At 37.0% G+C, this 72,089-nt stretch overlaps 2 non-coding genes across 2 annotated transcripts; one reads left to right on the forward strand and one right to left on the reverse strand.

Moving 5' to 3' along the window:
- Positions 1 to 22,131: 22,131 nt before the first annotated feature.
- Positions 22,132 to 22,204, reverse strand: TRNAT-GGU (transfer RNA threonine (anticodon GGU)). Its single transcript has one exon. It is a non-coding gene; the product is annotated as a tRNA-Thr (tRNA).
- A 203-nt stretch (positions 22,205 to 22,407) lies between these two features.
- Positions 22,408 to 22,480, forward strand: TRNAT-GGU (transfer RNA threonine (anticodon GGU)). Its single transcript has one exon. It is a non-coding gene; the product is annotated as a tRNA-Thr (tRNA).
- The last annotated feature ends 49,609 nt before the right edge of the window (positions 22,481 to 72,089 follow it).

A 72,089-nucleotide genomic window follows, 5' to 3' on the forward strand; every position in this document is an offset into this window, starting at 1 on the left:
CCTAAAGGTGATGTACAATATCTGGTAAAAAAAGTAAGTTTATACTATAAAAAATGTAAAAACAACACCATCGCTCTTCGGACTATATTAATTCAGGCCTCGAAAACAAGTTGTCCCGTTAGGATTAAAGTTTCATACGCTTCCATGGGGTCTTCCACTCTATGTGAGTGGGTTACTTTTGCGCCACAAGTGAATCTTGATCTTACTTGCTAAGGTTATACTCCCTTTAAGCATAGCACTCTAGAAGTTTGAATGCCATCGAGAGCCACGTGTTCACCTTAATCGGTTCTCATTTTGCTTTGATTCTTCGGAGATGAATAATTTATAACTTGAAGACGACGCTCTCTCACTGTCGTGTTTATGTATAATATTTATATTTATGTAAATATAAATATAACAATTCCGCAACTCGACAATTCAGATAAGCCGCGTTCAAACTAGACACTTTGGAACCGTTTTAAAACGGTTTCGAAAGTACAAATTGTAAAAATTTTCTGTCGAATGTTGACACTGAAAATGTTCAATTTTAGCTTTCGAAACCGTTTAAAAATGGTTCCAAAGGGTCTAGTGTGAACACGGCTAATAGAGCTTCAATAATATCTTATTTTTCTAACGTTAACACATGGTATTAGGCCACCTGAATTACGGGCTTCAAAAGTCGCTTGATGACTTAGGCCTAAGGTGGTGCCTTGGGTATTAGCCTAGCTGATAATTATTATTATTATTTTTTAATATGCCTGTTTTCCCCCCCTTTTCCTACGATGAGTTAAAAGAGCGCCAGAGAGCTTCAAAGTGTGATCTACTAGCCCCTGGAAGTAGGCTGCAACACGCGCAAAACCAAGCAGCAGGGAAACGCGAACATTAAGGTTTGGGTTCGTGTGATAGGTAAAAAGGACTTTGTAACCAAATCGAGGTAACCAACGTAAAAAAGTAAACTTAAATGGTATTTAAAGTCCCTGCTACTTGGTTTTGCGCTTGTTGCAGCCTACTTCCCGGGGCTAGTAGGCCACACTTTGAAGCTCTCTGGCGCTCTGTTAACTCATCGTAGGAAAATGGGAAAAAACAGGCGTACTTCTCAACTCACCCTCTACAACTCCTTCACATTTTTACATAACCTTTTGAAACACCTTGTATTTCGAAATAGTTCTTTTTATAAACTAACGTGGCCTTCTTGTTGAAATGTTGCTCTTACGTCACAGTCTCTTAATTTGACAAGCCTACTAGCGCGCGCTACAGTCGCGAGGAATATAGTTTTTTCTGGAGCGCGTGCACGTAAGAGCAACATTTTAACAAGTTGGGCAAGACCACTTTTTATTTTATAAAATCAACTATTGAGAGGGATTAGAAGAAACGCTAAACAGCAATGAAGACTTTCTCCAGGATCCACAAAAATATAACACGTTTTTGGTTCTGTTCGTCGTGTACTCTGCTTAAACAAAATGTCTAAAATACGTTATAATTGAAAACTGAATTTCGTGAACGTCTAGGCACTCTCGACGTTACAGTAATTTCCGTAAACAGTATGAGGAATAAATATTGCATAGTGAAAAGTTTTAAAAGCGACTCTCGATATTATCATCGTAAGCATATGGTAGGAGTTCATTTTTTCCCTTGGCCTAAGCCTAAAAGGTCACTAGAAACACGTCAGATTTGACTGTCGTGGCTCAACGCAAAAGTTTTTAACGTGAATCAAGTGATACCTACTTACATTTCTTCGAATATTTTAATGGAGGCAACGGACCGACCCCTGAGAATCCCAACCTATTTCATCAAGAAGTTTCCCATTCTAACGAAAAAACTGTTTGCGAATCTTTAGCAGACTACGAAAACGCTTAAAGGCCTAGGATTTCTTCTGCCAGTTTTCCTTTAAGTTTTCTTCCCGCCGCGCAAATATCCTGGTGGTAGGCCAACCGCAGAACACGTTGGCCTACCACTAGGATATTTGCGCGGCGGGAAGAAAACTTAAAGGAAAACTGGCAGAAGAAATCCTAGGCCTTTAACTCTAGCACGTGACGAAAACCGCCTATGATGAAGTTGCCCCGTGTTTCCTGCGCGCCACCAATCGAGAGAAAGAGTAACCAAGCGGTCGCATCAAAGTTCGTAGCGTAAAATCGTAGACGTGAACCGTCCCGTATTTATGCGTCTAAGGTCTAGGCACTCTCGACGTTGCCGTTTAAACTTTTAGAGCGTTTTCCTTAACCTCTCCAGATATTAATCTTTTGTAAGTAGCTTGCATAATCGTCTTCACCTTTCGTTTAAAGTATGAGCCAAAACCCAATGTGTTTTACATCCTCAATTCGAAAATTGCACATTCACAGGAATTAACATTTTAACCAACTTTGTTGATGATCACTCTAATAAATCCAAATATACCCTTAGCATTCTCTAATAGCATGAATACGGTCTTGTTTTAAATAAATTACTTCTTGGTACAATAATATAATAATAATATTAACCAGAATTTCCAACGGCTGAGTCCTATTTTTAGCTCATCAGTACCGCATGCGAGATTTCCCTCACGGTAGTGATGAGTCCCAAATATGTCAAAACCGGTCTGCATTTGGAAATTCTTGTTATTTTAATTAATTTTTAATTCGTTAACCTCGACAAGTTTTTATGGAAGGGTAAACTGAAGAACTCGAAGGAAAACCCCTTAAACTAGTGGGGAGAGAACTTGCAAACTCAACGCGGAAGGAGTGGTTCCGAGTTTTCACCCAGTGCAACAAGCTGGGATCGAACCCGGATCCTCTTGCGGCGAGGTGAAAGTGCTAAGCACTCCGCCACCCCACATAACCATAAGTCACATAATACACCTAAGTATGACACTTCCTATTCCCCCAATGATAGTCTGTTTCGCCTAAGACAACGTAAACTCCCCGCGAACTACTCCTCGTAAATAACGCTTACTTTTGGAAATTAATGATGAATTTTTGAATAGAAAAATTAAAATAACTATTATAAGCACTGGCTCCATTTAAGAAGTTAGTTTTTGTCGAATTTCAAACCTCGTAATTATCTGCCATTAAACTAACCAACTATTTTGCCAACGGAAAGAGTAGGAAGGGACGAGTTTCCGGTTCGGAAACTACCTCTTTCGCCATCACTCCACGACAGACTATCATTAACCGAATTCGTTCTGTGCCATACTTATGTTTATTATGTTACCTATGATATAACTCAATATTTGTAACTCAAATAAACCGCTTACATCTTAAAACAACACGCGCCGAAAGTCGATTTGCGTTCTGGCGTTATTAAAATCGGCTCATATTTGAAATAGCAGCGGCCATTATTAGATTTCGCTACACGGTGGCGCTGCTAAACGTAATAAAATTAAAGTATTCCCCTCGAAATGTTTTGAATGAACGTCGGAGCGTATAAACAGTCACCCAATATCGAAATTTAGCCAATTAGGCGAAACCGGGCTTCAGGCGTATAGGGAAAGCGACGCCGTCTGGTGGTAGCTGTCGGAAGCTTCTATTAAATTTCAATCGGTCGAATCGGTCGCGCGGGTCTGTAGCCACGCGATACAAAACGCGTCATTCCGAATCCATTATCTCACCTATTGAGGGAACGTCTAACTTTGAACCGAGGCCTAGATCTATTATTAGGTAAGGCCATCATTGTCCGTTTCGGGAATAATGGCTAATACGATTTTAGCGCCACCCTCGGCCGTCGCTGGCGGAGTCCTAAAAATCCCGGGGCCTCGGCTAAATTGACGCCGCAACAATAGCGGATCATTAAAAGCGGCGAGCCCGCTTCATTAATAAAACATAAAACCCGCGGATAAGCCGAGAGGGCCGTATTAAGCGGGCACGGAACTTTCACAGCGCCATCTCGGGGCGAAATGTGGTAACTCGCGTTTTGCTAGAATATCCGAGTGTAGCAGCTACAGCGAACTTTAGCCACGTTCACACCTACACTCTGAAACGATGCGAGCGCTCCCGCAACGTTTGTATGCCGTCGTGTGAACAGTGGTCGTTGCGCGTCCCGGCGTTTCAGATCGCTACGTCTGAACAATTATTCTATATTTTTAAAAATATAGAATCCTTGGGCTGAACCGCTTCGTCGACCAGTTTGGCAGCGATTCGTGACGTCATCGAGTCCGTTTTTAGCGAACCATGTTTTTTAATTTTTAAGAAAATCGACAATCGTGGATTTTTGCGCCTAATAAAATTTTTAATTATATTTTACAAGAAAATAATTTTCCAGCTTTTTGCATATTTAAATAAAAAACATTTCTTGAGTGTGCATTCGTTTTTAATTAGATGGTTTTAAAACGGGCCTCAACTGCCTGAGCAGACGAACTCCTAATTACGTGCCTATACTACGCTTGTCCAATTTTCTTCAAAACTCACTGGAAATCAAACGTGTGAACATACAGATTTCCAAACGCTACGAGATCGAAACGAGGCAAAACGTTTCCGAGGGTACGTGTGAACGTGGATTTTCTAGCTCCACGTGGCTAGGTTTGTTAAGTTCAATCGAGAGAAAATGTACGCCACTTGGTGTGGGGCCTCATTAACCATTTGTAATAAAGGTTTTTAAAAATTTAAATTTAATTACGGTCGTTGTAAAAATTTCGACTTAAAAGAGCTAATGTAAAATATAAATATTTATATTACACAATCGATATTTGGTGCTAGTATTAGTTTTTCAGTTAACTAGTGAAATCTCTGAAACAAAAAATTTGTTTGCCGAATTAGGTTTGAAAGCTTGTTTTTCCAAGAAGATTTCGAAACCTTGGTATGGAATTGGGTTCGAAAACTTTGTTGACCAATTAGGTTGGAAAACCTTGGTATGGAATTGGTTTTGAAAACTTTGTTGACCAACTAGGTTTGAAAACCTTGGTATGGAATTGGGTAAGTAAACTGTGTTGACCAACTTGGTTCTGAAACCTTGGTATGTTATTGGGTAAGAAAACTTTGTTTCCAAATTAGGTTCTAAAACCATGTTATGGAACTGGGTTCGATAACTTTGATGACAAACTAGGTTTATCTCAATACCCGAGTACACCAAAAACGTATACTATCATGCCATTAAAAATCTTAGTTTCCTAAAAACATCAATTTCGGAGATAGCATATTTTCGCAGCGAGCCGCCGCATTACGGTCGTTTTGGCTACACTCGGCGGCCGCTGCTTGTTTCCCGCGCTAGGAGACGCGTTTTGTCATTTTTAAAGATTTACCAGCTTAGCTTGACTTAATCTTTCCGTGGGCGTGTGATGGGGGACGGTTTATAGGTAGCGCGTGACTTACTAATAGCCGCTCGTCTAAATCGATTTACCGCCGCGATAGGTGGCGCCACTATAACGAGTGGCTAAAGCTTTGGTGTAACCCTGTTTAGGGGACACTAGATCCGTTAGGATGTAAGTTTTATACTTGTTTCTGGGGAATCCCTAATTTGGCTTTATATGTGGGCGTAATTTAGTTAAGCCTTGCCACCCTTTTAGCTAAGTCCTTTTGGGACCTTGCATTATGGTGGCCCATGGGGAGCAACGCTACATTTTTAGATTTATTAGTTATGGAAACGATTTCGTCCCTCTTTTGAAAGCTCATCCTGCGCGGTTCTGATGCAACAGAAATCTCAGCCGGGGATTACGATAGCGAATGGATGTCATTGGATTAATGTTTTAACCGTGTTTTACCTCCCTTCGCGTATCCATTACTCGCTTCGAATTGAAGCCTGTCCCGAGGATTTGCTTAAATATGGAAATCTGACAAAACTGATGCTTTGCTTTATTGCTATTGCCGTTGGGAATGCTACGAATTACGGTCTTGGTTTAAATGTTTTGTTTAAAAGTACGCGCTGAAAATAGTGCGAATGATTACGTAAGTAACTACACAGTTGTAAGTGCGAAACGAACAATTCTTTCAACGACAATTTTACTATTATTTAAAGGGGAACGGCCAAGCTTTTCCAAATATCGCCTTAATTTTTTGCAGATCAAAAGATCAACAAGACGTTCAATATACTTACACGTACCTTATTTGGTCTTGAAAATATAGTTTTTGGTCCAAAAAGTTCAAACTCAAAATAACGCCAAGTATTTGGGTTTGAGTTGTCGCCGCCATCTGAGGGTATATCGCCAGCGCCAGCACGACAACAGTGACCAATTTGCGAACTAGCCTAAATTTTGATATCGCCCAATTTAGGCATCTCGTATAACTGGAACGCGCCGCGCGTGGAAAAAAAATATTTCGCGTGTCCAGCAGCGCGCGCTTTCAATTTCCCGAATTTTCTTTATTTTATTAAAAGTTAACCGCTTAATATTTTTGGATGCGGTTTTCGCCATAAATTTTAGTTTTTAACGCGCTATAGGGCTATCTAACTGGTAAAAGCTTGACCGTGCTCCTTTAACGAGCTGTTCCTAGTATTTTTGGCTACCAAGTATTGATAACCGAAAATATCTGCCACTAGCAAAGGCATATTGAAAAATTAAACGGTTTAAATAGTAAAATTAAAATAATTTTACTGAAACAAAATTAAGATTTATAGAATCAGAACGTAAGATTGACAACGGTCTTTTTTTTGACGGTAATGATTTTCGAATTCGAGATTGTAAATCATTTGATCGCGTCAGAGTTAAGTGATTATGTCATTTAATTGGACTTAATCTTAAAATATAAATTGCTGATATTTCGCTGCGAACTTTGGAAGACAAAGTGAAATGCGAACGAAAAATAGGATTTTAAAAGCTCTCGTACAATTCCGTACATTTCAATCCCAGCCGACTCTAACTTGAGCCAAAGAAATGATCTCTCTCCCTACTCGGCTTTCCAGGGCTGTTGTATTCATTCAATTAAGCAAGAAAACGAGACTCAGTGTTAATGTTTTTTAATATTGTGTATACCACTGGTAAATATGGTAAATAGTGTAAATAATTATAAATATGGTAAATATTGTAAACAATGGTAAATAGTGTAAAAAATTGTAAATATGGCAAAAAATGGTAAATATGGTATGTAATGGTAAATATTGTTAAAATGGTAAATATGATATATAATGGTAAATATGGTATATAATGGTAAAAATGGTAAATAGTGTAAATAATGGTAAATAGTGTAAATATTATAAATAATTTTAAGTATGGTAAATAGTGTAAATAATGGTAAGTATTTCAAATAGTGTAAATAATGGTAAATATGGAAAATAGTGTAAATAATGGTAAATATGGACAATAGTGTAAATAATGGTAAGTATGTCTAATAGTGTAAATAATGGTAAATATGGAAAATAGTGTAAATATGGTAAATGTGGAAAATAGTGTAAATATGGTAAAGGTGTAAATATGGTAAAGGTGTAAATAATGGTAAATAATGGTAAATATGGTAAATAATGGTAAATATGGTAAAGGTGTAAATAATGGTAAATAATGGTAAATATGGTAAATAATGGTAAATATGGTAAATAATGGTAAATAGGGTAAATAATGGTTAACATTCGTTTATATTGTGCTTCAACCGCGTCGGAAGACGTAAGATTTAGAGACCCAATGAGATACAGTGCTAATTTGATTTGTTTAGGGGGAAGGGGCTTACTCTTCGAGCGTGCAGGGAATTGGGAGCAAAGCTAAACATTGTCTCGACAAAGACACTATCCCAAAGTAGTAATAAATTTATTCTTGATTAAATTACTTTGGAAATTTAAACATAATACTGGTTTCTCGAGCCCAATTCCTCCATCCTGTTTTTTTGAAGCGTTCAATACTAATTTGCTTTCAACAGGTGTACAAAAATCTTTTTTTAGAAAGAAGTCAACGTGACTAATTGGTCCTTTTCATCAATCCAAAGATCATTTTATCTTTTCAATGACGCTTTACAACTTTCTCATTGACCAAAATTATCTAGCACCTTAGACAGTGGCGGCGCTAGCAATAGGCACGGGTAGGCACGTGAGAGAGGTAGAGTACACGACGAAGCGATACGCCATTTGGATAAAAGTACAATTATACTCCTGTTAGGTTTACTATTTCGTCTTCATAACGCAAACGAACTATTGTCGTCTTGTAAAAAGGCATTTTGAAAAAATTTGTGATAACTCTCACTCCAACTCATTTCGTTTCTAAAATTTTAAAGTCAAACTCATCTTCTCTCACCACCGTAAACCAACTTTTGAGCTCATCTCCTCTCATGGAATTTTACTAATTTAAACTAACCTCGCGCACACTCCCAATACTTTAACCAATCTTATCTCATCTTCCAATCCTCTCACTTGGAAAGTCATCTAACTCTCCTCTCGATCTCCATTGGAAGCTTAGAGCATCTCACCTCCTCTCAATTGTTCTGATCTCACGGTGAGAGCAGAGTGCCCAACACTACCGTGAGGTGGCACCACCATCACATTTTTCGTAGTCTTAAAGCAAGTGTCGGCTCTAGGTGATGTAGCTCTTTTTTCAACAGATGTCGCTAGCGTCGAAATCCAGACAAGATGCTGAAGCTACATTTCGACCCAAAAGGCGGGACATAAAAGTACGATTCGCGTTGATTTCGCTCGTTTGTAAATTTGTCAATAACTTCAATTATAGTAATTGTTTACAATATATTTTAAATGGGATATATAATTTAGGTTAAAGTTCATTAAGTAAAGTAAAAGTGGTCTAAATATTATACTTGATAATGGCTCTCTGACGACGTTATTGTTTCGCTATTTTGAATGTTAGCTTCCGTTCCCATTAATAGATGAATCCACGCTCTCCACGAAAGTCGTTTTTTTCGAAGAATCGGATAGATTCATGGCCATCTCTAATAACAGGGGCCTTTTCATAATACAGGTGGCAATGATAGAGCCGACAGTTGCTTTAAAGTCCGCTTTTCAATCACAAAACCATCTTCGAGGGGCCCTTTAATTTAAGAATTCTTAGCATTAGTATACGTCGAAGAACGCCTAAAGGAAGGGGTCTCCACTCGCACCTTATAAACGCCACTGATTATAGGGGCCCCCAAAATGGTTTCGCGGGGGGGAGGCGAAGACCTTAGCTACGCCACTACACAAAACGTATACGTAGATCATCTCTATAAAGGACTGTGAAGAAAAACCTAAAGCAGACGAACTTTCGACAAAAGGTGAAAGGGTGATTTTAAAATATCTCATTTCCTTTGTTACCTAAACTCAATCTAGGAGAAACGCAAAAAATTACCTTAAGATATTCATTATACCTAAGTATAAATAACTACACGCTTGATATTATTAAGGATAATATATTTAACATTTTACCCAAGTATTAATAAATTAACAAATATTAAAATAAATAACGGCAACATAATAATAATAAGCTAGGCTAATACCCAAGGCACCCTGTTAGGCCCAAGTCATCGAGCGACTTTTAATGCCTTTAAATAGGTAATAGGGTATGGTACATAGAGTAACTCACTAGCATAGTGTGGAAGACCCTTTGGAAGCGCATGAAACATTAATCTTAACGGGACAACTTGTTTTCGAGGCCTGAATTAATATAGTCCGAAGAGCGATGGTGTTGTTTTTACATTTTTTATAGTATAAACTTACTTTTTTTACCAGATATTGTACATCACCTTTAGGCCAGCTTGTTTATTTCACGCCTCGAAAACAAGACGTTGCGTACGAAAAGTGTTCACAAGTCTCGCTGATAGCCTTCCACCTAGGAGCAACAAGCACAAGGAGAAAGCAGCTAGCCTTTAAACACTCCAACGCAGTGTTGTGTACAAATTTCATTGGGCGAGCCTTTACGCTGAACGTTTTACGGAAAGGGGGAAGACAATTTCCGAATTTTCCTCTTCCGACGGCAGCAGGCGCTAAAGCGTCTAACCAATGAAAATTGTACGCAAGAAAATGCACGACTTTTGACGGGTTGCGTTCTCCTTGTGTTAGGTTCTGTGTTTGTTACTCCTAGCGTCCACTCTATGTGAGTGGGTTACTCTATGGTATGGTATCAGAGCCCATCAATAATCGAGTAACGGACGGAGCACTAGCTCATCAATATTTAGTTTCCACCCCCAATTCCCTCCCCCAGAAATACTAAAAATGATCGGAATTCAAATTGTCTTTTGGATAAATTTGTCTTTAATCTCGCGATAAAATCTGCACGAAGTAGCCGTCATGGAGCGGCCTTCTATCCACAAAACTAATGGAAAAGAAAATTTCAATGGATATTTAGCGAAATGTCACTCTCCCTCCCCCCTTCGCCAAATGGCTGACATTTTCGACAGCCTTTTCTAATTAGCTTCTACCCTTTATTTTTTACAAAAATCGCGAGTCCCGCTTTACCCGCGCAGACGCCAGAGATAAAAGATAGGGAAGAGCGGGACCCGGAATTCCCCGGAATCATTTGCATAAAAAAGTCAGTATAGAGAGGGTAAAAAATGGAGTGGATGGGGAATGGCGAAGGATGGAAAATATTCAGATAAATTGGATTTCTTTTTGCTCTTTTTTTCGAAGTTAAATATGTAGCGAAGAATTTCGGTGCTCTTCGAAATCTTCAAGTCATTTTATGGAAATTTTAGCATTGCCTGCTTGCTTTATTTTCACCACCAACTCCCCATCGAAATTATTAACGTCCCAAACTTTTCGAAAGTTTGTCTTTACGTTACGTTTTATTTTGAAGTCTTTCCGATGAGATGGATGTATAAGATCTGTAAATTATTGTGGCGTCCGAATAAAGAAATCATGATTGAAAATAATTGGGAGAGTGATTTAAATAACTAAATCTATATTAAGAATGCTTAGTTCGGGATTAAACTTATTAGATCGTGATTATAAATGGTTAGTACGTGATTATAAATGGTTAGTACGTGATTATAAATGATTAGTACGTGATTATAAATGGTTAGTACGTGATTATCAAGGTTATATCGTGATTATAAATGGTTATTACGTGATTATCAAGGTTATATCGTGATTATAATAGGTTAGTACGTTATTATCATGGTTATATCGTGATTATAATTGGTGAGTACGTTATTATCATGGTTATATCGTGATTATTATTGGTTAGTACGTTATTATCATGGTTATATCGTGATAAAATTGATAAGATCGTGATTAAATTTATTAGATCGTGAATGAAAAGGCGTGCATCGTGATTAAAAAGATTTTGTCTTAAATAAAAATTATTGAACTTGATTTAAATAATTAAATCGTTGTTAAAAAGTTGATTGCGATTAAAAATGTTTACATAATGATTAAGTCGATTTTATTTTAGATCGTTAATAATATTTTTTAAATCGTGATTAATAATGTTTAAATAATCATAAAAAAATTAAATCATGAGCAATCATGTTCAAGTCGTGATTAATCATGTTCAAATCGTAGTTGATAAAGTTCAAATCGTGATTATTAAAGTTCAAACCGTGATTATGAAAGTTCAAACCATGATTATGAAAGTTCAAACCGTGATTATTAAAGTTCAAACCGTGGTTATGAAAGTTCAAACCGTGATTATTAAAGTTCAAACCGTGATTGTTAAAGTTCAAAACGTGATTATGAAAGTTCAAACCGTGATTATGAAAGTTCAAACCGTGATTATGAAAGTTCAAACCGTGATTATTAAAATTCAAACCGTTATTATTAAAGTTCAAACCGTGGTTATTAAAGTTCAAACCGTTATTATTAAAGTTCAAACCGTGATTATTAAAGTTCAAACCGTTATTATTAAAGTTCAAACCGTGGTGATTAAAGTTCAAACCGTTATTATTAAAGTTCAAACCGTGATTGTTAAAGTTCAAACCGTGATTGTTAAAGTTCAAACCGTGATTATTTAAGTTCGAATCGTGATGAAATTGATTAGATCGTGATATTTTCCAAACCGTTATTATTAAAGTTCAAACCGTGGTTATTAAAGTTCAAACCGTTATTATTAAAGTTCAAACCGTGATTGTTAAAGTTCAAACCGCTATTATTTAAGTTCGAATCGTGATGAAATTGATTAGATCGTGATATTTTCCAAGGTGTGATTAATCTAAGTAACGAATTTGGAGTTTTTTTATTAATTTGATTATTATTATTACTTTAAAAAGTTTGATTAAATTTGATTAGAAATATCAAATTCAAATCTTTACTATAATAATAATTTTTTTTTAACTGCCAATCGAACTCCTTTTAGAGAAATTAAAAATGCGTTTTCCGGCAACCCGGTAAAAAATAACCTCTTTAGCATGCTTTCAAACCATTTCAGGAGAGATTTGGAGAATTCCCCCGGCAAGCCGTAACGGGTAATCACATCAGCGCCACCAATTTGCAAAAAAAAACATTACCCATTTTCATTTAAGTGTAAAAAAAATGCCATATCTGAAAAATGGCATATATAAAAATCCTTTAATATCATCTTTTCGTACCTCAGTGCAAAAATGAAGTAAACGAAAACATTTCGTTTGCTTTGGAAAATTTTGAATCAATGAGCTCAAGTCTTGGATTTAGTTATGTTCAACTAATAGAATAATAATATCTAGAGTGAGGAAAACCGTTTTATTTAATTATTTATGGCACTTCAAACTATTAATGGTAAACATGGTAGTTAAATATTGTAGCTAAAGCTTTAACGTTTTTCAAATCGTGTGAAGTCATAGCTGTGGCTTTAACAGTGGCCGCCATTGTGGGGGAATTAAGGTTCCCTTATGTTTCAGTTAATTTACGATTATTTCCCCTGGACAAATTTAGTACACTTATTTTTTTTTAATTTAAAGCAACTGTCGGCTCTATCATTGCCACCTGTATTATGAAAAGGTCCCTGTTATTTGAGATGGCCACGAATCTATCCGAATCTTCGAAAAAAATTAATTTCGTGGAGAGCGTGGAGCCATCTATTAATGGGAACGGAAGCTATAATTCAAAATAGCGAAACAATAACGTCGTCAGAGAGCCATTATAGAGTATTATATTTAGACCACTTTTACTCTACTTAGTGAACTTTAACCTAAATTATATATCCCATATAAAATATATTGTAAACAATTACTATAATTGAAGTTATTGGCAAATTTACAAACTAGCCAATCAACGCGAAGCATACTTTTATGTCCCGCCTTTTGGGTCTAAATGAGCTTGAGCATCTTGTTTTGATTACGACACTAGCGACATCTGTTGAAAAAAGAGCTACTTCACCTAGAGCCGACACTTGATTTAAAAGGAAATTTAATATTTTAAAATAGCTTTTCACCGATTTTACGTTTATTTTAAATTTACAATAAAATATGAGTGCTATTAGCCTGACTTTAGTAACACCTCTTACCTAAGAATAATTCCAATAATTTTAATTTCTAGAAAATAGGAGTTACCGCGTTTGGCCGCTCAGTTTAACGGCAAGCCGTCCGTTGAAACACGCCGCAAGAAATCAAGGGGTAATTTAAATTTTTCAAATATTTGAGAGAGCTCGTCGTTTTTAGGCGCCACGTATTAGACAAATACCCAACTAAAAAAAAAGCTCGTTACGGTTGGGGAGAGGAACGTCAGTCGGCCCTTCTGCTCGTCCACCCACATCTAGTTCCCTTTTTTACTCAATGATGGCGCGGTATGATTGATGAAGACTTGGTTATAGTTTGTTGAGTGCTAGGACGCGAAAATGAGAGGACGCCCCCTATATTTTGGAGAGCGAAAATTTGACGTGCCATTTATAATTTCGGGGTCTAGCTCACACGCGTTGTGTGTCGTTTGGCGTCCACCTTAATACGATTGATGAAGGCTGAACGTAAGGGCGAGATAACTCCTCGTCGCCATCTAGTGGAATTTTTTTCAAACACCGCTTTTTGATGGTTTTTTCTACGATTGAATTTCGATTTCATTTGCTAATTGGGATTTGATTTCGCAGAAGTGACGCTCGCGTATTAATTTGTTGTTGGTTCTCATTTATCATTAGTTTTCATTTGACCGGTTGTCATTTATCGGGTAATTTGTAGTTTGGAAAATGATCGCTACCTTGATTGGGCGCGACTTACAGTCTATGCGCTAATTAAATAAATTTTTGGAACTGTTATTAAAATTTAATCGCGTGTCTTTGGTACAATTATAAGAAAATAAAAAAGATAAAATTTTACCAAAGACAAGCGATTAAAGTTTAATTTAAATTTATTTTCGAATTGTAGCTTGGAAAAAGAGGTAGACATTTCTTTGCAATAAGGCGCAGAAAATTCTTTGCAATAAGGCGCAGAAAGCTCTTTGCAATAAGGCGCAGAAAATTCTTTGCAATAAGGCGTAGAAACTTCTTTGCAAAAAGGCGTCGAAATTCCTTTGGACTAAGGCGTAGGAATTATTTTAACTATGGCGTAGAAAAACCTTTGAACTAAGAAGTAGAAAAACCCCACATGGTTCAGGCTAACGGAGACGGTCCAGGCAAACTGGCGGCCTCGGTGGATTGGGTAGCCTGCTGTGGGGCGGCGGGCCTCCATATGCGGGCATGGCGGTCCTGTTTACCGGCCTTTTGGGGTCCACCGGGATCTCCGGTGCCAGCTGTGCCGGGTTACTTGGGCTGCTGTGTGCTCGTCGTTCCCCTTTAGGAGCTCTCTCCAAAGGGTTTGACTCCTTACCTACGTAGGTAGGGTGTCGGCTGGAGTTGCTATAGCATCCACTCTTAATCCCACTGCTGTTTGCGAAGTGGGGATTGGTCCACCCGTTGCTGCACCTTCTGCTGGGTTGAGTGGCTCGCGTCTAAGGTGCGACCATCAGTAGTGGGGACTGCTACCCATGCTGGATTTGTCACCTGTCCGGGCTAGGGGGACGCTGGCGTAGGGCACTATGATGATAGGCCTCCGGTGGTATGGTCTTTGTTACTAGGTACACCGGGCTATAAATTCTGACACACTGAACTAAAGCGTAGAAAAACCTTTGAACTAAGGCGAAGAAAAACCTTTGAACTAAAGCGTAGAAAAACCTTTGAACTAAGAAGTAGAAAAACCTTTGAACTAAAGCGTAGAAAAACCTTTGAACTAAGAAGTAGAAAAACCTTTGAACTAAGAAGTAGAAAAACCTTTGAACTAAGGTGTAGAAAAACCTTTGAACTAAGAAGTAGAAAAACCTTTGAACTAAGGTGTAGAAAAACCTTTGAACTAAAGCGTAGAAAAACCTTTGAACTAAGAAGTAGAAAAACCTTTGAACTAAGAAGTAGAAAAACCTTTGAACTAAGGTGTAGAAAAACCTTTGAATTGAATCTTTCAATTAAGGCTAGAAAAAATTAGATACTATAACACATAGCAAATCCTTTGAACTAAATTGTCGAAAGTCTTTCAGGCCTAATACGTCCTAACTTTTTGAAATCGTGAAAATCAATAGCTCTCATTCCAAACTTATTTTTTAAGAAACATTTTGAATTTATTTTCGATTCCATAACAATATCTAAAAACATCTTCAAAGAGTAATCCGAAACACGACGGCATTCGGTATTCGTCGCGGGCTGAATAGAGTATAGAGATCGTTCTGTAGGGTACCTCTTTGCTTGTTGGTTATTTATCAAAGACACCCAACTTCGACGAGTAAAAAAACGTCAAAGTAACAAAAATATCCCGCCAGGATTTCTACAAGTTAGAAGGGAAAGCCTGTCGGAAGGCGAAAAAATAAATAAATAAAATAAGCTAAAAAAGAACCTAGAAATAGTAGAAGAAACGCTCGTTCGTTTTTAGAAATTCAAGCTTCGTACGAATTTCCCCTACTTTCTAAAAGTCCCTCTAGAGGGCGCGCCTATCCTTTTCCCCCCAAAAAATGAAGGAAATTTTTAGACGAAGAAAATGTCATCTCCATTCTCGCGTTGACCCTCTTACTTCGGCCATAAACCCAACGGTTCCGGGCGGAGCTATTGGCCCACACCACGGATGTTTTGGATTCTTTAAAATAATTAAAAATTATTTTATTGAAATTTATTATAGTTTTAATTGGTTGTTCATATTTATTAATTTGATTTGTTTGACTTAAAGGCATTAAAATTCGTTAGCTGACTTGGTCAGCGCTTTCGCCTCGCAGCAAGAGGAGCCGGGTTCAATCCCGGCTTGTGGCATTGGGTGAAAACTTACAACTGCTCCTTCGGCGTTGAGTTCGCAAACCCCCTCCCCACTAATTTAAAGGTTTTTCCCCTGAGTTCTTCGGTTTCGCCTTTCCATAAAAACTTGTTGAGGTTAACGGTAATAGTAAGTGTAGGGAGTTGTTGACTCGCGTGGCATGAAGGGCTTGTTACCACCCTCCTACGCATTGTAACCCGGCCACCTGTTTAAAGGCATTATAAGTCGCTAGATGACTTGGGCCTAAGGTGGTGCCTTGGCTAACAAATATTTTATTTAAATTTATTTTTATTATTATATTTTTTATCTTAATTTAATTTCCTTGCAGCTATAATATGAACTGAAAAGTAAATTTATGTTAATTAAATTTAATTGCTACTTGGCTTGCTTCAGAAATTACATTACTATAATAGTCAATTTTTTTAATATCATTTGATTAAAATTACTGATGAAAATCCGCGCGACTGAGGGCAGACTTCCAAATACAGTTCGACATTCCTAGTAGAAATGAATAGATTCCACGCTTTCGTAGAAAAAGCCCGATTAGCCTAGCTAACCAAAGAAGCCAACTTCAATCCATAATCAAGCCAAAGTAAATCAACTAGGTTCGACATTCACTTTAAAAACACAATTTTTTTCCTTAATGCGAATTTTAATTTAAAAATCAAAAATAGCATATTTAAACTATTTAAAAATAAACCTTGCGAACAATAATAATAATAATCAGCTCGGCTAATACCCAAGGCACCACCTTAGGCATAAGTCATCAAGCGACTTTTTAAAGCCATTCATTCAGGTGGCCAGGTTAATATGCGAAGGAGGGTGGTGGCAAGCCTTTCATGCCACGCGAGCCAACTGCTCCCTACAAATAAGTCCAGGCCAGTGGCAAATAGTAGGAAATTGGCAAATAGTGGCTAATAAAGGAAAATAGCGATTAAAAGCTAAAAAAATTAATTGGAATTAAATTTTTAAGAAGTTTAATGTAAAAATGTCTTAGTTTACACTGATTGGTTTTTTTACAATATTAGAATTAATTATTCCAAAAAAAATAAGACTTTTCTAATGTGAGTCAGAATCTGACCATTCCTATGCATATATATTTGCCTTAAGTAGGCCAAATCTGAATTTTCTTTATGAAAATAATATTATTTTATAATTTTCTGTGGTAAAAATATTTACTGGCCACTTTTGACCAGATTGGCTTCTAAATTAAGTTTTGTCCAGGCCGGAATTTTCCACTATTTTCCACATCACGGTCCACCTTGCTTTTTGCACCTCAGTACACTAATAAATGGCCAATTTTTGTTTGATGATGGGGGTTACCGTAGTTCCTTTTTGACTAGCCCAGCTTGTCACAACACGAACGTCATCTCCATTCCGCGTGGGTTTTTGAAATTTCCTGCTTTTTTTTCGAGAAACCAGTATTCTTCCGCCTTCTATCGCGCTTTAAGGTTACGTTGTCGTTCCCGATGGAGTAATAAACTCGGGGCCTCTTTTGTAATGGGACAAGTCAACTTGACGGATCGAGACCGATTCTCCCGTCCGTTGATACGAAGAAGGAACAGAAATAGCCAATTTCCACTGTTTTATATTCGAGGAATAGTCCGTTACTTCGGAGTGGCCGAGTCTGTCTCTTAAGCCTTGGCCCAACTCCCTCCCCCCCGGTTTAAATTATTGCCCATTTCAAGATGTGAAAAGTTAGTAATGAGAATTACTATGGTGTGAAGTTCTCTTTAGTTCTTCGTATTCGTAAGGTTATTACAGCCTTTCTCCACGAGGGGGCGTGACACACTGTTGGTGATGGAAGAGGGGTTTTTTTCAGAGGGGAATAATATTTCCTGACGAATAGTCCTGCGAGGATTTCACGTTTTTGGGTTATTTCGAGATTGGCCCAGCTTTTTCGTCGTTATTGGACATGTGGACTCGGAATTGTAACTATATAGAAAGGTTCTTGGCAATTTATACGAAGCCGATTTGTGATTATTTATTGGCTGGAAATATTTCGCCATTTAAGGGACTGTCGACATTCAAAATTTACAAGCGTTCTTTTATTAAAAATTCTTTTATAAAAAGACATTTATTATATAAATTATGCAGCTAAAACGAGTTCTACTAAGGGATTGACATATATAAGGCCAATTTTCTAGGTTATAGATTTGGATATGTTGGAGCAAAATATATATTTAAAATTAAATGAAGCGAACTTAATGCCCTCACATCTCTGTGTGACTTAGAAAAATTAAAATGATTTTTGCAAAACGGTTGTAGATCAAATATCGGATTTTGATCGGTACCCAACTACCCACAGTACTAACGCAATTGGTCGTAAAATTGGTTTAGAAAAGCCCTGAAATAACCACTCTACGTTCTTCCTACGCCACCTCTGAACACCTCTCAACATAAAGTCAGTAGTTTAAACTTTGCCTAAACTTTGCAGCAAACATTCTAGTTCCTTTTTGCAAATGTTTGGCAGGGTTTCGAAACCAAAACAGCGCCCTGAACTTTAGTTAGAAGTTCAAGCTATAGTATTTACCCGAAGATATCGCCATTATCCAATTCTTTTACTTACTTACACATGCACCGTTCCAATACCCACACACAACTAAAGCAGATTGGTTTCAATAATAATTAGCTAGGCTAGTACCTAAGGCACCACTTTAGGCCCAAGACATCCAGTGACTTTTAATGCCATTAATCCGCTTTTGTGCTTAGATATCAGATTATCTGCATTTTAACTTTGATATGATCAGATTATCGGCTTTTGCGCTTAAATGCTATCGGATTAAGTGTATTTACACTCAGATGTTATCAGATTAACTGCATTTACGCTCAGATATCAGATTATCTGCTTTTGCGCTTAGATATTATCGGATTATCTGTATTTACACTCTGATATTATAAGATTATAGTAATAATAATCAGCTAGGCTAATACTCAAGGCACCACCTTAGGCCTAAGTCATCAAGCGACTTTTAAATCCATTATTTCAAGTGGCCGGGTTACAATGCGCATAGGAGGGTGGTGGCGAGCCCTTCATGCCACGCGAGCCAACAGCTCCCTACACTTCCTTTTATCGTTAACCTCAACAAGTTTTTATGGAAGGAACAAACCCCTTTTACCGGGGGGGGGGGGGGGGAGAGAAAGTTTCAAACTCAACTCAGAAGATGGAACTTCACAAGTCGGAATTCCACCCGGCTCCTCTTGTTGCGAGGCGAAAGTGCTAACCATACCACCACTTCAGACCTGCTACCTATCCTTTACATTTAAAATTATTATTAGCTAACCAACTTTGGGAGCAGAATTACGTATACAATCGGCTTAGCTTTTTTAATTTTAAATAGAGCCAACTAGCGGTCAAAGTCTCAAGGTCATTAGGGTCTGGATTTTCGAGTGCTAAACGGACGAGGTGCCAGTTTGAAACACAACGCTTTTGCGTAACAGACGAAAATCCAGCAGTTAAGTAAACTTCAAGCGTTAGTCATTTAAAGGGCTAATTCAAGACGCGAGAAAGATTTTGATCAGTGGTGTCAAGTTGGAAATTGGATGTTCAAAATTTAATTACGTGTATTGTGATAATATTGCGCTTTTTATCTTTTCTGAATAATATATTTCCTAAGAAATTACGCATTTAAAAATTTATTTAGGGGACTAATAGAAATAGCACCTTAATTGCACTCTGATTACCAGGCTTTATTTACTTTTGACGGTATTTAAAAGTGCTGAATTACGTTATTTATGATACAATAGAAAACCCGCGTTAACATGACGGAATATCCCGATTTCGACTGAGTCCCGCCAGATGTCGTTCGTCAATTGAAGATGACACCTTTACAACTACATACAAAATCGCGTTCGTCCGCCTGCTTTCTGGTTTCTGTAACTGCGGTTGGAGTCGAGCGCACGAAAAAATGGACATCTCATCAAGCTGTCCATCCTTTCACTGACCATTAAATCGGAAAGACGCAACGGGGGAAACGACGCGGACGTCGGTCCGTCGCCGAAAATAAAAGGGACATCTTTGGATTGACCCGACGCGACGCCAGATCGCCCAAACCTGCCTGAGCTTGTCTCCGCCTGCACGAGCCTGCCTGAGCTGGGCCTGTGCCAGCCCGGACTAATGACACGAAGCCAAGAGGCGAGTCTTTAGCGTCGGTCTGCTTCGAGACGAGACTCTGCGAACGCGCAGATAGAGACGGTGCACTGACTACGCCCTTCTTTCGCGTTCTATTTATCAGGGCTATTTCTTTCTCGGGCCTCGGTCTGGGAAAGCTCCCCATATTTGCTATCGTCGTTTTTCGCGAGGACCAAAATTCTCTTTGTAAATCATTTGCCGAAAGTTTCGGCGAAAGTGCTTCTGATGGGACTTTGGTTTCTTTCAAAGTGGGATACCTCAAGTAGCGATCAAATTTTAGCCTCGCTTTCGTGGCTATTTTAAAGTGATCGGTTGGCCTAATGTTTCGCGAAGGCGCTTTTTCCAAGAAGATTAAGTAGGTTTTGGCGTGCAATTCCTAGCCCTTGGAATTTTGGTACGCTTCGTGAGTTGTTGGTCTTTTTTCGGACAAAGTTTAGGCAAACTAAAGTAGATTGAATTTCGTTCTTCGCAATATCGAACGCGATTTCGTGTGATTGAGTCAGAAACTCCATTTTGAAAGCAATTAAGTTTATGCAATTATGTTCCACATCAGTGTCTTGAGAAGTTTAAGAACGATCACATTTATGGTGACCTTCAGACTGCGTTATTAGGCCTAATACTTGATTTTTGCGTCGTCATCATATGGTGATCTCGGGCATTATTATTTGTTTTAAAGTTAGTAAATTACATATTTTGCTCGCGTGAGGAGCTAATCCTTTTGGGTATGACGTGATTTCTACTTCACTCCACACATAAGTCATTATTTCGATTTACTAACACATTTGTGAAACATAATTACAGCCTTATTGTGAGACTAATTATTTTTTTAGTTGGGCACAGCACGGCCAACTTTGATATCTCGCACATCTCTCGCGCTACAGCGGCCATCTCATTCGTTGACGTTTCTGTGTTAACCTATGAGCCAGACTTGGAAATAGTGATATTTTTTACGGTGGCCCTGCGGGCTTCCGACCCCCCTTAAGTTTATTTTTATTGAGAGCCACAGGCCCAAGCGGGGGGGGGGGGGAGGATTAGGGGAAAAAATTTAAAATTAGGTAGGGAAAATTGGAAAATAAAAATTGGTTACGTTACTTACATAACATTTATTAACTTTAAAACAAGCAAGTATATTATAATATCACACATTGTCATTTGTAACGCTAGATCCCGTTCTCGTATAGGGTACAAATCATGTTCCAGAAATTTCCGTAAAATGTTTAATAAATATTTTTAATTAAATTGAGAGCCACGGTGGCCCGCAACCCCCGTTCGAATGATTTATTTTAAGAGCCCACTTATTTTTATTAAGAGCCATTGGCCCCAAGACTCCCGCTAATTCCAAGTCTGCTATGAGCTAAAGATGTGTATGACGTGAGCGCCCCTAGCGGATTATTATTTTTAGAATAGTTTTTACATTGAAGTCAATATAACAACCGAGCGTGGCGCTGAACTCCTACACGTTATAGTACAGTTTATAGGGGGAAAATCCTTGCTCGCGGAATTTTGACGAATGTGTTGGCCGCTGTAGCGAGAACAGCGCGTAATCAAAGTTGGCCGTGGGCACAGAAGGACAAAATGGACACGATTGGAATTTTCTTACTGATTATGAAACATGAAAGACCAAATAATCTTAATGACTAGCCCCACGCTTTAAAGCTAATAATAAAGATTTAAAAAACCACTGTTGCTTATTGAAATATAAAAGAAATTTTAAGTAAAAGAATTTTTGAGCGGAAATACAGATAATCTGATAATATCTGAGTGTAAATACACTTAATCCGATAACATTTAAGTGCAAATGCAGATAATCTGATATCTAAGCGCAAAAGCAGATAATCTGCTAAGCACAAAAGCAGATAATCTGCTATCTAAGCACAAAAGCTGATTATTATTATTATTAAGTTAACGTAATTTGCTCTCCTCATAGAGATAATTTTAATTTTATTATTACGCAGGAATTAATATAATTCGATGTTTTTCATTTTAAATCAAGGAATACTTCTGCGTATTGTTCCATACCAGAGTGACTGAGAAAAATCATATCACCTCGGGTAGGAATCGAACCTACGACCTTTGGGTTACCGTCCCAACGCCACTACCATTGGACTACCGAGGCCATGAATAATCAGGCCTCGGACATCCAATTTAAGAATGACTCGATCTGGTTCACATTATTGACGGGATATTGAAGGTCCTGTTATAAATTAGTTGACGTTAAATGCTACGGCACCGTCAACAACGGGTTATTTATATCCCGTCAATAATGTGAACCAGATCGAGTCATTCTTAAATTGGATGTCCGAGGCCTGATTATTCATGGCCTCGGTAGTCCAATGGTAGTGGCGTTGGGACGGTAACCCAAAGGTCGTAGGTTCGATTCCTACCCGAGGTGATATGATTTTTCTCAGTCACTCTGGTATGGAACAATACGCAGAAGTATTCCTTGATTTAAAATGAAAAACTTCGAATTGCTCTCCTCGTTACGGCGCAAAACGTCGAATTTTTTTAGCGAGAAGAAAAGGAACCTTACCCTCTCCAATCCGAGATTGTCGGCATTCCAAGCTATCACGGGTATCCCTAAGTAACCGGTCAACTGGAGCAAGTACTGTGCCGAGGCCGCGTTGCTGCCGTACACTTCCGAGTTGGTCAGATACAGGATGGTAATGACCCCGTTGGAGAGGAGGCTGGAGCAGAGGGCGTTGAGGATCTCGTCCGGAGACGGCGCCATGGGCATTAGCACCACCGGCGCCAGGCTAATGTTGTACATGCTGGTGAAGTTGAAGACCCGGTGTTTGTTCTTGTTCATGTTGTCCACCGATTCGGTGATGCGCTTGTAGTACTGTCTCTTCAGCGTGATCAGGGCCGTGTGGGGGAGTATGGCGCCGAAGCTGATGTTCTGGCGTCGGGGCAGAAGCTGGCTGGAGGATGGGCGGTAGGTGAGGCAGAAGCCCACCAACGACAGCAGCAGCAGACCGCTCAAGCCCGATTCTCCCAATTTGAAGCGCATGGTGTCTCCCCTCACCGCCTTCGATGTCGTATGTGTCTCTGTATCAGTTGGGGCTAGTCGCTGCTAACTGGTCGGCGTCGGAACTAATTGGAGAGTGGTCGGGTTGGGAAGCTTCTGCGAAATAAAACGATTTTGTAGTTAAAATTTCGCTGTTAATACGAATGATACATTTTACTTTTCTAGAACTATCGGTGTATTTTCGATCCTAGTTGATACCACCAGATACACTTAAGTAAAAACTCTAGTGTTGTAAGTCGGAAAAATTTCCACGGACCGCTCGGAACATTTTCCGGAAAATGACATAGGCTTTTTTTCCGGAAAATTTTCCGCATTTTTCCATGATAAGTCTAATATTGTTTGAAAATTTAAATAAAGCGGCATCTTCGCCTAATTTTTTCGAATCTAAAAGTAAAACTAAACCTCAATACTAGTTTAAAATGATTAACAATGTAACACTATTAATGTTTTGTAGTATTTTTACTGATATTAGACATTTTATATCGATAAAAAGTTAAAAACATTAAAAACCCTTAAGAAGTAATTTATGTTTAAATTTTTTATTTTTCAGATTTGCGGAACATTTTCCGGAATATTTCCTGAAAATTTTCACTAAAAACTCTTGAGATTTTTCAAATGCCAGTATGGGCCTTTAGATCATTATAGAAATGATTAAATACATGAATAAATTTTAAATAATTTAATAATTATTAGTGAGACGCTACATATTAACAAGCTTGATCTTTCCCTTGGATCTTTTACTACTTATCGTGATTGACTGATTTAAATTAATTTCATTTAAATAAAGTAATATTTTTGGACATCATTTGTTTTAAATACAGTGGTTTTTTAATCATTAATTTAAATAACTTGAATATATAGTAATAAAATATAAGTTATGAAAACCATTCTGAACAAATTAAAACAGTAAATTGTAAATAACTTTCAGAATAATTTTAATTTTAGATTTCAAAACCGATTAGCTAATTTCAAATAGCTTAATAAAAGAGTCATTAATGGATTAATAACTAAACTTAACGAAATAAAAAAAAACATTTAAATAAAAATGTAATATACGCCTAATTAATAACAGCGCCTAACGTACGCTCGACGGCACGTTTCAATTATCACGTGCCCTATAGTGTTTTGTAGCGCCATCTTTAGCGTTGTCGAAGTAAAAAATTTATTCTTGGATTTTTACTAAAAACAAATGAAAGTTATTTATGTTATCTAAGGGGACTCACTGTTCAGGATTTAGAAAGCATGTGTTGTTACTGGGAATAGTAAAATCACGAGTAATTTTAGTTCAAGGTGGACAAACTTGGCGTCGCTGAAGTCGATTTCCGGCGTAGTTTCGTAGCGAAGCAGGAGCGTTCACTTCAGCGTTGCCAGACGTACGATAATTATCGCACAGTGCGATAATTTAATCAAAAATTTTAGGGCGTACTATAATTTTCATAGAGTACGATATCGTACCATTATTTCGATAATTCTGCCTCAACGTACTATAATGTACGATAATCTTTAGATTTTTTTAAAAACCTACGAACGATTTATATTTTATTATTAATTTATATAACTTTTCTACTTAAAAATGAACGATATACATTTTCTGTACGCGTAGTCCAGAGTGTGAGTTTATTACTCCTAGCTATTTTTTGAAACATTTTTAAACATATTAAGTTCAGTTAATAATGATAATAGACATTTTGTTTATTTCCCTGAAATAAAACTCCTGTAGTGCTTTAAAAAATCATCTAAATTCAACGCATTTATGTATGAATTAAAATTTAGCGCCAAAAAGAAATGACCGATAATTTTCCAGGAAAATCGATAATTTTTTAGCCTAGATACGATAATTTCAGATTTTCGATCTGGCAACGCTGGTTCACTTTCAATTTGGACAAAATGGCGCCGTTGTTGTCGGTTAAATGATTAGGCTTAGTAAGTCTTAGACCTTTTAATTTTGAAATTGGTTCTTTTAAAGTTTAAGTAATGGTAATTAACAATTGTGTTACGTAAAAATAACCAGTAAACTGAGTTTTTTTTTAATAAAATTCACGGTAATCCATTTCCTTTCTTAACTTAAAAAATTTATTGAACTAAGCCTAAATATATTCTTTATTTACATTTTAAGGGCTCAATGTTAAGAGCAAGGTGCAAATATGGTAGCAAGCATAGTGATTACCAACCAAATCGCAGCAAAACTTCGTTACAAATAGATTTTACATAACAAAAATTTGTGATTATTTTTATATTTGGTGATAGTTGAACAGAATTCTTGAGGGCTTGAGGCGCTTCAAAGCAGCTGGTGTACCTCAGTAAACCTTCCCCGTCCCCAAATAAATTCTGCCTCAATAATTTATTTATTTATGTTTATGATATGACTATAACATCACAGACTAGATAAATGTATTTAATAAATATTACATTATCATTTTAAAACACGAGCCTGCCGTAAAAGCCAATGAAATTAATGCTTCCGCTGACTGTTTTGAAGCGCTTTCTATCAAACTTTAAAACTATATTGAAAGCAAAGGAACAAAGTACGAAAATTATATCAAAAAATAGGAAAATATAGGAAATTATAGGACTCCTATAATTTCCTATATTTATCTAAATATTACTCCTATAATTTCCTACATTTAACTAAATATTACTCCTATAATTTCCTACATTTAACTAAAAACTACCCCTATAATTTCCTATATTTACCTAAACATTACTCCTATAATTTCCTTTATTTACCTAAACATTACTCCTATAATTTCCTTTATTTAAATAAACATTACTCCTATAATAAGAGTAATGTTTAGGTAAATATAGGATATTATGGGAGTGGTTTTTAGGTTAATACGGGTAAATATAGGAAATTATAGGAGTAATTCTTAGGTAAATATAGGACTCCTATAATTTCCTTTACTTACCTAAACATTACTCCTATAATAGGTATAATGTAGGTAAATATAGGGTATTATAGGAGTAATTTTAGGTAAAGATAGGAAATTATAGGAACGTTCATGTGAATTAATAGGAAATTATAGGAACACGTGCATGTGAATTTATATGAAATTATGGGAATATTCATGTGAATTTATACGAAATTATAGGAACGTTCAGGTGGATATATAGGAAATTATAGGAATAATTTTAATAAAGATAAAACCAAATGCTTTTATAGGAACTTTGTTTTAATAGTAATATTACATATAATAAGAAAACTTCATAGACTTTGTGACTAGATAAATGAATTTAAGTAATATTACATATAATAAGAAAACATCACAGACTTTGTGACTAGATAAATGTATTTAAGTAATATTACATATAATAAGAAAACATCACAGACTTTGTGACTAGATAAATGTATTTAAGTAATATTACATATAATAAGAAAACATCACAGACTTTGTGACTAGATAAATGTATTTAAGTAATATTACATATAATAAGAAAACATCACAGACTTTGTGACTAGATAAATGAATTTAAGTAATATTACATATAATAAGAAAACATCACAGACTTTGTGACTAGATAAATGAATTTAAGTAATATTACATATAATAAGAAAACATCACAGACTTTGTGACCATATAAATGTATTTAAGTAATATTACATATAATAAGAAAACATCACAGACTTTGTGACGAGATAAATGTATTTAAGTAATATTACATATAATAAGAAAACATCACAGACTTTGTGACTAGATAAGTTAAGTTAGAAGAGACCACCTATGGACTGTGAGAAGGATGATAAGATACTAGATAAATGTATTTAAGTAATATTACATTTTCATTTTAAAACACGATCCTCTCGTAAAAGCCAATGAAATTAGTGCTTTAGAAAAAGGCTGACCGTTTTTGAGCGCCTTCTATCGAGCTTTAAAACTATATTGAAAGCGGAAGTACGAAAAATAGGTCACCCTGTTAGCTGCACACTGCCACCAAAACAGATGAGATACAACATTTTCGCTGTAAGCGCGTTACTTAATATAAACAAGCGACAGAAAACGCGTACTTTAATAACCTCAACTTTAGATTGAACATGTTTGCCGGGTCATACATAGAGGCGATGAATTATTCGAGCGCGAATCTTTCGACGATGCTAACGGAAAGTTTCACTTATCTTTATTATATGAAATAGTTCTTCTTTAACGCCAGCCTGGAGAACGATAAAAAGCTACTTTATGTCACTCGCACAATCAATACGGCTCGCTGTTGGCTCCCTTCTTAGTCACCGCTGACAACGCGAACCCATCACGAAGACGAAATTAAAGGTTAAGATACGATCCTACTTGACAGCGAGTACGATACCGACTTAGCGTCGTCTGCTACCGTTATGTTCGACGGGTGCCACGAACTTTCTAAGCTTTCCAAGTTTTCCTTCGCGAAGAAATGTTTATTGACTGGAAAAATTACCTCCGCGAAACCTTATTTTTACGTCCCAAAGGCGTGTTTTTGGACGCTTATGTTTCGTCGTGTCGTTTTATGATTTTAACGACGTTAATTTACGAACATTAATGTCTTTGAAATTCACTTTTTAACTGCGCTTTTCGCATTTTTTTATGTCTGTTTTTTGGTCTTTTATTTTAAAATGGTACTTTGTCTAGGTTTTGTTGGATTTCACGGGTTATATATTCTCGGTCAACGGTTATGAGGGTTTTATGTAGATGTTATGCGGTTTTCTCGTTCATTTTACTACCTACCACCAGCGCCATCGCTTGGATAAACTTTAATAAAACTAGTGTAACTCTTAACAATTTTGGTTTTTCTTCTTCGTCAGTTCAGAGATAACCATAGTTTTATCTCTTTCCCGCTTAGAAAGTGCCATTAAAAATGGCGTTTTTACCTCTCCGAGGGGACGACCGTGTCTGTCTGTGGGTCTGTGGGTGGGTCTGTGGGTGGGTCTGTCTGTGGGTCTGTGGGTCTGTCAGGACTGCGAACGCGTTCGCATTTTCGGTGCAAAGTGTAATCACTGCGTACGCAGTTTCTCAAAGGGTTGGCAAAACCACCGTGTGACGGTGAGCGTTAACGGATGCATTTGCGGTTTGGTTTGGATGGTGTTTTTTCGCTCACCGTCGTGACGGTTTGGTGTATTACGTTTTTGTAATGTTTATGCGTAGGTTGTGAGTGTTGAATTTGTTGTGTTTGTGTTCTGATGGTTGTGCATGTTGAGTCTGTTGTGTTTATATGGGCGTTTTCTCTCCAACTTCTTCTTAATGACTTTGGGACGGACCGAGTGCTGAGTGTAATGCTACCTCTCAACGTCCAATGGCAGGGTTTCCACCAGTTGTACACGGTATTCGTCTTAGTATCAATTTGCGATCGCATCGGGCGGGATTTGATTGACAGGCGGACGTTCTACCACAGAACCACCGACACTTGTTACGCCTTATTGAAAATTAGACCTTCAGCTTTATCGGAAGCGTATTTAATAGAGTACGAAATTTTGGTTTAATTGAAATAGAATTGAAATTGAAATTATTGCATCGAAGAAATTCTAATTTAGCGTTTCTCTATTGATTAAAAACAAATGCGCCACCCAGGTTTCGAACCCAGACCATTCGGCTTGGCAGTCGAGCGCTCTACCACAGAACCACCGATAGCTGCTTAGCTTAAATTAAGACAGGCATCGTAAGCATAATAGGTAATAAAGTCTTTTTTTATTAATGAATTTATGAAGGCCTAATCTGGTATTTTTTAAAGGTTAAATCTTGTTTTAGCGCAGTCAGCCGAGATTAGAGGGTTAAAGGGTAGACCCTGTGGGTGGTCCACTTTCTTAACGACCTATATATAGTTAATATATATAGTTAATTCAAAGGAGATAATTTAACGTTAATTGCTTTAAGAGCTGGCGGTTAGTCAAGTGGCTCTCTGTGTTTTGTTGATGGTAAGGTTTTTGCTTCTTGTAAATACATTTGGTGTGGATATTTGGATATCTACGATTTCTAACGCAGTCAATGATTTCTTGAGTGTGCGAGTCATTATATGATATTGGAAATTGGACGGCATTGGTCTTTTTCATGTGGTATGCGTCACAACGTCAACAGGAAGTGAACGAGTCGTCCACTACCAGATATCTACGGTATCTTCATCAAGGGCGAGTGTTGAAATAAAATGAGCGTTAAAGATGCGGCAAGTATTTCGTAAGCGAGTAATTCCAAAAAGCCTCTGTAGATATTTCTTTCATTAAAATTTGCTTCGTATTATATTTAACTGATAAACTTGTTCTGTAAAAGGGTTTAATTCAATTGTGCATTGTTATAGTACGTCTAACTTACTGTTGTAACTACTTAACTTATGATATTCTGCATAAATTAAAATTGGTCGTTTCGTCTCAATTATTTTAATTATAATTAAAATTTTATACCGGGCGGGATAGAAATGGGTTAATATTTTTAACAAATAACTCTAAATTGCGGAGATATATCTTTAAGGGTTATCTCGAGAAATTAATACCACTAGGGACAATTCTTCCGAGGAGAGGTATATTTTGGCTTGCCAACTTGTTTCATTTTATAGTTGCCGAAATAAATTTTAAATAAATCAATATTTTTAAAATTTTTGTGTTTAAAAAACGTAATTTCCGCGCAATTTGTGTAACACGTGAAGTAGTTTTGGTTGAATGGCTTTCAAATTCCAATCATTAATGAAGTTAATAATGCACCTCACTTTATATGAAGATAGATTTTCTGATATGATAAATATTTGTAGAAATATGAATTTATGAAATGCTTTCTTTAAAACCTATTAACACGGGACAACATATTTGCAAAACATTGTTAGTTAAAACGAGTCGCAAACTAAGTTGCGAATGGAATAAAAAGTTTTCACAACTCGTTGGTCACATAAACGCCTTTGTTTTGAAGATCTGTTGTTTTTTCTGACCGAGGCTTACCTCTAAATATTTAAAACAGATGTATACTTTCAATTACACTAAAATAAATGATAATATTAATATGAAATACGTTTATTAAAGTTCTTTGGCGTATTTTGCGCAATAAAATGTATTTTTAAAAAATTGGTATTGATATTTAATTAATTTAAGTGGCCAAATCTCAACAATTTTCGTGGGGAGAGTTGTTTGTGAACTAGTCGAAAACTACGCTTACCAACCAAGTTGAACAAAAAATGTCCTCTCTTTTAGGGAACCATTGTTTTCGGCATAGGGTTCGAAAAATGGGTAAAGCGTTCGTGAACATGAAACATTGTCGAGATTTTGTCATTGAACCGACGAAAGCCCTTACTAGTAATTTTTAAAACTTCCTCTACTACTACAAAATATGTAAATTTACATTAATTAAGGAATTTAATATTTATATTATCATTTAGTTTAGTGTAATGAAAATATGTGTCCGAAAATGACTATATTTGAATATTTGTAGCTAAGACTCGGTTGCAAAAATCCTCCGTTCAGATCAGAGGTGGGCGCGCTCTGAGCTCCAAAAAGTGTGAGAGATATTTTTGAGCACGAGCTCCACTCTCCTGCAAAAAAGATAAGAGCGCGAGAGCGAGCTCCCCTCTCCAGCAAAAAAAGAAGAGCGTGAGCGTGAGCTCCACTCTCCGGCAAAAAGTGGAGAGCATGAGCTCCACTCTCCAGCAAAAAAGATTAGAGCGTGAGCTCCACTCTCCACCAAAAGAGAGGAGAGCGTGAGCTCCATTCTCGGCCAAAAAAAGAGAAGAGCGCGAGCATGAGCTCCACTCTCCCAAAGAGTGTCCAACAAATGCGTTTGTGTGACCAACACGTTGTGGAAATAATTTCTAAATTAACACGAAGCAATCCGGTTTGCGACTCGTGTTGACCAACAACGTTTTACAAAAACGTTAGGTGCTTTAAGGCTTTTGAAATACCAATGCGTTTCGGTGGCCTGTTGAAAATCCCAATAAACGAAATTCGGCGAACGCCAGAAGCTGAAAGTTTTTCTTATTCCAAGAGTGCGTTTTGGAAAACTAGCTCGATGCGTTTCGACGGCCTGTTGGAAATCCCTATAGACGAAGTTCGCCTTTTTTGCTATTTCAAGCGCCTACGAAAACCTAGCTTTACAGTTGAATTTTTTAAAATTCACTCGTTTTTGAAAAATGTATTTACATTCATATGTATGAATGTATGTATGTATATTTGTCAATGTTAATCTTTTGATCCATGGTAATTTTCTTATTAGCAGTTCCTTTTAATAGACGCTTCAATAAATGCCGCTCTCTTTTTCTTCCCACCCCTACGCGCATGCGTTAGTAACTGAATAAAAGAATCACGTGTTTATGTTGTGTTTTTTTGACCGGGGGCGCGTGCGAAATAGGTGTTTCTATAAAATAAAACAAAAAATATAAGTATAAAATGTTTGTATCTGCGTCACGAGCGCATGTTATTTAAGTGCTTTACTTGCACGCGAGTTTTGCACGCGGGTTTCAAATTCTGAAGGGTCTCGCGACTGCAGCGCGTGCTCTCTAACTTCAAGAGCTACAGCTAAGTGAAATAAACAAAACATAGTCACATGACCTCCCGTATTTTATAGAAGCACCTATTATAAGTTTAAAATTTATGTATGTATATATTTGTTTAAAAATTAATTAAATATTATATATTTTTTACATCCCAAGCGAGAAGGAAATGAACACAAATAAGATAATTGGAAAAGATGAGACTATTTAATCAAATGTTGGTGAAAAATATACGTTACAATTCAAATACACGACGATCCCTGGTGAATAATTCTCATTAATTTATGATCTACATTTCAAAGCCTGTCCGGCTAAAGTAATAATTTCCTTTTTGCAAATAAAGCAATATGGGATATTTTCATTGAAGCCCGGCTTAGAGCTCAACCCGTGACCTTTACGGAAGGATGAAATCCCTTCTGGATTCCAAATCCTCTTAAAACAGAAACAAAGGAAGCACTTTTTCATTGTCACTCTCAAAAAGTGGGTCATACCAAGAACGCGTAGAAGTAACTAAGAACTATGAAAATATTAGAGGCCAGAACCACGAAGTTCTATTTCTCAAATTCTGAAGTGAATTGTCTAGTGCCATGCTGGAGCAACTAATGCTACGCGCCCACTGGCTCTCCGTTTCGTATCCGTCCTGCCTTCCACAAGGCATTGTCTCCGTTACGAACAGGGGCGGCTCAAGGGCCGGGCAACCCGGGCAACTGCCCAGGGCGCCGGTTTGAGAGGGGCGCCGAAATTGTGTTGTGCGCCTTTTTGGTTTACCAAAAATTGGATTTGTTTATAAAAAATTTTAATGAAAGCATAACATAATTTGAAAAATCTTTAGCTAATTAGAAATACAAATCGTTTTCCCAACCAAAATGTCCAACATCGTCGATGAACGTTTTTTTGCGACTATTTATTTTACAATAGTAAATAAACCATAAAATTACGGTGCATATTTCTGACGGATGAAGCATTATCCTGGTATTTTCATTATAAACCAGGGTATATAATATTAAGAAGAAAAAGTAGTTGGGCGATACTACAAGAATAGAAGTGTGCCAGAATGTTTAGCCCGGTGTATCTAGCAACAGGGGCCATACCACCGGGGGCCTATCATCATAGTGCCCTACGCCAGCGTCCCCAAGCACGGATAGGTGACAAATCCAGCATGGGTAGTAGTACCCTACTACTGATGGTCGCACCTTTGTCGCAAACCACTCAACCCAGCAAAAGGTGCAGCAGTGGGTGGACCAATTCTTACTTCACACACAGCGGTGGGATTAAGAGTGGATGCTGTAGCAACTCCAGCCGACACCCTACCTACGTAGGTAAAGAGTCATACCCTTTGGAGAGAGCTCTAAAGTGGAACGATGGGAACACAGCGGTCCACATAGCCCGGCACAGCTGGCACCGTAGATCCCGGTGTGCTCCAAAAAGCCGGGAAACAGGACCCCGTGCCCTCATACCGAGGGGCTGATCACTCCGCGTAATCGGTGTACAGAGCCGTACCTTTGACTGTACTAATGGGACTACGCGTAATCTTTGAAGTCCCTGACTTTGGCAGTGCTAATCTAAGCGTAGTCCGGTGTACAGACTTTCTAAGAGTGGTTAGCCCCTCGCCTCATACGGAGGCCCGCCACCCCACAGCAGGCTACCCAATCCGCCGAGGTGGCCAGTTTGCACGGGCCCTCTCCGTTAGCCTGAGCCGAAGCTCAGTTTCCAGCCCAAACCTGACCAAAGTCGGAGGTGGAGGTAGGACCATTTGATCAGAGCTAACATCTCCCAGTGCGCCAAAGCCCTTATGGGTTACAAGAGCCTGACCCCAACTCCCCGGTAAAGTCACCAGTTATTGCACACCCATTTAGGGCCACAAGAATAGAAGGAAGCCCAAAGTAATACAGTACTTCAATGCACTTGCTTGCTATTTCGTTGTCGTTTATCCAGCTTTATGATAAATAAACTAGCCATCTTCAAGAATTCTATTTGTTTCTCAGGCTATTATGAACCTGCATTTAATATTCTAAAATACATTTAAATTGTTTTCGATGGCTAGTTCCAAAGCAGTCTATCGGTACGATTTACTCTGTCGTGTGTCCGTGGTTACAGTTAGTCTCTTCTATTTTACGCGCACGCGCAGAAAGCCATTTATTAGTTTTAGTTAGATAGATATTAATTAGAGTCACGTTGAATTGAATTAAGATGTCCGAGAAAAAGAAGCATTCTGGTTCTTTTTATAAAAAAAGGAAATGAAGAGAAGTCATTGAAGCAGAAAAGCAAGCGACAGCTTTAAAAATGTTCATAAGTGTAGGCATATGTAACATAATTACTCATAAGTATGCCTCTGTATAACATTTCCATTGAAAAAAATTCAATGAGACCTTGTTTCACGCGGAACATATATAAAGCGAACCCTAAAATTCAAAAATGCTTATAATCCTTGCGCTATTGAAAAGGTTACCATGGAAATGAAATCATGTGATCGCGAGGCACGAGCTAAACTTGACACGGGCAAAGCCAGAAACGCGCGAGGAATTCTCACTAATTTCCGTTTCCAATCAGTAAAGTTGATGACGCTTATTTCGTCACGGAATTTTAAGTGACGTAATTAACGTCATATCCCGTGAACAAGGTTTCATTAGTGAAAATGCTTTTATGGCATACTTATGAGTTATTATGTTACATATGGTGTAGGCCTTAAAAAATCCCGCAAAAAGTGTTTTAATCAAGTTGTTAAAGCAATTAATGTAAGGAATAAAAGAATTAAGTTTACTAAGAACAACCCGTGAGTTAAAAATAAAAATATCCATTGTTTTTATCTTCGTAAACTTAATTCTTTTATTTCACATATTAACCGTGATACTATTCAGTATGGACATTATTATTAATGAACTTAAGGTATACTAGTCTTGCCACCTTACTAGTGTTCGTACGGGGACCCCGACCCCGACCTCGACTGTCGCAAATCAAGTCGGGGTTTTGCACTTTTCGGGGTTATGTTTTCGTAGTGTAATTTTAAATTTTCGCGCCGACGCACCCCGTTAAATCCTAAAAATATAAAATAGATAGGTTCCTTCTCTCCCTTTTTTCATGGGCAACAATAGAATGATCCGAATGACCTTCGGCTGATGCCGCTGACGTGGTTCTCGCTTAACGCTTGATTCGGACTTGAGTCGATTTTAAGTTTTAGTTTCATAATTACCGTTGTTTCGGGCTCTCTCAGTCTCAGCTAAGGAGTGTGGAGTTACAATGTTTGTAAATAACTTGTGAATTTATAAAACAACTTATTTAAACAATTACAATGCCTAAGCTATAGACCTCTATTTTAAAATCTACCTATCTTATCTATTTTTACTATAGTCTTAGTCGATAATACAAAATAACGGTCAAAAATGCCGCCGATCAGTTTTGTAAAATATTTTCGGCGGCGTAATCGTCGGCCATTTTCGGTATGGAGATACAGGCCGGAAGGCAGGCAAGGCTGCCAGATTTCGATAGGTCGAAACGGCCAACTCTCTCAAATGTTTTCGTTTTCAAAACGAAAATTTTGCGGCGTAGCTATCGAATAAGGCTATTACTAATAGTCCCTAGGCTCAGAGGCTGGCTTACACAAGATACACTATCTAATTTTAAACAGTAAAATTTCGGTATTTTTATAATTTTTCTATTCTTAATAAATACAAAGAATTTTCCATCCCCGACCCCGACCCCGACTTGTATTTCGCGGGGTTAGACCCACCCCGACTTTATTTTGACCCCGTACGAACACTACACCTTACCTAGTGTTTCAAGCTCCATGTAAAATGACCATGTACCAGAAATAAGGTATTAAATATGTTTACACAAAGTATTTAGAAAGTTATTATAGGGATTATTTATTGTTATGGAAACGGTAAATTTAGAACATGGACATGGTAATGTTTTTACGGGGGGGGGGGGGGGGGTAGTTTTATTTAGTCTCAAAATAAGAGGGGCGCCAAAAATCCCCCTTGCCCGGATGAGAAAAATGTCTTGAGCCGGCCCTGGTTACGAAGCAAAGGTTTGTGAAAGGTAGGACGGAGACGTTACGAAGATCAGTGAGCACCTGGCTAAACACAGCATCCCACACAAGGAGAACGCAACCCGTCAAAAGTCGTGCATTGCGTTGTGTACAGTTTTCATTGGTGGTGCTCCGTCCGTTTTTCGATTATTGATGGGCTCTGATACCGTACCATAGAGTAACCCACTCACATAGAGTGGAAGCTAGGAGCAACAAACACAGAACCTAACACAAGGAGAACGCAACCCGTCAAAAGTTGTGCATTTCGTTGTGTACAGTTTTCATTGGTTAGACGCTTAAGCGCCAGCTGCCGTTGAAAGGGGAAAATTCGAAATTGTCTTCCACCCCCCCCCCCCGCCCGTAAAACGTTACGCGTTAAGGTTCGTCCAATGAAATTTGTACACAGCACTGCTTTAGCGTGTTTAAAGGCTAGCTGCGCTCTCCTTGTGTTTCTTGCTCCTAGGTGCCATCTACTGCCGGCATTTCCACATAGACGTGGAAAATGGAGTCTATCAATAGGTGAACCTATAAAGTCCAAGGGGGCTGTAAAGATGGTAGTCACGTGACATTGTGGAGAACTGCAACGCCATCTATCCTAAGAAATACGAACTATTGTTCATTTTATTTTGCTAATAACGATTTAAATTTTGATCGATTCATCTAAATTATATAATTATTATTATTATTTAAAACATTTTTTAATAGAAAGGTGTTAAATAATTAGCTGTTTGCAGTATCTGGAAGGAATATTTTTTTTTCTTTGCCGTCGTACGGCCAACTATGAACACGAGTTACCGAATCGAAGTTGGCTGTGAAATGGTAGTCACGTGATTTCGTTTTCCCATTTAAACAAGTTGGTTAAGACCAAATTCACTTTATAGTTTCGCCTATTATAATTTACAATTATTATGTTTTTTCCTGACTCTTCTGTTTCCCCTTTCCATAAAAAGAACTTGTAGAGGTTAACGGCAATATAGTGAGTGTAGGGAGCTAATGGCTCGTGTGGCATGCAGGGCTTGCTACCACCCTCCTACGCATTGTAACCCGTAGATGACTTGCGCGTAAGGTGGTGCCTTGGGTATGAGCCTAGCCTTGGCTAACCCATATTCCAAAAAAAAAAAAGGAATTAAACAAATATTTTATTGGAATTTCTTTTTATTATAATATTTTTATTTAATTTACTGGCAGCTATAGGGTATTAGCCTAGCTGAATGTAGAGAAAATCTTAACTTGAGTATCGGAATGAACATTTAGAAACATTATTTTTTCCGTGTAATTTTAATTGTAAGCTTACATGGCTTTGTGTTGTAAATCATCGAGAAATAACCCTCAGAAGGAGTTGTAAGGCAAGCGTACAAATGTTGGCCCGTTTTCGTCCAGCTAATCAAACAGCGCGCCATCTAGCGTGCCTCTCTGGAGTTGGAAATTTACCACATAAATATGGCCGCGTCCAAAAAAGTAAACGAGGTGTCATTGATAAGTGGTAAATACATTTTAAGGATTTTTCAGTTAGAACTATTATAAAACAATGTTAGCATACATACTTATTTATTAAGTGAGATGTTTAAAAATTAAATGTAACTTCATTGATAAGTTTTTTAAAGTTTAAATAAATAAATAATTTTTAACTTTTAAGCCTTTGCTGAAGTTATTTATAATGTTCAGATATTTTTGAAACCCAATTTCAAAGAATAATTATTAAATCTGTTGAGAAGATAAATGACATTTCAAGCAGACCTTCAGATACTAAAACATACGAAGTTATAAGTTTAAAAACATCCGCAGGATTTTTTGCTGAATAAAGTAATGTCAAATTAACCCGACGTCGGTAGGCAGCCATATTGTCCTAAATTTTCATTTCTGTTAAATATCGGAAGGTAGCGCTACGTTAGTTGCGCGTGACAGTTCTAGGGAAAATTCTCTATACGAACTTTTGCTTGCCTTACTAGTCCTTCTGGGTGTTATTTGCCATGTGTAAATTAAACATTTACTAAAATACATGAGATAGGACTTGTCAATTGACGTTTTAAATATCATTTTAATTAAATTAGATGACGGTTTGCAATTAGGAGTCGTAAGTAAAAATATCCCACTTTTTAATCTTAAGTCCTTCCAAAACTACTGGCATTTTTGAATCCTTAATCAAAGCCGGGAAATTATCCCGCTTTTCATTTTCCACGTGGCGCTACAAACCGATTCTTAAGGCGTGTAAATTCTGAGAAGTACTCGGTATACGATTATGGCAGCAGGAACCATGTTATCGCACACAGTTCTTAGTTACTTTTATACGTTCTTGGTCTTTTATTGAACAATACGCCCGAGGATCAAGCTAAGCTCGAACCAGAGATTAAACTTACTGTGTGGGTGTCTCCTTATATTTTTTAAAGCCTATCTATACTTAATTGAAAATTATTCGTACTAAACTTCAAAATATTCCTAGAAGCACAAATTTATATTACTTAGGAGAAAATTAATATTTTTAGCGTTGGTCTAAGTCGCAGTCACGCTCGAAGTCTTTAGGATACACTTTATTTTTTATTCAAACTACATTTTTAATTTTTTATTCAAATTACATTTTATTTTTTATTTATACTACATTTTATTTTTTATTTATTCTACATTTTATTTTTTATTTATTCTACATTTTTTTTTTATTTATAATACAGTTTAGGTATTTCATACTACAGTTTAGGTATTTCATACTACAGTTTAGGTATTTCATACTACAGTTTAGGTATTTCATACTACAGTTTAGGTATTTCATACTACAGTTTAGGTATTTCATACTACAGTTTAGGGATTTCATACTACAGTTTAGGGATTTCATACTACAGTTTAGGTATTTCATACTACATTTTAGGTATTTCATACTACAGTTTAGGTATTTCGTACTACAGTTTAGGTATTTCGTACTACAGTTTAGGTATTTCGTACTACAGTTTAGGTATTTCGTACTACAGTTTAGGTATTTCATACTACAGTTTAGGTATTTCATACTACAGTTTAGGTATTTCATACTACAGTTTAGGTATTTCATACTACAGTTTAGGTATTTCATACTACAGTTTAGGTATTTCATACTACAGTTTAGGTATTTCATACTACAGTTTAGGTATTTCATACTACAGGTTAGGTATTTCATACTACAGTTTAGGTATTTCATACTACAGTTTAGGTATATCATATTGCAGTTTAGTAGGGCTGTGCGAGTATTCGAACATCATCGAGTTCTCGGCCTTTTTTGAGGTCGAGTACTTGAACTCGACCTCGAATAAGTAATTGGAGAATACTCATTGATTACCGAGTGCCAAAAAATTGCATATTCGGGTACCCGATTACTCGAATAAGCTGCTCTATCCCCGTTGCTTCTAAGTTCAAAGAGGGGTTTCTACATTTTTTGGGGGGGAAATAAACAGTACCTACAAAGTTGTGGAAACTGTGGTTCATTTAAATTAAAGTAATATTTTTCAGCATTGAAAGTTATTTTATACTCCTTTTAGTTAATTTCATAATTTCTTGAATAAAACCAGCTCCTAATCAAGTACTCGATAAGCCGACTCGTTAAAAATATTACTCGAGGTTTTTTTAGTTACTCGACTCGAATAGGAGAAAGTTTCCCCTTAATCAAGTTCTCGATTACTCGACACGACTTCAATATTACTCGACTCGAATACTCGATGAAAAAATATTTGATACTCGATAACCGACTCGATTGCCTAAAACCACTACTCGCACAGCCCTACAGTTTAGGTATTTCATACTAAAGTTTAGGTATTTCTTACTATAATTTAGTTTTTTGTCAGAACACTTTTTAAGTTGTTCTTCTGATACTAAAATGTATTCCTTATTTTATGTTTAAATTTCTGTACTGTATATTACCATTGGTTTTGAGGATTTCCATACTATACTCAGTTGCAGGTTTAGAACGGCAAAATATCTAGTACATTTGAAAGACGCTAGCACGAATTTCCGGTAAATCGGTAGCGGAATTTAGAATTTGGCCTGTTTACTGTTAAATTTCTAAGTATAAAATTTTGGAAAATACGGTCTACAGACGCTTTTTTTTTTCAAAAGTTTTTTTATTGGAAATTGAGTTCAAAAGAGTTGGTGGAGGGCCAAGTCTTCTTGCGACTTATAGTCCTCGCTTACAAACAAGTGTACTCAACAAAAAATAAAATTGTGTTAATTTATAACAGATGTAAATTTAAAATTAACATTAACTATAAACATTTTATCCAAAAGGACAGACAACTAAAAAAAAATATATATATACATTTTTAACACTTAAACATTGAAAAAATCAATAAAAAATATACAATCGAAAAGTTGACTTAGGTTAAATATATTCCGCAATTACCCAAAATAATTTGCAAACATTGCTCCTTTTACATGTTTTTTAACAGCTGTATGGGTGTGCAGATTTTTTTTACTATCATAAATTACGTTATATAATTTTATTCCTAAATAATATAGTGAATTAATTTTTTTTGTAGTGTTACATTTCGGGGGCCGTATAAGAATACTTGATCAATTGAATTTAATTCAAACATAGGTTTGAAGTTACTGTTTAAATTCTTATATATAAAATTTATACAACTGTATTTATAAATTTGCTCTATATTCAATAGTTTACACTTTATGTACAGTGGCTTAGACGAGGACCTCCAGTTAAGGCTATAAATACTTTTTAATACACGTTTTTGTAATTTTGTTATTATTTTTAGATTGTTATTGGATGTATTTCCCCACGCTATGGTACAGTAGGTAATATGAGAATTAAAAAAACTATAGTATATTTCAAATAGAATGCTTCTGGGAAAGAATTCTTTACATTTGGTAATTAGGTATGTCGCGGAGGCCAGTTTTTTACATAAGTAATTAATATGGATGTCCCAAGTTAACCTCTGGTCAAACCATATACCCAGGTATTTATAACTCGATACCCTTTTAATATCCGTGTCACTTATTTTAACTTTACAAGTTCCGTCCGAGATCGGTTTACCAATATTGGAAAAAATTATGTATTCGGTTTTTGTTTTATTTAATTTTAAGCCGTTTTCAATTAACCATTTATTTATTAAACCCAAATAATTATTAGCAGTATTAATTAGGTGATCTAGATTTGAATTTTTTATTAATAAAATCGCGTCGTCTGCATATAAGGTTAAAAGACCCACAGGCAGTATACTTATTAAATCGTTTATAAATATATTAAAAAGTAAAGGGGAAAGAATTGAGCCTTGGGGGACCCCGATGGTTATAGGCAATGATTTAGACAAATTATTATTGATTTTCGTGACACATGTTCTATTAGATAAATAGCTTTTAAGCCATTCAAGTACTAAGCCTCTCACCCCTAAATGTTCTAATTTATCCAGCAACCTTCTATGGGGGACACTATCGAAGGCCTTTTCCAAGTCAAGAAAAACCCCAATACAATATTTTGAGGCGTCAAGTGCATCAATTATTATTTTGTAAACTGTAGCAATTGCCAATTCAGTGCCTTTAACACTTCGGAAGCCAAACTGATGGTCGGATATTAACTGGTGTTTGTCACAGAACGAATTTAACCTTAGTAGAAAACATTTGTCAATTATCTTAGCGAACACTGAGAGAACGGAAATGGGTCTAAAACTATTGGGGACGTTTGGGTCACCTTTCTTGTGCACTGGAGTGATAGAAGTGTTTTTTAATTGGTCCGGATATATACCCTTTGAAAATGATAAATTTATGATAAAGAGCAACGGAGTTATTAAATATTGCATTGCAAATAGAATAGGCTTTGGATGAAATCATCCACCCAGGAAATCGCCAAGAAGTAATTTTTCCGAGAGCCAGGACCTGCAAGTCAGTGCTTGTTAAAATAATGGAAATTTTTCCTCTTTATTTACGGCAGCTACAAACGTTCCCTTTTAACCAGGTAGCTTTTTTGACATAATTAGGCTAGGCAAAAACACGACGTTCGGTTTACATGTGAAAAATTTCCATTATTTCCACAAGCACTATATAAACAATACCTTGCGGGTCCTGGCTCTCGGAAACATTACTTCTTGGTGATTTCCTTGGAGGATTATTTATTTAAGCGCCTATTGCGTTATATTTCAAAGTGATAATTAATTAATTAACGTAGATAAGATTTAAAAACAGTTCTAATAATTTATTTTTAGTACTACAAGTGAGGCATACCTAAAGAAATTCCGTTCGGCGAGTCCAGGGTAAGTATAGAACGGATAATGCCAGGATTTGATGATTGTTTAGGAGCATAACACTAAAAATAAGCTATACTGAAGCTTCAAAAAATAATCTATATTAAATATTGATTGATCACTTTGAAATTAACGCAATAGATCTTTCCGAAATGGATTAACGTAACAGGCGTTTGAACCGTCAGGAATTCCACATAAAATATGCGAAATTCTAAATTCCCGCTGCCGATATATCAGAAATTCGTGCAAGTAACTTTCCGCCCCATGTACTAGATATTTAGCCTTTTTTAACCTGCCACTGAGAGTATATCTTAGCGTTGACTATTCCATGCTATATATATTTTAGAATTTTTGCTATTATATTTTGAGCGATCGTACTAAAATTATAAAAAAAGTTATTTATAATTAACGGGTTAAAAAGAGTCCCCGATATTGCTTAGATAAGTACTCTTGAGTATGGAGATATAAATTTGATATTTCGCAACTATTATTTTACGAGGGGGTAGCCACTAAAGAAATATGGTGAACAAATTGAAATCCACGATAAATATTGAAAATAATTGAGAAATATCGGAAATAATTGAGAAATACTGGAAATATATCTGAAATATCGGAAATAATTGAGAAATATCGGAAATAATTGAGAAATACTGGAAATATTTCAGAAATATCGGAAATATTTGAGAAATAGTGGAAATATTTCAGAAATATCGGAAAAATTAAGAAATATCGGAAATATTAGAGAAATATCGGAAATATTAGAGAAATATCGGAAATATTAGAGAAATATCGGAAATATTAGAGAAATATCGGAAATACTAGAGAAATATCGTAAATATTAGAGAAATATCGGAAATATTTGAGAAATATCGGAAATATTTGAGAAATATCGGATATATTTGAGAAATATTGGAAATATTAGAGAAATATCGGAAATATTAGAGAAATATCGGAAATATTAAAATTATCGGAAATAGCGGAAAGATTTGAGAAATACCGGAAGTAATTGAGAAATACTGGAAATATTTGAGAAATATCGGAAATATTTGGAAATCAGAAATCTGGTGTACAATTTTTTTCCAAATGGCTACCCCCTAGATTTTTTATTATCCAATTAAATGAACTGTTGCTTTAAGAAAATGCTGATCCGTAGTTACTATTGTAACCAACTATCGATAACGCCTTACGGCAACTGATGGAGCCCAATATTTCGGGGATTACGTGCCGGAAGTCGGCAATCCCTTCGTTGCAAAACCGTCTAGAGAAAAGCTCTTTTGTTTCGGAAATGAAGTTAACAAGGTTTATATCATCTTGGTTTAAATTGAATATACGTTATAAAAGATACAATAGCGAAAAACAGGCAACGAATCGAGAGGTGAAACTAAAGATAAAGCGTGACTCGTAATGAAATTTTGTTTTTCAAACTAAATTTTAGTTTTTTCTTTCTGTATTTTGTCTTTTCATACTAATTTCTATTTTTGTTTGTAGTGAATGAAATATTTTGTATTTAATTTAAGAAATTAAACTTTTGGTACTAAATTTAAGAAATTATACTTTTGATACTAAATTTAGAAATTTAAGAAATTATACTTTTGATACTAAATTTAGAAATTTAAGAAATTATACTTTTGATACTAAATTTAGAAATTTAAGAAATTATACTTTTGATACTAAATTTAGAAATTTAAGAAATTATACTTTTGATACTAAATTTAGAAATTTAAGAAATTATACTTTTGATACTAAATTTAGAAATTTAAGAAATTATACTTTTGATACTAAATTTAGAAATTTAAGAAATTTACTATATTAAAGAAGAATATGAAATTTATTCTTCATACCCGATTAAAATTATTTTTAAACTATGTTTAAATTATTTTCATACTAAATTTAAATTATTTGCATACTAAATTAAAATTATTTGCATACTAAATTAAAATTATTTGCATAATAAATTAAAATTATTTTCATACTAAATATAACTTATTTCATTCTAAATTTAAATTATTTCTATACTAAATATAAATTATTTCTATACTAAATATAAATTATTTCTATACTAAATATAAATTATTTCTATACTAAATATAAATTATTTCTATACTAAATATAAATTATTTCATTCTTAATTTAAATTATTTCCATACTAGATTTAAATTACCTTCATACTAAATTTTAATTATTTTCATACTAAATTTAAATTCTTTTCATACTAAATTTAAATTCTTTCGTACTAAATTTAAATTCTTTCATACTAAATTTAAATTATTTTCATATTAAATTTAAATTACTTCGTACCAAAAATAAATTATATTCATACGATATTTAAATTATTTTCATACCAAAAATAAATTATTTTCATACCAAAAATAAATTATTTTCATACGATATTTAAATTATCTTCATACTAAATTTAAGGTCAACGAATTATAAATTTTATAAATATATATGTAAATATAGAAAAATATCACAGATATTTTAATATTGATTATTTCTAAAATATTTTAGTATATTGACTATTTATATACCATATTTTAGTATATTGAATATTTATAAACCATATTTTAGAATTGAACATTTACGTATAGTATATATTAGTATTGAACATTTCTATATATTATTTTAGCATTGACCATTTTCATACTATATTGTAGTATTGACCATTTTCATACTATATTGTAGTATTGACCATTTATAAATCATATTTTAGTATTGACCATTTATATATCATATTTTAGGATTTTGTTCCATTGGGTCGGTGCCCATTGGGTCGATTCTCATTCAACCGAATCCCATTCGACCGCCTGTCCCATTCGACCGACATTTTGTTTGCTCACAAGTGAAAGCATGAGATCTAACCTAACCTAACCTAACCTAACATAAACTAACCTTACCTAACCTAAATATTCTATAAACCTTTTCGAATAAATGGGAGTCGACCCAATTGGATTGCTAAATTAGAATTCGATCAATTGGGAAAGTATATTTTTTGATTCGATCCATTGGAAATTCGACCCAATAGGAGTCTATCCAACGGGAATATACCATATTTTAGTATTGACTATTTCTATATCATATTCTAGCATTGACCATTTATGTACCATATTTTGGTATTGGCTTGTAAAATCGAGGCCATCTAGAATGAGTGAACGACCGAAAGCGATTAATTCCACCCCCCCTTACTCCCCCTCGTCGTCCAATAAGGATCAATCTGATAATCCGGCAACCCTGCGCCCTGCAATAATAATCGTAACCGTAATCAGTTGACCTCGTATTTAGTCAGGCCTATCAATGGCCATCCAGCCGCGTTCCCCATTGGTGAAATGTCATTAATTCGGTGGCTCTACCCAGCCAAGCCATAGCGCCATTAATTAATGATCCCCAGTGTGTTATATATTCGCTAAGCCGCATGCAGATCGCCAGAGAGAGAGCTTCATTAATTATTGCCGTATTTGCAGGAGGTCCAAGATGAAAAATGGGAGCTTCCCCATCTCCTCCTGGTCCTCCATTCAATCTATACAATATCAGAGCAGAAGGAAAGAAAAAAAGGGAGCTAGACAAGTTGAGCAACTCACCAAATACTTTGGTCCGGCTTTATAATAATACTTCCTAGTGTTGGAAGTCAGAATATTTTCCGGAAAATGACCGAGGCCTTTTTTCCGGAAAAAAATAAAAAAAGGTTTCATTCCATGATTAGTCTAATATTGTTTGCAAATTGAAATAAAGCGTCATTTTCACCTACTTTTTTCGGTACTAAAAGTAAAACTAAGCCTCTAGACTAGTTTAAACTGATTAACAATGTAACACTATTAATGTTTTGTATTATGTTTACTGTTTTTAGATATTTTATATCGATAAAAGGGTAAAATATTAAAAACCCTTAAAAAGTAATTTTTGTTTCAATTTTTTTTCATTTTTCGAGAGGCGTCATCGATTCTCTAACTTAAAGGAGTTCGTTATTTTATATGAAATAGTCGTTTTACTATAGTTGAGTGAGTATAGTCAAGAATGTATTTATTTATACTCAGGGAGAATGAATATGTCGCGATTAGTTTTAGCGTTTCTCCAATTCCACCCGTTGGGGCCCCGGTATGCTCCTCCGCTTTAATCAAATCAAATAATGCAGCAATATCATTGGTTCTTAAAAATTACGTTATTCAACGCGATTAAAGCCTAGTCACTCGCTGAAGAAGGACTGCGGTTCGAAAGCTCCGAATAAAATAAAGTTTTTTTCTAAGTCATAAAGTAGCAGCTTTTTTTTTAAATTTAACAAGCCTAGTTCCCACTTAGCGAAAAAACCAATTTTCGCGCTGAAAATTCACGCTCGCGAATAAAATTTGCGATTTTTTCCCAATTCGCCGCTAAAATCACCTCTCCGCGGTATCTAGCGAATGTTCTATTTTTTGACGTCCACACCTTGGCGATAAAAAGCTTCAGCCAATCAGAAAACGCGTTCCCTCGATCTATTCCGCTCCCGTCCGTCACTTATTAAGCCTAGGTCTTTAGAAAAGCAGCTCAGCCAACTTGACCAAGATACTGAAGTAAAGGTAATTATCTCACGAATAGAATCGTTTATTTATTGGAAATTATCAAGTTGGTTCATTTTGAACTGATGTTTTATGTTAGGCCTAAAACATTACTAAAAACCCGCACGAGTTGTTTTCAGTGTTTTTAAATTTTCGCGCTTAAGTGAGAACCGCTTCCCCAACGACCGAAAAATCACGTCTCTTTTCGTTGTGCGAAAATTTTATTCGTCTCAAAAATTCGCCAAGTGGGAACTAGCCTTAACGCTGCTGTGAGGACGCGAAAAATAAGACCGCCTCCTTCCCCCCCCCCTTAGCGTGTGAGGGTTAGGGCCTCAAAGTGTCCGTCGATAGTCTCGACATATTCATTCTCCCTGAGTATAAATAAATACATTCTTAGTATAGTCTACATCATAAAGTTTGTTTGATTCCTAGCGATCCATAATTTAGTTTTCGATTCGTTTCCAAGTTTTTCTCGCTAATATAACCTTTTACTTTTATTTAATTTAAAAGCATCACCTTACTTAATGAAAAGGAGGCATTTCGATCAGTTTGAGTTTGTGATTCCTGACGAGTTCCGCTTTATTCAAAGTTTCAATTTCGATTAATTTCAAATTCTTTTTCGAAATTTTAACTTAAACTATATTTAGTTTTTAAACGTAAATATTTTAGTTCATTTAAAATAGCGTACTCTAAAATATTTAATTCATTTGATTTCAATGGGTTCAGATTTATACGTAGTTTTACTTTTCGATTCGTTTATTAATTAAAGCTTTAATTTTTATTTAATTTTTAAAATTGGATATTATTGTTTGTGTGGGTTAGCGTGGTCTTAAAAGTAGACTTCATTTGATTACTTACGAGTGAAGCCTCAGCCGTAATTTTATTTTTTGATTTTTCGAAATTATAATTTTGACTTTTATTTAATTTAAAGAAAGTGTGAAGTAGCTCTTTTTACAACAGATGTCGCTAGCGTCGAAATGTAAACAAGATAGCTAAGCTACATTTTGACCCAAAAGGCGATACAGTAATTTTAAACCATATTTTTACATGGGATATATAATTTAGGTTAAATATTAAATTGAGTATAAGTTGTCTAATTAATCTACTCAACAATGGCTCTCTGATGACGTTATTGTTTCGCTATTTTGAAATTTAGCATCCATTGCCATCAATAGATGGCACCACGCTCTCCACTAAATCGCTTTTTTCGAAGAATCGGAAAGATTCATGGCCATCTCTAATAATAGGGCCCTTTTCATAATGCAGATGGCCATGATAGAGCCAGGCCCGGACTGGCCCGGGCGGCTAATCGGCGATCGCCGGTCAGATCGGGGCCAACTCAAATTGGGGGCCAAAGTGGAAAAATTTGGCATTAATGGGAAATGAGGCCAACACGATTGCATAGCCGGTGGGGCCAACTACTAGCCAGTCCGGCCCTGGATAGAGCCGACAGTTGCTAACAAGTGGCCGTTCCTTTCCAAAATAAATTAGTTATTGGAGTTAGTATAATCTAGCATACTATGTTAATTTGATTCTTTATGAGTCCATCTATACCCGTATGTTTTCTTTTCATTTCGATGTGTAAAAGTTGGATGAGTAAAAACATAATAAGCCTATGTAAAAGTTGGATGATAATTTCTACCAACCATCTATAATTTAAAATAAATGAAACTTTTTTCCCGGTTTGGTGCGTCTGTGAATATTTGAAATTGGAGTTTGAAATATGAATTTTAAACCAAAAAAATAATGAACTGCACAAAAGCCGAAATAGTTCTTCGAAATTTTCACCCACTTTTTAATATAGTATTATACTTCGAAACGGACAAAAAACCTTTTTAATCAAAAATAAGGGTCACTAGTTCAAAAATTTTAAACTAGATGGCGCGTTGAGTAGCAATATTTTTTTCTTATCTGAACTACTACGAACGATTTTCCGATAAAAGGGAAAAACGAATATCTCCAGCCAAAATCTAAAGTTTTTTGTCAGTCCAAAAGACTAGTTTACGTGAGGGGGGGTGTAAGAACGCTTAAAGGGGGCGGAAACGTTGATACCCAGTTCTTATTATGAAAAGCGGCTGAGTCAACCGTTCTTTGTTTGATTTTCAGGAAATTATTATTTTTTTCATTTTCCTCGCCCCCCCCCCCTTGTTAAAATGCAAAAAAAACCAAAAAAAACAGGGAGGGGGGGGGGGAATCACGGTGTAAAGTTGTTTCATTTTTGGACGATACTAAACGTTCTCCCCCCCCTTAATTTTCTTTCCGCTTCCAAATCGGGAAGTTAATAATTTCGAAAAAGAATCCCTTTCCGATATTTCGATTCTATACTCACAATTTGTCAGTTGCCGGTTAAGAAAGGTAGAATCTCTAGTAAATTTGACGGAAAGACACTAATACGGTAAAGAATACGGGCGAAAAGCAAAACTCGCTAACTTTCAATACGCGAAAGAAAACCGAAAAATAATACGGTAAAGAATAATTGTTGGCCGGGGACTAATTAGCGGCTGTGGGAGGGCGAAAACGTAGGGGACAACCGGAACGGGTTCAAGAGAGGGCGAGAGACCAAGAGCGAGGTGGGAGTAAAGTTAGGGGATGGTTGTCGATCGGTCCACGGAAGCTACAAACACACAAACATTGAGGATTATATATAAGATTTCCATAAATTGTTCGCTTATTTTATTGTGTGTATTGGCAGTGCCGTATTTCCTCCTAGGCCAACCTAGGCGGTGGCCTAGGGGCCCATCCTATTAAGGGGCCCTCCAGTGACCGTAATTACTGTAATCGAATTCATAAATCTATAATATCAATCGTGATTTATATCGGAGAAATTCCTAGGTAGAAGATTTTGTTTTAAAATTACCAAAATTTCTGCCTGGCAGTTTACGGACCCAGCCTTAAATCGCAATTTTGCATAATTATCGCATATTTAGTCGACGATTTTTAAGAGCTTTTATTTAGAAATATAACCGTATAGCTCAGACTTTTACTCTGAATCAGGGATAAGAGTAAATGCAGCGCGTGAAAAGGGGGCCCAGACTCCTTATCTGCCTATGGGCCCATGATCTCTAAATCCGGCCCTGTGTATTGGTTTAACCTAGGAGCAACAAACACAAGGAGAACGCAGCTAGCCTTTAAACACGCTAACGACGGTTGTGTACGAATTTCATTGGACGAGCGACACGAGCCTTTACGTTGAACGTTTTACGGGCGGGGGGAAGACAATTTCCGAATTTTCCCCTTCCGACGGGAGCAGGCGCTAAACCGTCTAACCAATGAAAAATGTACACAAGAAAATGCACGACTTCTGACGGGTTGCGTTCTCCTTGTGTGGGGTGTTGTGTTTGTTGCTCCTAGCTAGCACGAATTTCAGGTAAATAGGGGTTTTTCAAGACTATTATCAAGAGTGTATTTATTTATTTATTTTTAGTTAGAATGACTATATATATACGACCCGCAGTGCATTATGGTTCAGGAGGTGGCTGACAAAAAATCGCGTCGGTAGATGTCAGCTTTAGGGAACCCAAGAGTTTTCAGCCCGGATTGGCAAAGGTAAAAATTATCTCAACATAATCATTATCCAACAACATAAATAAATTATTTCGTAATTAACTTCTTGAAATATGCTTCCAAACTTGAAATACATTGTTTACCTAAGTAGACTATTTATCTTACCTGGTGAACTACTGACCAAACAAGATTCGTGTGTCCTTCTTTACCGAAACAAATATTTTTAATAAGGAGATCGCCTGTAATTTAAATTTTTGATCTACTAGTTTCAGAGGCTTAGATTATGAGGTTATACCAGTAATAAAAACACGTGTCTCACCATAAGGCTCCTAAGCTGGGTGAGATAGTAGATTTTAGTTGATTTTGACAACAGCGTCCTCTTTGGCCGATATATAAAAGCTCGAGAATAAATAAGTAAACAATGGTGTGGTCGATTGTTTATAGGAAATTACTATAAAATTTATTTTCTTTTCTAACTTAGAGAAAAAATTATGGATATCTTAACTCAACCTAGATGACGCTACTACGTAATAGCTATAAAATAGGTGAATTTAATTGGTGAAAGAAAGTTTGACTAATGGGCGAAATCCCAAAGCCTCCGTAATTAAACCTCGTAAAGGTAATTAAACCTGGCCACGACTTAGAAGCCGGCAAAATTTCTCAATTTCGCGTTGCTAAAACAGTTTCACAGTTTTGATTTAGTTTTTTTAGAGTATTTCGGATTGGCTGGATGTTCATTCATCTGCATAGAAATCTCATAGGTAACTAGAATGCTGCCGCCTACGGCCGAGCTTGACGCCAGTTCGCCTTGAACCTTCAGCCAATGAGAGGCCGTAGAGTGGTTCCGCCAAGGAGGATAATAATCCTCCTTGGATCCGCTACTGTAGCGGGATATAGGTGACGTCATTCTCTCTGGTGACATTAAATTCTTGGCAGAACCACTCTTTGAGCTCTGATTGGCTGAGATCTGGCTATCGTCTGCCACGGCGTTTGGCCCATTTGCCAGTTACACGGCAGCATTCTAGTTACCTATGAGATTTCTATGTTCATCTGAGCAATTTAAAGATTAAACCACAAAGAGTATTAAATTTACGGATTACGGATTCGCAACGGACAAATATAGTTTATTTATATAATTTTTTAATTTATACGCGCTGTAAATTTTGAGACGTGGGCATTGTCAAAAAAAAACCAGTCAGGGATAATATCTAAAACCATCTATAATTATTTTAAATTAATTAATTAAATTTAAATTGGTTATTTTAAATTAATTAATTAAATTTCTATTGGTTATTTTAAATTAATTAATTAAATTTAAATTGGTTTCTTTATTAGTTAAAGGCAGTAGAGCCCTCCTTGTTTGGTAGGGTGCGCCATAGCTTCTCTCTTTTCTCGCTCATGGCGCTAGTCAAGAACGATAGTAGAAACACCCAATTCTTCTATTAGATGATGCGTGCCCGTCCTGAAGAGATTTTCTCACATTATTGTTTCATATTTAGCGTTTATGTTTTGAATGCACCCTTAATAAACATATAAAAAACTATATCCGAGCTATAAATTAATTATTTTAATTATAGTTTGGATATTTATTCAAATATAATTTCTTAATAATGAGGTACGTGGTATTGGATTCACGAAAGGAGTTCTGGTAAGAAACGTTAGGAATAAAAATTTGTATTGCTTTTAATTTCTGAAAAGATTATGCTGCCTTTTAAAGGCCGTAACGACGCACCTCATGATAGAAGATCCGACTTATCATTTTCTGGTATTTCTTAATCCAATTTCCTGAATTAACGTAGCTTTTCAATTTATAGTGCAAGGAATTATAGTTATTATGTCACGTTTCAAAAAGCTGGTAAGGGTGACGTACGTCTCATTAATTAAATTACTCTCGGGTGTTTACCCTTATAACAAGGTTGGTGCGTCAAAGCAACTACTCTCAGAAAATATTAATTAAATATTAATTATTATTAAATATTTCTGGCTAATTTATTTTATTTAATTTAGTTTTTCACTCGAAGATCTATTGGTCCGAGTTTCGCGTCTTTTGTTTTGCTCGAAGACCTATCGGTACGAGCTATTAGTAAGTAAATTTGTTTAGGGTTTAGCTTTTTTATCCCTTTTCTTAATGGACTTATCTACTTATTGGCTAATTTTTTCATCCTAATTAAATATTAAGCCAACGTCAAAATAAAAGCTGGACCGTAATCCCAAATTAAAATTATCTTTCTTACAGAACTAACTAGTCATGTAAATACGTAATAATAATAATAATAATCAGCTAGGCTAATACCCAAAGCACCACCTTAGGGCTAAGTCATCATGCGACTTTTGAAGCCCTTAATTCAGGTGGCCGGGTTACAATGCGTAGGACGGTGGTGGCAAGCCCTGCATGCCACGAGATCGAGCCAACAGCTCCCTACACTAATTATTACCATAAGTAACGTAACAAAAATAAGTATGACGGAATCACGGATTCTACTTCTTCCACACCATTGTTTTTCGTTAGTGGTTATATAAATCACTATGTGACTAGGGACTGACAACATTTACTGAGTTTTTACTAGTCTTTGCAATTGCCAGGTAACGATGGGCGGGCAGATCCCAGAACAAAACCTAGTAAACGCCCTATTTCTAAATTCGAGATAATTAAGTTGTTTTGCTTTACCAAGAATTGATTTATTTATATATAGAGAGAATGTTTATATTCCGTCAGTCGCGACGCATCAGGAACCAGGGAATCAACTAAAGGGGGGAGGAAATGGAAAAGAAGGCGTTCTTATTTAAAGGGGAACGGTCAAGCTTTAACCAGTTAGATAGCCCTATAGCCCATTAAAAACTAAAATTTATGGCGAAAACCGCATCAAAAAATATTGAGTGATTAATTTTTAATAAAATAAAGAAATTTCAGGAAGTCGGAAAGCGCGCGACACCTGGTGAGAAGTCGGTGAGACAGAAAAACAACGTAAAAGCGCGCGCTGCTGAAGACGCGAAAAATTTGTTTTGCACGCGCGGCGCGCTCCAGTTATAAGAGACCTAAGCCTAAATTGCGCGATTTTAAACGTTAGGATAGTTCGCAAATCGCTCATACGAGGTTAGGGGCGCTGGCGGCAGCCCCTAAGATGGCGGCGAAAATTCAAACCCAAACACCTGGCTTTATTTTTCGTTTTAACTTTTTGGGCAAAAACCTATTTTTTCAAGACAAAAAAAGGTACGTGTTAGTATATTGAACGTCTTGTTAATCTTTTGATACGGAAATAAGGCCATATTTGGAAAAGCTTCGCAGTTCCCCTTTAACTTTTTATTGCGGGTTGCAATTTTTACAATAGTCTTAATCGATAATTCAAATTAACGGTCGAAAAAGCCACTGACCAATTTAGAAAAACCATTTCGGAATCAAGAAACAGCGTTGCCAGATAAACGTTTATCTGGATATCTGGCAGGCTAAAAACGGTAGCAGCGTTGGCAGATTTCGTTTATTTTGTTTGAAACACAATCGATTATAACTATAGGTGTACAACTCGTATTTATACTTAATTTAACTACTTTATGAAATTGACATGAGACATCCGAGCGAATTTTGGCGAGTGAAATTACCCCACACTTTTCTCACTCCACTACCTAATAAAAAACTCTACTTGTAAGAGTGGAGTTTTCACTTTTTCGTCACTCGCCGAGTGAGCTCGCGCGAAAAGAGTTAAGCTAGTCAAGATCAGCTTTTTCACTCTTATCGATTTTAAGGCTATTCAAAGAAGGCGGGAAATTTGAATTTATATTTAATTTAATGACTTTACTGGAGAGTGTGGTGCCATCTATAAGCGGCAATGAAGGCTAAAATATTCTTTTGAGACCGAATTAAAATTTCCCGCCTTAAATTTCAAGTTTATCTCCCAGAATACATGTGAAATTGGTTACCTTGACAAATCTCACTCTTTGGGGAAGAGTGCACTCGGTGAGTGACGAAAAGCGAGAGTGAGAACGAGGGAAGATTTTTAATTAGTTCCACTCGCACTCTTGAGTGTGAGTGAAACACTAAATATCACAAGCGATTTTGCCCATGTCTGCATCCGAGAGCTCCATCGCTCGCCACTGAGCAGCCAAGGCTAAGTAACAACGCGTTGAAAAATGAAAACAAACGATTACTTTGGCATAAAATTTTCGAAGGGAAGCATTTCAGTTGACTATTAAAAACATTCGCTTTGCTACTGTGGGAAGGCATTTTCGTATTTGAGCCCAAGAACGAATTTATTTTTATTTTCTGAGAATGTTGAGATTATCCACGGTGTTCATGCAACCATGGATTAAACACTAAGTGTTTAATCCATGATGCAACTATGAATTCTATCATTGCCACCTGTAGTATTAAAAGGCCCCTGTTATTAGAAATGATTCTTCGAAAAAAATGACTTTCGTGGAGAACGTGGAGCCATCTATTAATGGGAACGGAAGCTAAAATTCAAAATAGCGAAACAATAACGTTGTTAGAGAGCCATTATAGAGTACTATATTTAGACCGCTTTTACTCTACTTAGTGAACTTTAACCTAAATTATATATCCCATATAAAATATATTGTAAACAATTACTATAATTGAAGTTATTGACAAATTTACAAACAAGCCAATCAACGTGAAGCATACTCTTAGGTCGAAATGTAGCTTCAGCATCTTGTTCTATTTCGACGCAAGTGACATCTGTTGAAAAAAGAGCTACTTCACGTCGAGATTTAATATTTAACTGCAATCCCTCTTAGCTTTCAAGATAAATTTTAAATCTCGGAAATTCAAGAAATTATATTTACTTCAAACAAATACCTCGTCGAGATCCAATTTCGCTACACTATTTAATCCCGCAAAATTGCCCATTTGTAAATATCAAGCTGAAATGTCTGGCAGCGTATATTTCCCCAAGGTGGCGCTAAAAACCAGCCACGGACACTACGAAATCCCGTAACCAGAGATGGGCAAAACTCAGAGTGAATTTGTGTGAGTTATTTCCCCCCCCCCCTCACATTTCTCACTCCACTCCCTAATAAAAACCTCCAATAGTAAGAGTGGGGTTTTCACTTTTTCCTCACTCGCCGAGTGAGTTCGCATTAAAAGAGTGAAGCTCTTCAAGATGTCAGCTATTTCACTCTTATCAAATTTTTAGACTATTTAAAGAAGGCGGGAAATTTTAATTTTAAATTAATGACTTTACTCAGGAATTCATACCTCTACTTGGAATGCTTATCCTGCCATATAGCGTATGGTAAGATCACTCTGACGGTTTGGCGCTCCCCTCTCACCTTGTTGTTTGTTAAGTTAACATAGTGACGTCAAAAAAACCGTCAGTCACATCGAGACGAAAATCTGCCGCGATAAGCATTCCAAGTAGAGGTATGAATTCCTGCTTTACTGAAGTGCGTGGTGCCATCTATTAACGGCAAAGGAGGTTAATATACTTTTTGGAACGGACTCAGATTTCCCGCCTTAAATTTCAAGTTTCCCGCCAAGAATGAGAAGGAAATTAGTGACCTTGACTAATATCAATCTTCGTGGAAGAGCGCACTCGGTGAGTGGCAAAGATTGTAGATATTTATCTAGTTCCATTCTCACTCCTGAGTGAATCTCTAAAAATCACTCGCGATTGTGCCCATGTCTGCGGTTGGAACCCTTTTTATTGAACCAACCGAAAATCCCCAATATTCTCTATAAAACGTTGGCGAGAAATATCCAGCCAATTTCCCTTCTCTGAAATGATCAACATAGATAAACAAATAGTTTTCCCTATTTTCCATATCAAACCAAACAGTCCCGGAGTATCGCTGCCAAAGTAAATAACCCTTGGCGACGAGATAGGTCAAATTCAATTTCTAAAAGAGAGATAAATATAAATATTTTTTTCAACTCGAAAAGAAAAGCCAGTTTATTTGATAGGGTCGAATTCTGTTCGACCAATCGGTGCGATTCATGAATAAATATGACGGAAAAGTGCGGGGAATTCTTCTTAATTAAAAAGTGAAAAATGTTCCGTTGGGTCGCTAGCTACGAACTACTAAACGAAGATTACAATTATCCGCGTTTCGTTTCTTTGTTAAGCCTTGGCATTTTTTTCTTCCCAATTCTATAGTTTTATTCTATTCTTTTCGCTAAGCCTCGACGTGGAGCGCCACTCTCGGAAGTATCAATTTCTGCCTTTGTATTACCCTTTGCTTCGGCGTCGTGGCTTGGCGCGCAACGTCTGTTTTTAAGAATCGTATTCCGCTTGGGAGGATTTCAGGGGGTCCATTTTTAATTAAGTCATCTAGATCTTTCATGCCTAGACCCCCTCTATTCTTCATCCCCTATTTTTTTTGGAACGCCACGCCTACTGCTTAAAGACATTTTTTCACTTTTTCACGTTGGCGCCGAATGTTTTATGTTTTGGAAGAGGGATGTGCTGAAATTGTCGGGTTCGTAGTAGCCGCCGTAGATGGTTCTTTCATATTATTTGGCCGAACTTACGGGCCCTAAATGGGTTAGAGTGTGCAATAAATGGCGGCTTTACCGAGGAGTCGGGGTCCGGCTCTTGTAACCCACAAGGGCGGTGGCACACTGGGAGATGTTAGCTCTGATCAAATGGTCCTATCTCAACCTCCGACTTCGGTCAGGTTTGGGTTGGTAACTGGGCTTCGGCTCACGCTAACGGAGAGGGTCCGTGATAAAATAATAGCCGTGATAAAAATCATTCAGTTCGTGTATATCTTGTTTCGAGATTTCTACACCTGACAATATTATTTCATAAGTATGTAATTTAGTCGAAATAAGAACTAATGTGCGGAGTGACGTAAAATCGACCTCTCAGACAAAACGTTTCAAGCAGCGTCCATATAGAACCTGCTTCCTTCAGCACACTTGACCAAACCTGACATCTTTAGGCAGAAAGATCCTTATAGAATGTTAGATCAGTCGTTTTAGATTGAATCAAAAGTTTCATTATCATGTAATTATCATGTAATTATCATGTAATTTATCCGCAGAAAATCAAATTAAAGGGTAACTTACAACTGGCTGGGTACATGGAAATAAGGGCGAAACGTTAAACTGAAATTGTCGGGTGGGAAGTGATTAGGGTGGGTAAACTAAAATTGAGAGATAATTTAGTATGGCGCCCTCTATCTATCGTTAAAGGTGGATAAAACTCCGAATTGTCCAACGAAAACCTAACTAACAAAATACATCTACCATTCAAATATATTTTACACCAGTAAAATAGAAAGTTCGGCCAGTGTGTCAGAATTTATAGCCCGGTGTACCGGTAAGATTAAAACCACACCACCGGAGGTCTATCATCATTATGCCCCACGAAAGCGTCCACAAGCCCGGACAGGTGACAAATCCGGCATGTGTAGTCGTAACCTACTACTGATGGTCTCAACTTAGACGCAAGCCACCTAACCCACACAGCAGCACTAGGAATAAGAGCGGATGCTGTAGCAATTCTAGCCGACACCCTACCTACGCAGGTAGAGAGTCAAACCCTTCAGAAAGAGCTCCTAAAGGGGAACGACGGGCACACAGCGGCCCACGTAACCCGGAACAGCTGGCACTAGAGATCCCGGTGGGCTCCAAAAGGCCGGGAAACAGGACCACTGCGCCTCATACGGAGACCCGCCACCCCACGGCAGGCTACCCAATCCTCCGAGGTGGACAGTTTGTCTGGACCATGGACACTGTATCTCTAACCGGACGGGAAAAGCAGCCTAAAAGAGGTACCCCTCACTGTCCGTTTGCTTCCTACTTCGTATGAGCTGAAATAGTGGGCCGTACTCGATTCGCAGGGCCGTCAAGGTCATTCGAAAGAATGTAAACCCCCATTTCAAACGGAACGTTTTGTCGACCACGTGACGAATTATATAGCCTTGACAGCCCGAAACTTTCAAAATTCTTGAACCTCCATCCCCTTTACAGAGAGACGGTGGCGGCGTCAGGTGATTTTGTATGGTGGGAGCTACAGCTTTTCCCGTCCGCAGCCTACTTCCAGGGGCTAGTAGGCCACACTTTGAAGCTCTCTGGCGCTCTTTTAACTCATCGTAGGAAAATGTGAAAAAACAGGCATACTTCTCAACTCACCCCCTACAACTCCTTCAAATTTTTGCAAAACACAACACCGTGTATAATGAACAGATAGGAGTTGGTGGGCTTGGCTTTTCGGCCTTAATAATTCCCTGACCTCCTCCAACCAGAGTCCGCCCAGACCCGATCGCCAAGCGCCCCAAATTGCTTAAATAAATTTTTCCTAAAGACTCGTTTGACGTTTCAAATTAATGTGGACGTAGAATCTAGTACACTTTAAACGTTATTTGTTGTCCTATAAATAACCAATTAGATTTTTATTCCATACCGCCACACCGCCCGGTTAAGGGGCCCCCTCTTCAGTCTCTAGCCGAGGGACCCAAAGGAGCCAGTCCGGGCCTGCTCCCGCCCCATTTATAACGGCGGGGGCTTGATGAGGGTTTTTGCCTTTCCGTTGCCTCTCGATATTCCGATGTCCCTTCTGCATCTTGTCCGTCCTATGCTGTGGCGTTTCTATGTCTGTCCATGGATGCGACAATATTGGGTATCAGATTTGTAGCCCGGTGTACCGCAAACAGAGTGCACACCACCGGAGGTCCTCATCATAATGCCCTACGCCAGCGTCCACAGCCCGGACAGGTGACAGAACAGCCAAGGCAGCGAGAGAGCCCTACCGCTGACGGTCTCACCTTCGACGTAAGCCACTCAACCCAGCAGAAGGTGCAGCAATGGGTGGACCAATCCCGACTTCGCACACAGCAGTGGGATTAAGAGTGGATGCTATAGCATTTCCAGCCGACACCCTACCTACGTAGGTAAAGAGCCATAACCTTCGGAAAAGCGCCTCATACGGAGACCCGCCGCCCCACCGCAGGCTACCCAATCCTCCGAGGTGGCCAGTTTGCCCGGACCGTCTCCGTTATCCTAAGCTGAAGCTAAGTTTCCAGCCCCTACACGCTAAAAAGGTTGGGTCAAATTCTACCCATTTTGGTTCAGTATTTCACCTACCAATAAATTTGGGAAAAAACAGCCCAAGTTGGGTAAAAAAATAACCCAAAGTTGGGTAAATTAACAACTGCCCAAATGTTTTAGCCCAACCTTTTTTAGAGTGTACCTGACCGAAGTCGGAGGTGGAGATAGGACCATTTGATCAGAGCTAACCTATCCCTGTGCGTCACCGCCCTTATGGGTTATAAGAGCTGGACTCCGACTCCCCGGTTAAGCCACCAGTTATGGCACACTCCAACCCCTTAAGGGTCGACGCGACAATATTATTGGATTTGGGCCTTATTATTAATGACTAGTTAAGACAGTTAATCAGAATTTATAGCCCGGTGTACCTAGTAACAGAGACCATACCACCGGAGGCCTATCATCATAGTGCCCTACGCCAGCGTCCCCAAGCCCGGACAGGTGACAAATCCAGCATGGGTAGCAGAACCCTACTACTGATGGTCGCACCTTTGACGCAAGCCACTCAACCCAGCCGAAGGTGCAGCAACGGGTGGACCAATCCCCACTTCGCACACAGCAGTGGGAATAAGAGTGGATGCTATAGCAACTCCAGCCGACACCCTACCTATGAAGGTAAAGAGTCAAACCCTTTGGAGAGAGCTCCTAAAGGGGAACGACGAAAACACAGCAGCCCGCATAACCCGGCACAGCTGGCACCGGAGATCCCGGTGGGAGTCCAAAAGGCCGGGAGATGGGTCCGCCGTGCCCTCATACGGAGGCTCGCCACCCCACAGCAGGCTACCCAATCCGCCGAGGCGACCAGTTTGCCCGGACCCTCTCCGTTAGCTTGAACCGAAGTTCAGTATCCAGCCCAAACCTGACCGAAGTCGGAGGTGGAGATAGGACCATTTGATCAGAGCTAACATCTCCCAGTGCGCCACCGCCCTTATGGGTTACAAGAGCCGGACCCCGACTCCCCGGTAAAGCCACCAGTTATTGCACACTCTAACCCATTTAGGGCCGACTAGTTAAGACAATAAGCGGACATCATGGTTAGTGCCTAGCGCCGCCGATCCAACGCCGCCGCCGCCGATATTTTCTCTGACGCCGAACCGCCGCCGCCGCCGCCGCCGAGTCATTTATTTTTCGGAGCGCTGCCGACGCCGCCGACGATATATTTTGATCCCACCACCGATTTTTTTTATCTTCCCAAATTTTCAAAAGGTGGAAGAAACATTTACCCCTTCGCGCCACCGCCGACTCAAATTAAATCGGTTGATATGCTCTAATAATGGTTAGAGTAAGTAATAGCGCCTAACTACGCTCTCGTGCTGGAGGCACGCGGCAATCTGTTGAAGATAAAAAGCGTTATCGGCTTTTCTCGTTTAGTTTTTTTTAATAGATTAAAAAAATGTTCATTGTAAATAAGATATATTTTAATCACTAATCTTGTCTTACTATTTTTTAACCTTATGTGTATATATATTCGCTTACAGCGTTTATCATTATCGTCACTCCTAATATGTCGTTCATCTTGTAAAGTATTCATTCTTAATAAACGTTTGTCTTTTAAATTACTACGTTATGATTTCTTACTAGTTTCATTAGTTAGTTAGTGTAGGGTAGCTCTGCTGATTAACATTGGATTTAAAACTCCAATACAATCCCCAACCCCATTCTTATATTACATAGTTGGACCTAACCTAACCTAACCTATGCTCCGTCGACGGCAAATATTAAACGCTACCCGAAAGCCTTATATTACTAATATATCTTTAATTTTTAATAATTTTATTATTTACCGCAGTTAATTTCACCTAGTACTATTCGTAAGTACTTTCGTACGCATTTTGAAATAAAAAAAAAATAGCAGGAGCTACGGTTAAATTTAGCCCTGATTTGATTGACGGTTAAAGCAAGTGTCGGCTCTAGGTGAAGTAGCTCCTTTTTTCAACAGAGGTCGCTAGCGTCGAAATCAAAACAACATGCATAACCTACATTTTGACCCAAAAGGCTGGACATAAAAGTACCCCTCGCCTTGATTGTTTATAAATTTGGCAATAACTTAAATTATAGTAATTTTTCACAAAATATTTTATGTGGGATATATAATTTAGGTTAGAGTACACTAACAAGGAGACGACCTGAGGTGATAATCACTGATTTTGTTCAAACTCGGGTATAATGTAAACCTCCATGTACCTTAAAAAACCTGCAAGGGAAAAGTTGCGACGGTCTTTTGTTTTGCCATGGCAACCGAAAACGTTTTTGACAACATGATTTGAAAATAACATGGGAATCTGAAGGATTTTAAGGGTCCCCCCCCCCCTGTGAAACCTTTTAAAAAATGAAAATGTTTGAAAATTTCAAAAACGTTAAAAATTAAATTTAATCAAGTTTAAATGCAATTTGGTCAATTGGGGGACCCTTAAAATCCTTCAGATTCCCATGTTATTTTCAATGGAAATAATTACAAATCATTTTGTCACAAACGTTTTCGGTTGTCATGGCAAAACGAAAGCCCGTCGCAACTTTTCCCTTGCAGGTTTTTCAAGTTACATGGCGATGTACATTATACCCGACTTAGAACCAAATCGGTGATTATCACCTCGGGTCACCTCCTTGTAAGTAGAGTATAATTTGTCTAATTAATATACTCAACAATGGCTCTCTGACGGCGTTATCATTTCAGTGTCATACCTACACTTATTATGTAAGTACGTCTTACGACAAAACAGCCAGAATAAAAATACTCTCATCCTTCGAAATTAAAAACTTATATTAGAATCGACTATGTGACTTATGGTCCAGCCATAGAGTAACCCACTCATATAGAAGGCTATCAGCGAAACTTGTACACTTTTCGTACGCAACGTCTTGTTTCGGAGGCGTGAAATAAACAAGTTAGTCTAAAGGTCATATACAATATGTGGATAAAAAAGTCAGTTTATACTCCAAAAAATTTAAAAACATCACGATCGCTTTTCGGACTATATATTCAACCCTCGAAAATAAGCTGCCCCGTTAGTATGAATGTTTCATGCGCTTCCATATGCGAGTGGTTTACTTTATGGGTCCAACCATAGAGTAACCCACTCATATAAAGTGGAAGGACCTATGGAAGAGTATATGAAACATTAATCCTAATGGGCCAACTTGTTTTCGAGGCGTGAATCAATATAGTCCGAAGAGCGATGGTGTTGTTTTTACATTTTGAAGAGTATAAACTTACTTTTTAATAAGATATTGTAAATTACTTTTAGGCTAACTTGTCGTCAAGGCGTGAATAAATATGGTCCGAAGAGCGATGGTGTTGTTTTTACATTTTTTGGAGTATAAAGTTACTTTTTTATCTAAATATTGTACACTACCTTTAGGCCAACTTGTTTAGTTCACGCCTCGAAAACAAGACGTTGCGTACGAAAAGTGTTCACAAGTTTCGCTGATAGCTTTCCACTCTATGTAAGTGGGTTACTCTATGTGTCCAACTAAGCTAAAAACCATCTCTAGATAGTCATTCAATGCATCACCTCAATTGGGTAAGGCAATAGGGGTCTTGTCCCGCCTTGTTGAAAACCGTCTTTGCCCATGACGTTCATTCCAATTCTCCAACAAGTATTTCCTATTTTCTACTTCAAATTTTCTCTTATTCCTTTTCTCATTTAAAGAGGGTTCTTTTTTCGGGACGGTCCGCCTCCCGCCTGGAATTCTTCTCTCCTCTTCCTGAACTCCAGGAATTCGGGTCGAGGGTGTTCTAGAATGGGCCCTAGGGTGCTCCAGAAGACCTTCCCTTTTCATTTCGATTCAGAACCCAGTAATAGGGTATTTTTGCACTTTGTGTTTTCTTAAGTTTGTTTGGGAGATAATGTCCCAAAAGATGTCTAGCCAGAAATTGACAAAGAATTCTATTAAAATTAAATTCGAGTATTACACTTTATATTTAATTGCATTTCCATTGTAGACAAAACACCTTTTAACAAGATGTCACGGACATTTAAGTACGCGCAATTCCCCCGATGTTATAACTATATTTTAAATATTAAATTTAAATTTGAAGAAATTTTTAATTTTCTTGTACATCAACTTAATAAACCCAAAAGGAATTTTATCGAACGCGAACACGCTAATTTAAATACATTTTTAGACAAGCCGAATTTTTTTAGTTACCAGGTTAGGAAAATAAGGTAGCCATGTTTTTGGGAGTTAGATGGCGCTTGTATCAATTGGCACGAAATTCAAATATGACAATATAATACGCAGGTTATGAGCATTGAATTGGGAATAATACTGCTAGAATTACAATTACGATTTCGGTTGCCATGGTTACGTGGGACCTGTTCTGAGAAGACTGTACGAAATTCATCTTTATAATTAGGCGGTAGCGCCAATTATACTTTGTAAAGTTATATGGCTAAAAATAAATAATTATTAGCTAACTCACCGTAACTTGAGTTAAAAAGGATCGTGTTGACAGAATAAAATTATTTTTTAACAACTTCAAAGGTTTGTTTGTTAGGAGAAATCATACATTTCAATTTCGCATCAGATTCGTGAAAAAATTCAATATAGTTGCCACGGTAGAACGATAAAGTTGATAAAGTCTCCTTATTGAACGAAATTGGTCCCGCCCCAGCCAGATTTAGTTGTACCTCTTTTTATACCCAACTCAATGGTTATGAGGTTCCGTGAATTGGCCAGAAATCTCACTATGAAATTTCGTAATGAAACCGAAAACGTAGCTCAGATCAGTACTAACTAAAACTATAATTTTCAACGACGTCGGTCCTAATTTTAAAAAAGTATTTAAATTTAAAGTCAAAAATCCCAAAAAAAAACACTTAAATGGAAAACCAATGAACTTCTTGCGCTCGGATTAAAAAAAAAATGTATACTGATCCCGAGGCCGGTAAATGTAGCGTTGAACTAGTTCAGTTTGAAATTTATAACCCTAACAGGTAAAGAGTTATGTACGACACGGCGGCATCAACTACACTGTTCGTTAAACCAATACACAGAAATCTTTAAAATTAGCGAACAATTTATGGAAATTAAAAATGGGCTTCAAAATCCTTCTAAGATGGTCCAAAAAAAAATAATTGGGACTAAGTAATCCAAAAATTCGCCACTGATTTACGAATAATAACGACGACCCCAAGTTATAAGATTATAATTATTTTCCAAACAAAATGATAAACTTGTGTAAATACTAAGTTAAGATGCTAAGAGTGAACAAACAACGTCAGTTTTCTAATTTTGTCTTCTATTTATGGCGGTTTCAGTTGAATTGGGATCTCCGTCAGGATCCATTCCCTTTGTTCAGATGGCTGCATTGTCGTGAATGCGTATTACCCTGATTATTTTAGTCATTATTTGTGGCTAAAACATACTTTCCTAATTTGACAATACTGAAGTAATGGATTTAAAAAATATATAATTTTTGATGATGAAACAGGTGCGGGGCGGGGTACATCAAAAGCAGGGTAGAATTATAGTTAACTGGTTCTACTCCAATTATAATGTATTTCCTATGATTTCGGTCTGAATAATTCAAATAAAATATTTAAAAAGTCTAGGTTCGCCAGAAGTTTGATAAAAAATAATAAAAAATGTAAATAGATATATCTGGAAAAGGTTGAATTTTTTGGGGCAAAACTACATTTAAATAGAAATATTTTGGAAAAGGTGGTATTTTTTGTGGCAGAAAATAAATTTAAATAGCAATATTTTGGAAAGGGTGACATTTTCCGACGGAAAAACGAGATTTCACGTTATAGTAGGACTCGCGACAATAAAAGAAAGAAACAAATTTATACAAATTTTGGCCAAATATTAAAATAATTTTTTAACAAACTTCCGGCGAACCTAGTTTTTTTTTAAATATTTTATTTGAAATATCCAGACCAAAATCATAGGAAAAACTTTATAATTGGAGCAGAACCAGTTAACTATAATTGTACCAAAAGCAAGATTTGTTTGTTATGACAAATTTCTGCGGGTATACGGTTTTCTGAAGTTCCGAGTGTGATTTAGTCATTTCCAAAATTAAACTATAATTCAACTGTTTCTTTTGGTTTGAATTATTCCATAGGGCTTAGGGCAGCGAAAGGGGTTAATCACCCCCTGTACGTACGGAAACGATATTTTCACGCACTGACCTCTCGAAATCGACCTATAGATTAATCCTTAAAATGAAGCAATAGAGAGATGAAGTGATGCGCTGTAGAATTTTGAACGAAAACGTCGAGAGTTACCGGATCATTTTCGTCGACTTTCAAGTTTGTAATTCGGCGTCGAATATTTGAATCTGTTCCGTTGGGCCGAATCCCATTCGATCGAAAAACCCGCACTTCTCCGGGTTTAGGATTCGGTTTTAGACGTTTCAGCATCTGTCAGAACAGCATGCAGTGTTACCTTACCTTACCTTACCTAACCTAACCTAACCTAACCTAACCTAACCTAATCTAACCTAACCTAACCTAACCTAACCTAACCCAATCTAACCTAACCTAACCAGGCAAGAAAAACTTTTTTTTGCGGTCGCTCAATTGTGAATATTGCGTCGGTCGATTAGAAAAATACAAAGCCCGCCTTTGGGCTAATTTCATCAAAAACATTGGCGGAATTCGGTCGAATGGGATTCGGCGCAACAGGAAGATACCGAATATTTGAGGTCTTGAAGACGACGCCATTTTCCTGACGAGCTTATGCGACACGTAGTGTAACATTTATAGTGTGTATATGAAAATATTACAGTTTTCCAGCTCAACAAATCGAGAAAGTGATTGATGGTAACTTGGTAAGACTTTTGTAGGAGCATTTTCTAGCATATCACTAAATCCACAGTCACACTAGAGCCAATTTAAGTCGGTTTGAATGCCAGTTTTGACCAATGAAATTGAGACATGACAATTGGTCTAAAGCGATAATGTGAACAGTGCTTAATATTGTTTTTTTACATCGAAATTGGTACTAAATTATACAAGCAGATACTTTGACGGTAAAACAGCGTACATGAAAACAAAATAGTATTTAGACAATGCTCACATCCTTTTATAGAAGGCACGTTTTAGCATTGTTCAAACACGTTTTTTCTGTTCGTCGTGCACCCTGCTTTAGTAAAATGTGTTAAAATTAATATTCTATTTCATTACAGTTGAACTGAAATGATGAAATCACGCTTAACCTTCGCCATTAGTAGCGCGATCTATCGATTACAATTCTTAAAATTCTATAAAGCAGATAGGCGTCATGATTAAAATCATATCGAGTAACTAATTTAAAAACAATTATTGATTCAAGCTAAAGTTTAAAGATAGATGTCCTTAAACTTAACCGGGAAAGAGTGCTGGAAGCTGGATCTACATTCGTCTACCATTACAATTCCTTAAAGCAACTGTCGGCTCGACGTCAAACGATGTCGCTAGCGTCAAAATTGACACAAGCGAGTTAAGTCACATTTTGACCCAAAAAGCGGTTCTTATTGGTACCCCTCGTTTGCAAATTGGTCAATATTACAGTAATTTTACTCAATATTTTATATAGGATATATATTTGAGGTTAAAGTCCACTAAATAGAGTATAAATTGTTTAATATAATACTCTACATTTTACAATGGTTCTCTGCAATGGTTATCATATGGGTATTTTGAATTTTAGCTTCCTTTGCCATTAATAGATGGCACCACGCTCTCCACTAAAGTTGCTATTTTTAGTTTCTAACTTCCAGAGCGATAATTTATCGATTATCTTCGGTGAACTTACAGCACTTATCGAAGCGTATACAATACCAAACACATTTAAATATTAAATTAATAAAGATGAGAGATGGTGTCTGGCTGCCAGACACTATCTCAACTTTATTAATTTAATATTTAAATGTTTTGTGCATTGTAAACGCTTCACAGACAATATGGCTTGCGCATTGAACCGATACTCGAGGCATCTATAGCCGTGTTCACACTAGACGTTTTGAAGTTTGGAACCGTTTTAAAACGCTTTCGAAAGATAAAATTGAACATTTTCGGTGTCAACTGTATTAATAGTAAAATTTTACAATAGCCGCGTTGACACTAGACACTTTGGAACCGTTTTAAAACGGTTTCGAAAGATAAAATTGAACATTTTCGGTGTCAACTGTATTAATAGTAAAATTTTACAATAGCCGCTTTGACACTAGACACTTTGGAACCGTTTTAAAACGGTTTCGAAAGATCGAATTGTAAAATTTTGCTTTCTAATGTATACACCGAAAATATTCAATTTTATCTTTCGAAACCGTATCGAAACGGTTCCAAAGTGTCTAGTGTGAACGTGGCTTATCTAATAAGCAAGATTCTGAAGCGTACGTTTTAAGGCAAACAATCAGATGAGGATGGTACTTTGACGCCCTACCTAAGCGCGACCTCGGTGACCTATGACATCAATTTAAGCTTCCCTTTGTTTTGAAAATGTACCATCGAAATATTTATTTTTAAAGCGGAAAGTTTATAATCGGGCTTCTAGATGACGCTGACAAAGAGTACAATTTTCATATTATTTTTTAGAGGTCGGGGATGGTTAACTTTTATTCAATAGAGGTCTCATAATTATTCGTAAAACGTTTTGATCAAGTAATTTATATTTCTGTATTATCCGATTAATTTTTTGGTAAATTTGTAAAATTAATCGAAAAAACGCCGTTTTTGTCGATAAAAAGCGGAAATTTTACGATTAATACATGTTTTTTAATCATTTTCCGAAATATTAACCGGTAAATTTCTTTGTTTACATTTTTTCCCGAAAAATCAATTTAAACATGGATAATGATTAACCGTCCCCGACCTCTATTATTTATGAATTAATAAACTAGTTCCAGGGATAAATGAATAAATTAACCAGTCCTAGAGGATAGCGCCGCCGATTGAACGCCGCCGCCGCCGATTATTTAGATAACGCCGAAACGCCGCCGCCGCCGCCGAAACATTTTTATTTCGCCGCTGAATTAATTTCCATTATTAAAGTATAATAATTGCGTTTTGAGATCTAAATTCGAACTACATAGATTTTTCTTTTGGTAGTGCTACGATTCCTAGGCTGTTGGGTGCACCGTACTCGCGTTATAAAATTGGAAATAATTATTAATTTCCAAAAGATCTGGCACCACTGCACCGCGCGCACCAAGATTTTCTGCAGACATCTGGGATCGGAGAGAGAGAAACGAAAACGGCTTTGGAGTTGCCTCGCCTCGTATTTTGTAATAAGTACAGAAACGTATCAGCTGCATTCACCAATAACTAGTCTATTATATTTTTTAAATTCCTTTGATACAAAGATAAAGTAATTTCTGATAAAAGACTTAAACGCACCTTCCCAATCGACCGCCATTACCTTACAGTCTACGGGGAGGGTGATGAAAAAACTGGTTTTTTAGGGATGAAATTTCTGCGGTAGAGGGCTGGCTCGTTGGTTGTCTGTACGATAATGGCGGCGCCCTGTAAACGTTTCTAAAAAGAGTGTATAGATAATAATACTAGTGAAATGGTAGTAAATAAGTACAGTATTGTTATTACTAGCGTAAATGTTTTAGTTTAATAGTATCATATGTAACATAGTTACTCATAAGTGTGCCTCTGTTTAACATCTCTGTATTAAAAATTTAAATAAGACCTTGTTTCACAGCGACCAAAGAAAATACAGCACTAACGTCGCGTAAAACTGGTTTTAACTTCCTTCCCTTCCCGCCAGAACTACTTTTGATGACGATAAAACCTTCATCGACTGGGAAGTGACGTCAATTACGTCATATCCTTGCAACAAGGTCTCATTGTGAAAAAGTTCTTTCTGGCACACTTATGATTAAATAAGTTACATATGATAGTATGTAACCAAAGTAACCTCTTTCTCGTTTTGGAAACAAGTGGTTCCTATTTTAATAAAATACATTCTATTAAACATGTATTTTTTTAAATGTGTTTAACAGTTTAAGTTTTAGCGGTTTATTAAAAGGCTGGCGTTATTTCTGAGGGGGGGCAGTTTTTCCCCTTAGGCGCCGCCGCCGCCGCCGCCGCCGCCGCCGCTGCCGCTGCCGATTTTTTTCAACGCCGCCGGTTGTTTTCTGCAAATCGGCGCGCCACGCCGCCGCCGAACTAATTATCGTTCCCGCCGCCGCCGTTGAAAATTGGTTCGGCGCTATGCTCTAAGTCCAGTCCAAGCTATTAATAAATGGTATTATAAGCTACATTTTTCGCGAGCTATTATGTGCTTACAATTTACAGACATGGGCAAAATCGCTAAAGATTTCTAATTTCTTAGGACTTATAGTTTGATTTTCTAATTCAGAAATGTAGAGACATAAGTCCATGGCTTAACTTAATTATTTATAGGAAAATTACTATAAAATTGTTAGGTTGAATCACCAAACTACTAAGAAACAAATGGTAGGTTTTCGAAAAAATTTAATCATGTAGCAGTTTCAACCATCTACCGAAATTGACCGTTACAAAATTGAAATTCATATGATATAAAGACCTAAAAATATACTGATTTCATTGTAAATTTAGTATATTTTATAATTTAAACGCAAATTATTTGAAATCACGAAGCGGTAGCAATACAATTATAATAATAATCAGGAATCCATAGCTCTACTTGGAAGGCTTATCGCGGCAGATTTTCGTCCCGATGTGGCTAACGGTTTTTTTGACGTCACTATGTTAAATTAACAATCAACAACGTGGGAGGGGAGCTTGAGCAGAGGGGATTATTTTCTCTCGTAGGTGGGGCCAAAGCCGTCAGAGCGATCTTATCATACGCGATACGCCAGGATAAGCTTTCCAAGTATGGATTCGAGAATAATGCATTGTGGTAGAAGGCCCTTCATTCCACGAAAAACCAACACTTACTATTACCTTTGCGAGTTTTAAAGAAAAGGGGTATAGAAAGAACTCAGAGGAAATCCCCTTTAACTAGAAGAGAGATAATTTGCAATCTTCACGCCGGAGTTGTTCCAGGTTTTCATAACTAAGTGAAGACCAAATTGACACCATTAAACGTACAATTTAAAAAACGATTTTTTCTTATTTTTAACAAATTATTTATACTAAGAACATTTATGTGAAAGTATGCCTCTACACGTACCAATGAACTTTCTCTTTTAATTATGTCCCCTAGGAGGGGTTTTACAAACACCGTGTATGTCTGTCTGTCCGCGCTGCGAACGCGTACTCATTTTCGAGGCTAAGTGTAATCACTGCGTTCGCATTTTCTTGGAATTTGGGAAAAACTTTTTCCAAAAGCTCCCTCTTTTGGTCATTGGATGTAGTATAATTTCTTCAATACGCGTTAGTATCGGGCGGGATTCGAACCCGAGCCCTCCTGCACGACAGGCGAGCTTCCTACCACAGAACCATCGAGACATAGAACGTTAGCTAGATGATCGATAGCGGCTGGATTTTATCCGCTAAGCAGGTACTATCGTATTTCAAAAAAAGAAAAGCACCTGTTTAGCAATCGAAAATACAAATTATCGCTAATTAATGCTAATTAAATGACAGATAAATTGAACAAAGTGTAACTGACATAATAATATATGGAATTGTAGGTTAAATTATCGACAATTCTCTTTAATCCAGTTTGTAACGAAAAAATGATAGTACCTAACGAATCTAAGGACTCAGTCTTATTTTCCCAGTTAAACAAATTGAAGAATGGCTATAATTAAAAGACATATCCTCACGTAGTCCATTCGCTTTTCAAATTATCTCATTCCCATTTTTATTTCCTTGTCATTATTTCTAGCCCACTTTTTTCGCCTCGGTAACCAGGCATTTTCCTTGTATACTTTGTTAGCTCCATCTACTGAGCGAATTTTTTTCGCGCTCTTACCTTGGAAAGAAAGAAAGAAAAAACCATTCTTTGTTATATTAATGAATCTAGCGGAGACATGATTAATCAAGTTAAGAAACGGCCGTCGCTTTCGCAAAGACATCCAAGTTTTTCCGCGAGTTCTAGTCTCCCGACGCTAGCGCCCTCTACTTTAATTACGAAAGCTTCTTTTTTATGATAATTAACCCTCAGCCATATATTAATTTAGCCTTTTTATGAAAAATTTTGCCGCTAATTATTAAATCGCAAAATAAGACTGAAAAAATTATTGCGCATCACTTTTACGTGACAATTGCGATCACAGCTCCCCCCCCCCTCGTGAGTTGCCTTAGGCGCTATCTAGTGGAAGTCTTTGAAATTAAATGTCAAGGTTTACAACTTATGCGTGGGAAAAAATAGACAAACTAATGCACCTGTTCTTTGTTGTGGTACTAAAATTTAAACAAAAAGCAACTGTCGGCTCTATCATTGCCACCTGTATTACGAAAAGGCCCCTGTCATTAGAGATAGCCATGTATCTATCCGAATCTTCGAAAAAAATGACTTTCGTGGAGAGCGTGGTGCCATCTATTAATGGCAAAGGAAGCTAAAATTCAAAATACCCAAATAAAATATATTGTAAACAATTACTATAATTGAAGTTATTGACAAATTTACAAACGAGCCAATCAACGCGAAGCATACTTTTATGTCCCGCCTTTTGGGTCAAAATGTAGCTTCAGCATCTTGTTTTGATTTCGACGCTAGCGACATCTGTTGAAAAAAGAGCTACTTCACCTAGAACCGACACTTGCTTTAAGGTTTCAACGCTTCATTTATTTTTTTGAAGCGAAGGAAAGTTATTTTAGGGTGGACGGTTATTGGGTGTTGACAATTTGGAGATCACGACGTTTCATTGGATATCGATTGAAAGAATCTAATAACCATCCTACTGAATCAATCCAATCATTTTCTAAGTAATCACCCCACCGAAAGAAGCCTTTTCCACATAATCGTCCGACCGCAAGAAACCTTTTCCATATAATTGACCGACCGAATGAAGCTTTTCCATATAATCGTCCGACCAAAATAAGCCTTTACCATATAATCGTCCGACCGAAAGAAGCCTTTTCCATATAATCATCCGACCGAAAGAAGCCTTTTCCATATAATCATCCGACCGAAAGAAGCCATTTCCATATAATCGTCCGACCGAAAGAAGCTTTTCCATATAATCGTCCGACCGAAAGAAGCCTTTTCCATATAATCATCCGAACGAAAGAAGCTTTGTCATATAATCGTCCGACCGAAAGAAGCCTTTTCCATATAATCGGCCGACCGAAAGAAGCCTTATCCATATAATCGTCCGACCGAAAGAAGCTTTGTCATATAATCGTCCGACCGAAAGAAGCCTTTTCCATATAATCGGCCGACCGAAAGAAGCCTTTTCCATATAATC

The sequence above is a fragment of the Leiobunum rupestre genome, chromosome 1 (assembly GCF_980474605.1).
Source record: "Leiobunum rupestre chromosome 1, qqLeiRupe1.1.hap1, whole genome shotgun sequence".
Classification (NCBI taxonomy): Eukaryota; Metazoa; Arthropoda; class Arachnida; order Opiliones; family Sclerosomatidae; genus Leiobunum; species Leiobunum rupestre.